Source organism: Carex rostrata, chromosome 12 (assembly GCF_964058835.1).
Source record: "Carex rostrata chromosome 12, lpCarRost1.2, whole genome shotgun sequence".
NCBI lineage: Eukaryota > Viridiplantae > Streptophyta > Magnoliopsida > Poales > Cyperaceae > Carex > Carex rostrata.
Window position 1 is genome coordinate 10,416,098 of NC_135929.1, and position 66,707 is coordinate 10,482,804.

Sequence of the window (66,707 nt, forward strand, 5' to 3'; positions counted from 1 at the left end):
TTTTAGTCAAAAGGTACCTTAGTGCAGCATGATCGGTGTAGACCACTATCTTCGAGCCCACCAAATATGATCTGAATTTGTCAAGGGCGAAAACAATGGCGAGAAGCTCCTTCTCGGTTGTGGTGTAGTTCATTTGGGCCGGATCTAACACCTTGCTAGCATAATAGATAGCACATGGCTTCTTGTCCTTCCGCTGCCCCAGAACTGCCCCAACTGCATAGTCACTTGCATCGCACATCAACTCAAACGGTAGTGACCAATCGGGTGGCTGTAAGATAGGTGCAGAGATAAGGGCTTCCTTTAAACTGCAAAAAGACTTGACACAATCATCATTAAAAACAAAATCAGAATCTTTAATAAGTAGATTGGTTAATGGTTTCGCAATTTTCGAGAAATCCTTTATGAAACGGCGATAAAAACCTGCATGTCCGAGAAAACTTCGAACCCCCTTGACATTTGTTGGGATTTCGAGTTTCTCAATTACCTCAATTTTTGCTTTGTCAACCTCAATCCCCCTTGAGGTGACAACATGTCCCAAGACTACTCCTTCTTGAACCATGAAATGACATTTTTCCCAATTGAGGATTAAATTCACTTCTTCACATCTCTGCAAAATCTTACACAAATTAGCCAAACAAGAATCAAAACAAGTACCATATACAGAAAAATCATCCATAAAAATTTCAACTTCCTTCTCAATAAAATTAGAAAAAATAGCCATCATGGCTCTCTGAAAAGTCGCAGGTGCATTGCAAAGACCAAAGGGCATTCTACGGTATGCATAGGTACCGTATGGGCATGTGAATGTGGTCTTCTCTTGGTCCTGCGGATGAATGGGAATCTGAAAGAAACCTGAATAACCATCAAGATAACAGAAATATGAGTGATTAGCAAGCCTTTCAAGGAGTTGATCAACAAATGGCAAGGGAAAGTGATCTTTGCGTGTAGCCGCGTTGAGCTTCCGGTAGTCAATGCACATCCTCCAACTGGTTGCAACGCGTGTTTGGATCATCTCATCTTTTTCATTCTTCACCACTGTTGCTCCTCCTTTCTTGGGAACCACATGGACGGGGCTCACCCATTTGCTGTCAGAAATCGGGTAGATAATACCTGCTTCATAAAGTTTTAAAATTTCTTTCTTTACTACCTCTTTCAGATTTGGGTTGAGCCGTTTTTGGTGTTCAACTGAAGGCTTGTGGTCATCCTCTAGCAAGATCCTGTGTGTGCAAATGGTTGGATCGATCCCCTTCAAGTCCTTGATAGAATATCCAATCGCGCCTTTGTGGGTTCTCAACTTCTCCATGAGCTTGGCGGTTTGGTCAGGGGTCAATCCTGCATTTACAATAACAGGACATTTCTTTTCTGAATCAAGGAATTCATACCTGAGAGAGGCTGGGAGAGGTTTTAATTCGGGAGTGATCTGCTCTGTCTGGCTGGTCGTACGGTCCGTATGATCTGGGTACGGGCCGTATGCTTCAGCTTCAGGTTGAGCCTTCGTTTCCTTCTCAATCTCTAGCTTCTCTGTTTGAAATTCCTCTGGTCTACGGCCCGTATGATCTGGGTACGGCCCGTATGGATATCCTTCCAGACAGACAGGTGCTGCGTCTGCCGTGTAAATCGTCTCAAGCTCGCTTGTTTTATCCTGCAAATCAGATAAAAAATCGAAATGATACCTTAGCGAGTTGTCGACTTGCTCCAGAAAATTCTCTTCAACCAATTCATCAACCACATCGATCATATAACACGATTCGGGTTGAGCGGGGTACTTCATTGCTCGGTCTATTTGAAAGTGAACTTTCTCATCTCCGATGTTCAAGGTTAAAGTCCCATTTTTCACATCAATCAGCGCCCCAGCGGTCCTCAAAAATGGTCGTCCCAAAATGATAGGGACCTCCTTGTCTTCCTCTATTTCCATCACAACAAAATCACCGGGCACATAGAACTTACCGACTTGCACCGGTACGTCTTCCACTATGCCAAGTGGTAGTCTCACCGAAGAATCCGCAAGTTGTAAGGTCATTCGTGTGGGTCTAAGCTCGCCCATACCCAGTCGTTCGAAGATAGTTCGCGGCATGAGACTCACACTAGCCCCCAAATCACACAAAGCTCGTCGGATGGTGGCCTTGCCAATCGTGCATGGAATAGAGAACTTACCCGGATCTTCCAATTTCGGTGGAAGTTCACTCCTCAGTATAGCACTGCACTGTTCAGTCAATTTCACCGTCTCACGCCCCCCCAAGCTTCGTTTATTGGATAGGATGTCCTTGAGAAACTTAGCGTAGGTGGGCATTTGGGTCAATGCCTCGGTGAATGGAATTGTAATGTGCAATTGCTTCATAACTTCAATAAACTTGAAGAACTGTTCATTGAGTCGGGTTTCTGCTAATCTCTGTGGGAATGGAACTGGTGGCCGGTAGGGCGGTGGCTTCTCGGTCACCTTCTTTTTCTGCTTGTCAGCTTCATCTGGTACGGGCCGTACGGGTCTGGTACGGGCCGTATGGTCTGTCTCTTCATTCACAATTTCAATCGGATCAGATACTGGCTGCTCAGAAATCTCAGGGGTTGTCTCTACGGGCCGTGCTGGATTCATACGGGCCGTAGGTTCGGCTTCTGGCTCGACAGGCATGGTTGGTCCTTGGTACTGTGTCCCACTTCGCAATGTCACTGCCTTAGCCTCTTCCCTGGGGTTAATCTCTGGTTGGCCTGGTAGCATTCCAGGTTGTGGTGGTGCGGTTTGGCTCCCATTTTGAGGTTTGTTTTGGGCGGCCAAACTAGCCAACTGAGCGTTGATCGCTTGCATCTGTTCGAAGAGCATTTGATTCATCTTCCCTTGCTCATGCATAAAGTTCTCCACAGCAGGGGTAACATAGGGTTTAGATGGTCCTGAGTATGGTGCACGGTTGTTCGAGTTATTGAATGCAGCATTGTTGTAGAAGTTGCGGTTGTTATTGTTGCTGCCAGAAGGGTTGTTATTGAAGTGTGGGGGGTTGCTTTGCTTCCACCTCCAGTTCTGTTGTTCAATCGGGTCCTTAGAATAGGTTCGGGTGAAAGGAGGTTTTGGGAAGTAAGATGGCTCATTGTTGAGAGAATTCACTTGCTCGGGCTCTTCATCTCTTTGCGCAAGCGGACAATTCTCATACTCGTGTCTATCATCCCCACACATAACACAAGGTTGTGGTTGCTGATTACCAAGCGCTTTGACACTCATCTTGTCAAAAGCCTTCTGCATGGCATCCATCTTGGCGGTGAGAGCGGTGATCTGATCGACCTCAATTCGGCCTCCTCCAGTTCCTCGAGTGCTCCCTCGACCGGACCATTGTTGGTTAGTTGCCATATTGTCAATTAAATTCATTGCCTCGGTAGCCTCTCGATCCATGAGAGCTCCACCTGCAACTGCATCAACAGAAGTACGAGTGGTATCAGTTAAACCAGAATAAAAAGACTGAACAAGTAACCATTCGGGAATACCGTGATGTGGACAAGAGTATTGTAATTCCCTAAACCTTTCCCAGGCCTCATTCAGTGGTTCATCAAACCTTTGTCTGAAACTGGTCAGTTGGGTCCTAATCTCGGCAGTTCTTTTATGGGGGAAAAATCTGGTCAAAAACAGTTTGGACAGTTCCCTCCAAGTTGTAATTGAATCCCTTGGTAGTGACCCTAACCATTTCTTGGCTTTATCCCTAAGAGTGAAAGGAAATAAAGCAAGCCTAATGTAATCAGCTGTTGCGCCATTAATTTTAATGGTGGCACAACACTCAAGAAAAGTTTGAACATGGGCATGTGGATCCTCATGATCCATGCCATGGAATGTGTTTTGCTGGACGATGTTGACAACACCCGGATTGAAGTTAGGCTGGTTGCCAGCAATCCTTGGCAATCGGATTGCTCCTCTAACATCTTCAGCTCTCGGGACATTAAACTCTCGCAATGTCCTGGGCGCATAGTCTGCTCCTTCATCATCAGAGAACTGGTCCTGGACGGGAGGGTCCTGGATGGGTGGATCCTGAACAGGTGGATCAGTGATGGGTGGATTAACTCCGCCGTTATTCATTGTGTCCTGTTCTAGGTCTGTCTGGCCTCTGTTGTCGGCTGGTACGGGCCGTATGAATCTCCTACGGGCCGTACGGAGAGGTGACAGATGTGGTGGTGCTGGAACGAATGAGTTGGAAGTCTGCCCTTTGCTTCTGAGTTGATAGTGGTTCTCGGGCAGTGACCCTTCCAGTATGTTCCTGCAAAGATAGAAAAAGAAAAATTAAAATTAAAATCTAGAATCAAGCAAAAATAAGAAAAAGTCCAGAATTTTCGTTGCCTTCCCCGGCAACGGCGCCAAAAACTTGTTCGCACAGAATATATGCTACAAAGTTTCAGTATAGCAAGCTATACCTTTTAAACCTTTCACTAGTACAAAAAACCCTTTCACCGACCCTTAATCACCGACTGTTTTAAGCAAAGCATCAGTGTTGCTCATACTACACTGACTCTTTTATTAAATAACAGTCAGCGTTGTTCTTCAACACTGACGCTTTATAAACAGTCAGTGTTGGTACTCAATAGTGACTGTTTTTCAAAAAACAGTCAGTGTTGCACACCAACACTGACTATTTTTCAAGCGCCAGTGTTGAGTACCAATACTGACGCTTTAAAAACAGTCAGTGTTGGTACTCAACACTGACGGTTTATGAAAACAGTCAGTGTTGGTACTCAACACTGACGGTTTATAAAAACAGTCAGTGTTGAGTACTAACACTGACTGTTTTGTTTTTAATTTTCGGAACCGTCGGTGATTTTTGCCAACACTGACTCTTGTGGAGCCGTCGGTGATTTTTGATGAGCCGCACTGTAAATTTCATTTCGCGGGTTTGTAACTCAAAATTTCGATCAGCCGCGAAGCACATGTACAACCTATTGATTTTCATTCTAAAAACGCCGAAGCATATATACAACTCTAAATTTCCAGCTTCTTTGCTCTCCGCCTCAGCTTCTCAAGAAACGGTAAGGAACTCCGCCTAAGCTTCAGCTTCCCTTGCTCTCCGCCTTGCTCTTCGCCTTGCTCTCCGCCTTGCTGTCTCTCCCCCGCCTCAGCCTCCCTCGCCCCAAGCTCAAACCCTACCCCGCCTCAACCTCCCTCGCCCCGAGCTCAAACCCTACCCCGCCTCAACCTCCCTTGCCCCGAGCACAAGCCCTTCCCTGCCACAGCCTCCCTCTCCCCGAGCACATACTAGGCCCTATCCCGCCTCACCTCTGGATACATGAGTACTAAGCATGCAGTTGTGCTCTTCAACCGATATTCAACTACACGTTAACTCTGAGCTTCTCAAGGTAATTAATTTCATTAATTGACAGGGCGTGGGGACAAGAAAGTAATTACAAACACTAATTTGGTCTGATTTCCCATTTTTCCCTTTGGATACTGGTACTGGTTTCATTGGGTCATGGGTACTGTTTTCTTCTAGCCACTGGTACGGCTACTGGGGTTTGCGATTTGCCTTCACTGTTACAGGCATACTGTCCCTTTTACTGTCCCTGTCTTTTAGAAGTCAATGGCTTAACTTGAGAGGGACTGAGAGTGCTTTTACTGTCCCTTTTGCTGGATTTTAGTTCAACCCAAAAATCTGTCAAATTTTCTAGGAATCAACCTAAATTGGCCACTATAATATAGTGAGGGACTGAGAGTGCTAGTTAAGAAAATTGGCCACTGTAATCAATGTATTTTTTTGTTAAGAAAATTGGCCACTGTAATCATGATTATTCATTTTTGGATGCAGATTTCATTTTTCAGATAGGTTGTCGTAGGTTATTTCGGTATTTCATTCAGTACCAGCCATTAAATATGAAAATAAGTTTCAATTGTTCAGATATTATTCCACCATATTCACTCTAATAGATGGTCATTTTTAGAATTCTACGTTATATAATTTTGTATTCTATCTTTTTTATTGTACTTGAGGCAGAAATTGGCATGGCTCACAGAATCCATTGCTGACCTTCTAGAAGAGGGTGGTGAGCGGGATCCAAAGATCCTTGAACAGGTTTGACCTTCTGCTTTGACACATTGTGAAATAATAATAAATTTTAATTTTTTGAGGTTTACAGTTTATGTGAATTAATGGTACAATAAAATTTTGGCATTGACTTTGTGATTTCTGCTTGTTGAATTGTTAAATTAGGTACCAAGCTTCCAAGGATGACCTTGCTGTTTATGCAATTCTGAACTCGGCTCCCTCTTACTAGTATGTCAATGTTGCTAGGTGGTACAGCCACATTGATGCCCTTATCAGATTGACGTACTGGCATAATTTTTTTTTATATAAAATTTTACCAGAATTTAGAGGTACTTGTTGGTTTTTAAGTCAATTTAAGTCAATAATGAAATTAATATGCTGATTTTATATCATCAGCTCTTATAACAAATGCTTGTCAATTCATGTAGAACACCAAAGGTGAGAGTTGTTAATTGCAATTTAGCATTGACATAGATGTTTTCTTTTAATAAATTGATCCTGATTATAATTTATCACACCAAAGGTGAGATCGCTCTTGGTGTTGTTTGCATTGACATAGATGTTCTTTTAATTTTTTTTTTTCTTGGTACTTAGGGGATGAGTTTCTTTGTTTTGAGTTGTAATAGCTGGTAAAATGACTATATCACTACTAATTTATAATCCTTTTTTACCAAAAAAAAAATGTGTTTCGGGTATGCAATATTATTTAGAGAGGCTATCTCGAAGGTGTTGAGAACAAAGATATCAGTGTGTTGCTTCTACATGGACAACAAATTTTGGAATTATGAGGGGTTTACATACCTGCTGTTTAAGGATTACGATAGCCTTTAAATGAATTTTAGCGGATCTTTTATATTTAGAATCAAATATATATATTCAAAATGGATGCAAGCCTATGGTCATTTGAATGAAAAAAAAAAAAATCTTATGAATGTTTACAAGGTCTGTCATGATTTATATGTAATGGGATACAATTATTGATTTATGAGATTATAATTACTTGAGATTAATTATTGTGATTTAATAATATTAATTCCCACTGCATCGTGTGGGCACTTGACTAGTTTGCAATTACAAATCAATTGCACCAATGGAGATCGGGGTTGTATGATTCAAAATTAATGGAGACATCTATTGGTAATTATGACCCTTCATCACCCATCATCACCCATCAAACGATTCATATCAGCAGATGATGAAATTTATGATTTTTGTACAGCAAATAATATGAATAAATTCCAAAAAAAAATATTTCCTACTTTTATACATAACTTGTGACCAAATAATGTTTGTAATTATCAATTTTATATAATTTCATCAATATTTGTTCAAACAAATTGAGCTAATAACTGTGGACCGTTCATTTTCTTATGAATAATCAACGGGTGATCTGCAATCAAATAATTCCTAATTTATTTTAAAATGATCATGTTAGTACCAGGAACCTTAAAAATAAAAAATAATTGGAGTTCCAACAATTGTAAGCTTCAATCCAATGTGTAATGTTTATAGCCTTACGATCTCGTTATATTCCGTTGCTTGGATGGATGTGTAAATGAACATCAAATTAGATCAAACTCACCGACAATGAATTTAATGGAACACTCTTTGATCTGAACGGTTCCGATCAACCAACGGACGACGTTTGTCTTTGTTCCTTCATTATCTCATCCAACAAGAGTTGATGTTCTATTGTCTTTGATGTTTGACATAAGTCCTTGATACAACATGCATGCACAACTATATAATTTAATTTGTCAAAATTATTTAATAATGCAAAAAAAATGTTCTAACATTATCTTTTGGTATAAAATTTATCAATATGTACACTTATATGTAGAATGATTTATATGTATAGCTCACAAACAATATTATATTCAGCGGTAAAAATCACCGACGGCTATAAAAAACAGTCAGTGTTAACATCCAACACTGACTGTTTTTTTTAAAACAGTCAGTATTAGCAACCAACACTGACTGTTTTAAAAAAAAACAGTCAGTGTTACAACTCAACACTGACTGTTTTGCATAGCCGTCGGTGATTTACATCCAACACTGACGGTTTTGCATAGCCGTCGGTGATTTACATCCAACACTGACGGTTTTGTATACCCGTCGGTGATTTACATCCAACACTGACGGTTTTGTATACCCGTCGGTGATTTACATCCAACACTGACGGTTTTGTATACCGTCGGTGATTTACATCCGCTCTCAAAATTTTATTTCCCCGTCAATTTGCGCCATTTCCCTTCTTTTTTGTCCAAAAATTTTCATTTCCCCCGCCCTCCTCTATCCCTCTTTTGTGATACCGCACTAGATCTGACGCGCTCCCATTCTCCTCCTCCTCTCCACCGACCATTCTCCTCCTCCTTCTCTTAGGCTACTCTCTCTGTCGCCGCCTCCGCCATCAGATCGCCTCTCTCCTCCGCCTCTTCACCCATCGACGCTGCTAGCTTGATGCTTCTGAGTTCTGATCAATAGTGCCACGAAGCCAAACGTGAGTGTGTTTTCTTTCTTTTTCCACTTCTAAAGCATTTTTTAAATCATAACCTAAAAAGTCAATCCATCTACATAGGCTGAAATTAACCTTAATAGGCTTGATTCTGGTAAATTATTCACTGTGGTTTACCGTTTGTTGTGCATCCTTGAAGATACGAGCTTTGCTTTTTAGTTTATTTTGTCTCTCTTGTGTGTCTACCACTGTTATCCATTTGTTTGGGGGCAGAATGGACTTCTGGTTTGGATGAGAAATTAGTAAGCAACATTCTAATAAAGCACAAGCATAAGAGGCTTCTTCTATTAAATAAATTCATTCAAGAATACAAATAAAAAAATGTTATCTTCTTGTCGTTTTTCTTTTTGTTAGCAATGTCACCCTGTTTTAACAAACAAAATTGAACAAAATCCCGCTCTATAATCAGTGCTTAGTGCTTGATGAAACCCTTTGTCAGAATCAGTCACTTTTGCTGGTCATGATTTTCCAAAGAAAGTTGATTTGCATTCTGGTTGATAACAATTACTTATTTGAGGCTTATGTTCAACAATCGACGCTTAATTGAGGTTTACTTTCGAGTTATATACAAAGGCTTTTCTTGCTTTTAAATTCTCTTCTTTTTGTTTTTTTAGGTGGGTTGATGAGGTAATTCCTGATGCTTCATGGGTTGTCATAAAGGAGATCATTGACAAGCATAAAATTTGTTATGTTGCTCATGATGCACTCCCGTATGTTTATGTTCCATTAATAGCTATCATTTTTTTGTTAGATAATAAGACATCTCTTATTAGATAATAATTTTATATATCAAATCTTTTTAACTTGCTTCATGTTTCTCATTTTGCCCTCCTTTGATATGCTGATGTAAGTGGTGCTGGAAATGATGTCTATGAATTTGTATACTCTCTCTCTCTCTCTCTTTTCTTTTATTGTAATGAATAAATGACTTGTGATTTTCAAGTTTTATTAACAATAATAAAATTTGGCTTCTCTTACAGGCGAAGAAGATTGGTAAATTCATGGAAACTAAAAGGACAGATGGGGTTTCCACATCAGATCTCATAATGAGAATCTTAAAGGATTACAATCAATATATAATGCGAAATCTGGCACGTGGTTATACAAGAAAAGATTTAGGTGTCAGCTATGTCAAGGCATGTTAAATAATCAACTTTGATTCTATCTTTCTTAATGGTGAAATGAATTTTATTTAATGGGTAGATAAAATTGAGGGCTGTACGTTTCGTTTGTACCTTTAGTGCTTTAAAAAAGTTTAAGGGCATTTTTTTTAATTGTTTTAGCTGAAATTCAGTTGAACTTACATAGCATCATAACTCTAGGTGAATTAATTACTAATTAATTGCTATTTTTATTAACATATTTTAGGGGTAGAGAGAACAGCAACACAGTAAGAGATAAAGGCATACAAAAACTTAGCCTTGCGACTTCACCCGAATATGAAACCCAGGAGATGAGGTACTTTATTTGATAACTGCACATACTTTATTTAAGTGGTTTTGCCAATTTTTAGAATTTTTAGAAATGCAGAACAGCACTTAACAGTGCTTGAAAGACGGGCAGATTTGGTAATTAAGCAGTTTTTGTATTTTGAGAATGTGAAAATTAAAAATGCTTAATAAATACTTATAAAATCCTAAAAATATAAATTTTTTGGTCTAATTGTGTGTTTTGAAGTCCTTTATTTGACTGTATCCTTGATTTTGTCATTTGGTCCCTGTAGCTGATTGTTCTATTCAGTTTTCTGATGCTGGTCATTTTGTGCATCTCTTGTACCAGTTGAGTGCCTCACTTGGTTCATTTGTTCTTTTGACTGGTACAACACCTGACATTGACTGGTACACATGTTGTAAGTCTGGTTGTTATGCTAACAAGTCCCTTTTAATTTATTTACATCATTTTAGATATGACAGAGAGCTTTTAATTGTGAAAATCACTGTTTTTGAAGATAAAATTCATAAGAAAATGCTCTGTCAGTCTGAGATTATGCAAGATAGTCCTTGTCATTTCTTTTATTCTGACTAATTAAATACTTGTATAGGTATGCACTGCAAGAAAAGAATGTGACATTGATGACATCTTGAACTATAGAGCATGTGCAGAGAAACAGTTGCAGGTTCTCTCTGTCTTCAATTTTGGTGGAGGACCATTTAGTTTTTTGAGATAACATACAGTACCATATTGTTTTATCTTAGGTGGGATTAAGAATGATGTGTAGGTTAGGTGTGCTTGGTTTTTTTTGGTGAATGAATCTATTATGTTGTGTGTCTTTTGGTGAATGAATATATTATGTTGTCTAAATTATTTGTATGATACATTGTTTAACATCAATAAATGTTAAATAGTAATATATGGCTAGCAAGAATATGGAGGCTAGCCCAAATATAAACAGAACCATGCCGAAATTTTTATATCAACACTGACGGTTATAAAGCTAATAACGACTGTTTTTAATATATATATACTGACATTTTTAACATCAACACCGACTCTTTTTCAAGCGTCAGTGTTGAACCCAACACTGACGGTTTTTTAAGCGTCGGTGTTGAATACCAACACTGACGGTTTTTTAAGCGTCGGTGTTGAACGCCAACACTGACGGTTTTTTAAGCGTCGGTGTTGGTGTTTAACACCGACGCTTAAAAAACCGTCAGTGTTGGCGTTCAACACCGACGCTTAAAAAACCGTCAGTGTTGGGTTCAACACCGACGCTTAAAACACCGTCAGTGTTAAACACCATCACTGACGCTCTAAAAACAGTCAGTGTTGTGCTTAACACTGACTCTTTTTCAAGCGTCGGTAAAAGGTAACCTTCACTGGCACCGGCTTTACTGATGTCGCTATAACAGTCGGTGTAGGGGTATTTTAACAGTCGGTGAAGGGGTTTTTTGTACTAGTGTTTGTTACACTCTGTCAAATCAGATAGCAAGTGCACTATCCTATCGATGAGTATGCTCAGGTATCGATCCACAGGGACGGAAGAAAATGACCGGACTCGTCTTAAAATTACTTGAGATTCTAGAAGTGAGAAAAATTGGTTTGATTTAATCCTAACAATTCTACTGATTTATGACAAGTTTAAAAGACAATAAAAAGAATTAAAGTTGTTTTCAAATGATAAAAAGGCGTTTCCAGGGTTCAGATTTCATTTCTGTTCAGCCCCGAGGCATACGGCCCGTATGGGAATCCATACGGCCCGTAGGGGACCCCGAGTTAATGCTGCAGCTACTGTTTTCTGTGTTGATACTAATGTTTAGGGTTTCTATCGACCAGATCTAGATACCTAACCTCAACTTTCGCATTTTGGCCTAGTACCCGATTACCGGACTCTAATACTTCCCTCTTAGATGCGTTAAACCTCAACTTTCGCATTTTGGCCTAATTTATCTAAGTTACTTGTTGGTTTACTAAAAGTATCCAAGGACTTTCGCCTCAAGGAAAGTTTCACCTTTCGGGTACTCCTTGGTTTCACCCTACTTCATATACTTTATTCGGTTGGATTAAATGTCATAGACTTGGCTCCTAACACTTAGATGTGCGCATTCATCTAACGGGATGACTAATCAATTCAAGCAAGCACAAATAAAGCAATCAAAATACTACTCAACAAAGTAAAAACAAAGCATTCAACACAAAATCCAAGTAGCATGCAAACAAAACCAAACTAGAAACTACATCTTAACCCTAGAAACAAAGTAAATTAGCTACTCATGTTCATAAGATAACACAAATAACAGAAAGTAAAAGAGTTCATGACAAAACAGTGGAAAATCTGAAGATCCGTTGCAAACTCGCGTTTTTCACTTCTCTTCCTCTTCTCCTCTCTTGTCTTTTGCTCCAAGAAAGCTTGTCCAAGTTCTAGTTGTGAATCCCCCTTTTTTTGGTGAGGAAATATCTCATTTAATGCCCTGGATCGCGTGTCCAGAGGCTTCCTTTTCGGCCTCCTTGATTTCAGCTGATTTCAGATCCTGCTGGATTTTTCCGATTTAGCACCCTACGGCCCGTAGGGGACCCCATACGGCCCGTAGGGCTGTGTTTTGTCTTGGAGACTATGTGCCTCTGTTGTGGAATCTTCTGTGTGGTTGGGCAGATCCTGTACGGCCCGTAGGGTATGTCATACAGGCCGTATGAAAAATTGTCAGATCCAGTTTTTCGCCCTTTTTCCTGCAAAATACCAAACAAAACATAGCAGTACCACATTTCTTCGAAATATAAGTAAAAAGTCCACATTTATAGGCTTTAAAACACAGGTTTAAGTATAAATTAGGGCTATAAATTAGACATAATATGGAGATATCAGCAAATGCAATTTTTGGAGAGTTTGTTTTTTTTTACAAAATAGAATTTTTTTTATTTTTTGTATTGAAATATTAGAAATGTTGAATATATTTCTTTGAAAATAGATGAAATACAATATAATTTGATTTATTAGAAAGAATGCAACAAATAATCCGGATCAATATTTTTTAGGCCGGATTTGTCGCGGCTGTAAAAAAAATAATTATATTTCTTTATGTGTTATTAGAAAAAAATAAAAATGCTTAGATTCTAAGTTATTGATCCCGGTTCAAAAGTCACTTCTAGGTAAATAAGAAAATATTGTCATCCTTCTAGTACATTTAATTTTTAAAAAGTTGTATCTATTTTTGAAAAAGAAATTATTTAACGATTGATATTCAAAAAGAATTCTCAAAATAGATACAACTTTTTAGAAATTAAATGTACTAGAAGGATCACAATATTTTATGTATTTACCTAGAAGTGACTTTTGAACCGGGATCAATAACTCAGAATCTAAGCATTTTTATTTTTTTCCAATAACACATAAAGAAATATATTAATTTTTCTTACAGCCACGAAAAATTCAGCTTGAAAAATGTTGATTCGGATTATTTGTTGCATTCTTTCTAATAAATCAAATTATATTGTATTCCATCTATTTTCAAATAAATATATTCAATATTTCTAATATTTCAATACAAAAAATAAAAAATAAAAAAAATTCTGTTTTGTAAAAAAAAAAAAAAAAAAAAACGCTTCAAAAATTGCATCTGCTAACCGGCACAGCTTTCCACCTTTTCACCTGCTTTATAATTAAAATAGTGAGTCCAGTTACTCAGGACATAGGGGTAATTTCCGGTTACTTAGTAACCGGGTATTTTTTATGAATCCGGGGACTAGTTCAGCAGAAAGATAGTCTGAGCCCGGTTATCTAAACCAGAAGGGGCATTTTTTGAAATCCATTCAAAAACTGGGTAGATTCGATAATTTCATTATATTTTTGGATATTAATAAAAAATTTGGTTTAAAAGTTGAACAAGAAAATTTCTATGTACATTTCATAAAATAGGTTAATAACATAAAACCATACAAAATATGATTATATTTGACATTATATTTTCTTATAGATACCCTAATTGTCAAAAAAATGTGGTGTCAATATATAGTTCCATTTAATTATACCGTTTGCCTGTTTCACCGTTAGATCCCGGTGCACATAAACAACAAAAGGTGATAACAGATACATTTACCAGTATCCTCTTAAAAAAGGATCGATCCTATTTACAAATGATTATTGGACATGCTACAAACCTAACATGCAGAAATCATTAGATATTGGCTGTGCTTATGCCAAGAGAAAGTGCATTGTACGTGTACGATTCCGACAAGAAGAGTAAAAAAATGCTAATGATCACTGCTGAGGTCGAGGAGTAAGTGTCTTCCTAAATTTTACGCTTGTTTAGAATGCATTAGATTTTTTTATTATTTTATCATTTTTAATATCTCTCATAAGTACTAATTGTTCAATGTGCTAATATTTCAACAATGTCTTCATCAGGGTAATGGGTACTTCTTTAAAGATTCATAACGACTGCAAGGACCTAGATGCAAAAAAATGTTAATATCTAGACATATAAGCATGTATACTCATTAACATACATTTCAATTTTTTCAAACTTGTTATATAGTGCCCACAACAACCTGCCGGCTGTGAATGTGCATATTATGTCATGTTGCTCATGGAAGACATAATAAACGAACACATTGATTATTTTCCGAACTTAAAGGTATGCATTTATATACTTTCAAAAAGTAATTAAACATTGTTGCTTCAAATATAATTGTGCATGCTCTTCTATCTTTTAAAAATGCAGGACATTCTCGCTAAACATACTGTACAACGCTTGAGCAACTTACGAAAAATGTCGGTTCAAAATTTTCTAAATGAGGTAAAGTTGACAAGAAGAAGTATAACAATTTAGGATGTGATGTGTAAACTTAATTTGCATGAACATGAATTGTTTGTAATAATTTAGGATTTGTGTATGATATTTAATTTAGGATGTGTATGTGATTTGTATGCATATATATTTCAATATTTGTATGTGATTTGTATCTGTAGCATATTGGGCCAGTATATATATATGGAAGCTGGCCTAATAAATTAAATTTTATTTTTTAGATTCAACCAAACATCAGGATCGGTTCTATTTACAAAACCGATCTAGAAAACAAATTTAAATAAAAAAAATTATATTTTAACATATCAAGATCGGTTTTAAATAAAAAAAAAACGGTCCAGATCACATCCTATCAAGATCGGTAATACATAAAAACCGATCTTGATAGTGAAGTATCTGGATCGGTTTTGCTTGTACAACTGATCTTGATATAATTTTAGAAATTTTTATATTTTTATATTTTGAACTATCAAGACCGGTTTTAAATAAAAAACCAAAACCGATCCAGATGCTAAACTATCAGGATCGGTTATACAGAAAAACCGATCTTGATAGTTAAGTATCTGGATCGGTTTTGTTATGTACAACCGATCTTGATATTTCAAAATATAAAAATATAAAAATTTCCAAAATTATATCAAGATCGGTTTTACAAAGAAAATCGATCCAGATACTTAACTATCAAAATCAGTTTTTATGTAGAACCGATCCTGATAGGGTCTCATCTGGATCGGTTTTTATGAAATCCAATACTAATTGTATTTTTTAATGGGTATTAAAAAATGAAAAAAAAAATATTAGGATCGGTTCTCAGATATAACCGATCTAGATAAGTACTTATTAAGATCGGTTGGGTAAAATATACAAAACCGATCCTGAAAGTATTAGTATCGCCTTCATCAGGATCAGTTATATTCCGATACTAATAGATGTATATAACCGATCCTGATTCGTCATTTTCCACTAGTGGAGAATACAAAAGGAATTATTCTGGTAAGAGACTCAGTCCAAAATCGTTTCTACAACTCCTCAACATCAACCTCCTTATTTTAACAAGCTCCTCCCAAAAACCCCGGGATGCATAAATATTCGAGAGTGCAACTAAATTCTTAAAATTTTTACTACAAGAATTATTCAAGTACAATATTTTATAAGCCCCAGCAAATTAAAGAAAACGATGATTGTAGAAAGTAACAAATGGCTAGTCGCTCAAGAATGAATTTTCATATCATTAAAGAAGAAAGATGAAGTAAAAAATAAAAGGAAAGAAATCAAAAGCAAAAGCAAAATAGAAAGTAACAAATGGAAATACGGATCATCTAACTTTTTGATAGAAATATTATATATGAAGGGAGGGAGGACTTGGACTAAGTAATTGCAACTATTTTTCTCCTCTTTGAGAACATTTTGTCATAAATAGTGTCATTGCAAGCATGATTATCATCATATCACTATGAATATAGTAGAAATTGAATTCACATCCTTTAAGATGTCCAAAATTTGAGTTGCATTTTGGAAAATATGAAATAGTTATATTTTTTAATCGCGAATTTCCACTCATTTTCAATTATTATCATCTTGAGCATTACAAACAAGTTCTGAATTGAATATTGTCCAATTTTGAGATAAATTGAAAACTTAAGTTATCACACAATATCAGACTCGTAAACACTATGACATTACTTTTAGAAAAAATATGGGCTAGATTTTAAATAATGATAAGAGTTAATTGCTAATTTTGTTAGCTAGGTTTATTGTATATTTTGCTCTTGTGATGTATGAAACAAAAAATTAAAATCAATCAATTAGATTCTTACATAACATATTATTGAAGACTTTTTTCTTTTTAAGAAAAATTGGAGGTCAATCCTTCATATATGAGATAAAAGTTCGTGCATTGTCACTCAACTAATTTTTCAAGATAAACAAAATAAAAGACGTCTCCATAAAAGATGTCTCCATCCAGATTTTCAACATGCAATCTCCCTGTATGTTTTAAATTATTTATTCAGATAATTTTAGAAAACTCATTAAAAAATAAGAAATTATCTCAAAAAAAATTAAGAAATTATACAAATTAAACATCGATCACTGGTAACTTTTTTCAATAACACTGCAATAAAATGTCCTTAAATTCTTATTGATTGCACGAACTATTATTTTATATCAAAATCAGTGACTTTTTAAATGCCAAAATACGTTATTGTGGTTAAAAACACAACCGAAATATCATCGGTCACATGGTCCTCTACTCTCTTAATTAAATACGTCTAACATAAATAGTGATCGATAGACCTCGTTTTTTTCTTCTTTTTTATGGAAAGATGTGCGTGTATTTGATAATTATTACATAACATATTATTACATAACATATTATTGAAGAAAAATATGTATATTTGATTTCACATAAAAAGTCATTTAAAACAAAATGAATGTGCCAGAGTTAATGGATCTCATATAAAAAATTACAACTAGTAGTGCAAGCTGTCATATCCTATTTCAGTATTTTGATCTCAGATTACCCCCTTTGTGCTAGTTTAATAGTTTTGGACATATTTCTTTTTAGAACAAATATATATTTGTATGGAATTGAATAATATATGTAATCTTATACTGATATTTATTTTATTTAAAATTACTAATGTATTAGTGTATGTACTGAATTTTGACTTTTTAAAAAAAATTAATTTCTCTTATTCGGTTCAACAGAACAAATCAAAATTTAATTCAGTTTAAACGACTCGGTTCATATTTGGTTGACCATTTAAATTCATCAATTGGTTCGGTTGGGTTTTTAAAAACCGAAAAAAAGTTTAATTTATCTATTTCATTTTGGTTTCAACCGAACCAACCGTTTGACATCCCTAACCGTCGGTTGCCTTTACTTATAAATTAACCTAAACCTAATATTATTATCACCACTAATAAAAACAACTCTTTTCTAAAAAAAATAATAATAAAAGGAAAGGAAAAGGTATACACAAGTCTTAGTACAGTACAAAAAAAAAGAAATACCTACGGATTTTCTCCAAAAAAACAACGAAAAAGAACAACTAAAAACAACTACTCCTTTCTAAAAATAATAATAATAAAAGGAAAGAAAAGTAAAGGAAAGAAGAAGGTATACAGGAGACTTAGCACAGTACAAAGAAAAAGAACAAATAAAAACAACTCCTTTCTAAAATAATAATAATAATAATAGTAGTAGTAGTAAAAGGACAGGAAAGGAAAGGAGAAGGTATACAAAAGTCTTAGCACAGTACAAGGAAAAAGAACAAATAATAAACATGTTAGTCCGTTGCACCTTTCCAAGAGGATAAAAGCAAGGAATAACATATATATATTTCCTTTGAACCAAGAGAAGAGTTTTAAAGCACATTGAAGAAAAGTTTGGAATAAGCTCCCCTGACCGCAACATATGTATCTTCTCCACATGCAAGATTACAAATAGAACATCTTCAATCTTGCATTTCATATATCACCACCAGTGTATTTAATTCAAAACTCACAATCAAGCACAAATTAAACCAAATTTGGTATTATGGCAACAAAGCAAATGAAGAAGAACGAGCTCAAATTTGAGGATTTTGAGCCTGTATGTGAGCGGCAGGGATTACATGACAAATATATCGTAACTGTTAATCTTCCAGGTAAACAAGGATATTTAATTCACACAGTAAGGTCATGCATTTTTTTCAATATGGTCCCCAAACTTTGTGTATTATACGTTTATTCGATAACCTTATCATGTATAATTTGTTTATAGTGCAGTCCATAGATGGCACCAAGTAACTTTTTTTAAGTGCATATTTCTTTGTGGGACCCTCACATATTTTTATTTCTAAAATGCACCCTATAATATTATGTATAATTAATTGTATACATAATGTAAGACTGATATTCAACGAAAATTGTTGGTTGGCAATATCAACTAATTGTATAATATTCCTTTTTGTTTCTTCTCAAATATTGTTCAGGAAATGTTATTTTTTTTTTCTAATTTCTGTTTTTCTATCTCTCTATACTGAATGTAGGGTTCAGAAAGGAAGATTTCAGAGTGGAAATTGATGATAAGATTTCAGAGTACAAACTCTTCCTTAAACGCCAGGAATATTTGGGTGGCATGAACGTACTCGCACTCAGAGTGCAAATTAAAGGCCAGAAACAATTTGGTGATAACAAATGCAAACGATTCAACAAGGATATTTATTTGCCATCAGACATTGATATTGAAAATATAACAGGCAAATTTGAAGGGGAAGTTCTTACTCTAACCTTTCCCAAGAGATCAGAGAAGGTTGGACATCACAGAGATAATTATATTTATTTAAACAATTAGAAATGTTTATTTGATTTGGAACATACAATTTAACTTTTGAAAATTACAAAATTTTCTTCTCTGTACCTGTTAAAATATAAGGCTGAGCCAACAGATGAGGAAAAGGCTAGAGATGAAGAGGTTAAGCCGAAGGAGGCTGAGACTGACAAGAAAGTCGAGGTAATATAAGAGAAATTTGATAGACGATCAAATTCACATAATTTGGTTGGAAATTAAGGAATAAGGTAGTATTGGTCTTATTTCATGAAACATGAATAAGATTCCGTGAATTTATAAAAGTTAACTAACTCATAAAAATCTACAAAATTGAATATCTTAGGATTATTAATTAATCTTTGCTCCTAACTAAACCAAATAGCTGAAAATAAAATCTATGAGCTGCATGCAATCCCCCAATTTGGCAGTCAACATTATGTTTTACAAATATATATTAACTTGAATATGATAAACAGCTGCTCTGGATTTTAAGGCAACATTATGAAAAATACTGAATTTTATAATGTATTAAATATTTCACGATGAACCAACAACCAATGGTGAGAAGAAAGAGGAATTGGCTAAGGCAAAGGAGGGAACAAGCATGCCTGGGATAAAAGAAGCTGCCTCTAGAATCAATGATGCAATAAATAAATGGAAACAGAGTAATAGTTCAGGTGAGAACAAAGAGAAAACAATGAAAAATAATGAAAAGAAAAATATTGTCACTTGGAAAGAGAAAATTAGCCAAGAAGCAAGAGGTTGGTCTGAGTATGCATCTTTGGATAGCATGAGTGACACTATAAACAGGAATAGGAAGGAAATTGCAATTGCAGTAGCAGCATTTTCCATAGGAATTTTAGTTTCCTGGAAATTGAGTTCCAGGAAATAAACTCAGAAGAGAAAAAAAATATGGTATTGTATGTGCTGAGTGTGTGCAATGTGATCATAAATATTTCATAGTTATGATGTAAATTGAAAGATGTAAAATACTACTGTACAAATTGAATTATATACGAAATCTTTGTTCTTTTTAAGTAGTTGAATAGTGTCATCTACAGACTCAATTCAACTTGCTTTTTAAGAGAGGAACTGTCAGCAGTTGGAAATGAAGACATGAACTTTAGCTAACTATTATCCCCACTATGTTGCATATTACATTACATGACATATTTTTTTCTCTTTTTGGCTCCTTCCCTCACAATGGATCGACGTGACGTGATTTACACATTGTAACTTGGTTACGTTATGACACATGACATGACCAAAAATACTTTTGACGTGACGTGATTAAAATAATGAAAGAAAATGACTAGAGGCAAATGAAGAAATTGGACTAGGGTAGGCAAGAAAATAAGTTGGATTGGGAAGAAAATGAGTTAGATCCGAAAGAAAATGAGTTGAGAAGGTAATAAATTTGATCAAAGGTAGGCAAACTTGTTTACTAGAAGTAGGCAATAGTCCAAAAATACATAGGTGAATTTTTTTTTTCTCCCAAAATTCAGGGTAGGCAATTGCCAACCCCTAGGCCATATTAGGTCTGTCAGTTACACTATACGAATGGTTACATTACGTGTGGTTAATATAAATGACATGACTGATTGCGCTTAATTAATTTTTAAAATATTAAGTTAGTTCATAGAACAATATCAATAATATGCTAATAAAGAAAACATTGCAAAATAAATTTAAATAAATAAACAATATTGAAAAAATTGATCACATGGCATAATTAGGTACGTTTGGCTCGTCAGGTCAACTCTGTTTAGCAATGTGGAAACCAGTAACAACAATGTTAATAAATAAATTTATATCTTGTTCTTGTTCAGTTCCAAGGATGTCAGGTCGTCACAGGCTGATTAATTTTATGGTGAGTTATATACTTGTAGATAGTTTTGGTACTTCCACTGGTACCCAAGATTAATTGTGGCTTGTGGAGTTGTGAAATAATAATAACAATAATATGTTTTTCCATTCAAATTAAATTTTAAGAACTAGCATTTGCTATAGCGGCGAAAGACGATGAAACCCGAATGAGGGGAAAGGATTTTTTATGAACATTAAAAAAAGGTTGGAAGGCTGACCTCTATTTTTTATCTCAAAAAAAAAAAAAACACAATAACAATTACAATTACAATGATGACCATTTTAAATGTTGACAAGTAAAGAATCAAATTCTAAGCTTACAGACAATACTGCAAAGCCGAAGTACCAGAAAAAGGGACCAAGACTGACATAAGAATGTGAAAAGTGAGAACCAATATATAGTTCTATAACTAGAAAGCTGTTTTTAAACATCAAAAAGTACAAACATCCATGATTACAAGCAGAGAGCTCAAAATGGTGATTCCACAAAAATACACAAAAATCATTTGACTTTAACTAAGAAAAAACTATCATCAGAATAACATCCTAAATAGTCATAACTTCCCAAGAAAAAATACTTTAGATCTTTTCTAAATTGAACACTGTTTTAACATCTCCGTTATTATAAAAAATATGAAAAACACGTCTAACCAAGCCCAGATGTGGCAACAGCTCCAGGGCCTGACCTCACTGTCTGGGCTACCTGATCAAAATTCTGCCATACTATTCTAGAAATGTTATCCTCTTTTATTACAAGATTGCCGGTATCAAGAAGAACTGCAATGGTGGAGGTTGTCTCATTTGATCTTGTCAGATGTGTTGACCAGATCAGTTCTTGAGATTTGGTCAGTACTAAATTGCCAGTAGAAGAAATATGCAGTTCAGACATAAGATGATCTTGAATAGGATTGCCTCTATTGGCAACCCACAACAAAGAATTAGAAGCGTTTACAATTCAAATTGCCAGGTAGTAGTCATAAGACCCCATATAAACACCGAAAATGCTGAGTTCATAGATACCATTTTTGGAAACTAAGGTTTGGCTTCCAGAAAGAGTCTGACCTGGTAGGAGGGTGTCGTTGGCTTTACAGAGACGACTTACCGTGATGAAGATGATGATAGTGAAAATGAATAGTGTCATCGGCAAGTTTTTCCTCTTGAGTATCTGTTCTTCTTTAATCAAAACCAAAGGACTCAAGCTTTTGATTTTGATTTTGATTTCTTTTCTTTTATTTTTTACTTCATCTTTCCTCTTTGATGATATAGAAATTCATTCCTTGGGCGACTAGCCATTTGTTATACTTTCTACAATCATCGTTTTCTTTAATTTGCTGGGACTTATAAAATATTGTACTTCAATAATTCTTGTGGTAAAAATTTCTTGTATATGTAGGAATTCTGAAAATAGCATGTAAAATTGAGATTGAGTGGTATGGAGGGTTAATTGAGTTCAGGTTTAGTATATGGGTGTTAATGAATACGATACGGTCGAGATAACAGGATTTCGTATGATCTGCGCACACTTATTTTTATTCATTAAATATTTGTAGTTCTCTAATGAATAGGGAATAATTACCATTTTCACTGTCACATCATGTTCAGGGGCATGATTAAAACTATTCTTTACTTCCTTTCGTTCCTGGGGTACCTTTTCCTTTTGATTTTCATTTCTCTTTTGTAAATTTGAAGATTTATTTTTGAAAGAGATGGAGCATATATACTTTTGTTTTTCGTAATGTGGACACCCATATGTTTTCTTCTTTACTTCATCTTTCCTCTTTGATGATATGAAAATTACTTCATTTCGTAGAATATATATTTCATTTTGAGAGCAAAATAAGTCTAATATTAGATATACTTCTAGGTTTTATTGATATCTTTTTGTGATGAATTAGTTTTGAAACACATTAATATCAAATTTTGCATATAAGCTCGCATTTTTTTATTGGTTGCAGTAAATCATTCTTATAGGATAGCGAAAATATTCAAGGTGTATTTAAACCTTACTCTACATATCAAGTTGGATTTAAATTATTTTCTAATTATTCATCTCATCTATACAACCAGAATGAGTCCAATATATACTAAATTTTGAGATTATATATATATAGAGAGAGAGAGAGGGAGAGAAGAGTTGGCTACTCTACTTACATAAGCATATGAGAGAATATGCTTATAAGTCATTTTTTCATTTTTAAAATCCAAAAAGTCGATCTAAACCGTTAGATGTGATCTCTATATTGAAATGTGCTTGGAGACCAAATTTTATATTTTTCTGAATTTTTTTACTATTTATTAAGCCACTTTGAAAATCGCTGATTCAACGGTGGCTTAACAAAACAGTAAAATCAGAAATCAACGGTGACTTAACTCTGAAAATCGCTGTCCATTTTATCTTTATTATCTCTTTCCCTTTAATCTTTTGACATAACCTTAGGCGCGTCGGTCGCGCGTTTAATTTATTCACTTTGATAACGCATGCATATGGCCCCACACAAATCCTTCATGGCATGGGCATGCATGGCATCCTATATAATGTGCCCCTTCACCCTTTCCATCTCATCTCATCACTACATTCATACACACTCAAAGAAAAAGCACACACAACCTGTAAAGTTAGACTTATATTCCTTCTTGGTTAATTTCTTTTGCCTTGAATAAATAATTAAAGAAGAAATAGTATGGAGGGGGAGAAGAATCAATACCAAGGTGTGACTGGTGAGCAAGATGAGGAGGTTAAAAGCAGAGGGTTGTTTGATTTCATGAAAAGAATGAGTCCAATATATACTAAATTTTGAGATCATATATATATAATGATTTTATTTTTATACCAGATCATTATACAATAATTTTTCAAGATAAATAATTGTAATTCCAAAATTATTGTAGATGTGGGATTTCTGAAAATAGCAAGTAAAAGTTAGATATAGGAATTCTGAAATACAATTGCTTTCATAATTAAATGTATGCACAATTTCTTTCATAATTAAGAAATACAAACTATTTAACACATGCAAAAACTGTTGTCAGTTTCATGCATGCTGATTGCATTTGCATGGTACATAGAAATTATAGTACGCATAACTTTGCTTGGTTGACTAATATATATATTTTGTTTTGTGAAAGGTTGAATGATATATATATATAGGATTTTTTTTTTAACATGTGTAGATTATTCTAACATTGATAATTAAGGTCCCACATTATGATGGCCCGCATTAATGATCAATGTATATAAATACAAATGTTAGAGGTCGTTTTGTTCAAGTCCAACCAAATCTCTTCCATTCACCAAAAAATATTAATGGCAGGAGAAGCCCAGATAGTTGTAGATGTCGAATCCCCTCCTCTATCAGAATCAATACAACTTGAATCCTCTCTGCAACATGAACTCCACACATTATTGGGCAATGTGAACGAGACAGAGAACGTCACCATCTTCCGCACACCACATAGAACTCCCGCAAGGGCGAAGATAATTTCCGCAAGGACGAAGAAAGATGTCAAATCCCCTCCTCTATCAGAATCAATACAACTTGAATCCTCTCTTCTGTCAGCATCCTCTCTGCAATGTGAACTCGACACATTATCGGGCAATGCGAACGAGGCAGAGAACTTCACCATCTTCCGCACACCACATAGCATTTCCCAAAGCAAGAAGAATCTCTTTGAGCCCTCCGTCATTTCCATCGGCCCATTCCACCGTGGTCAAAAGAACCTCCGAGCCTTGGAGGAGCAAAAAAGGCGGTTCTTGCGGGATTTCTTGTCCCGTAACTACCACATAAGTTTGGATGACTGTATATCACAAATGAAGTTGCTGGAAAAGAGAACACGAAGGTGTTACAGTGAGACGTTTGATGATCTTGACAGCCATTCATTTGTCGAGATGATGCTGCTTGACGGATGCTTCTTGCTCGAGTTCTTCTTAAAACTATATGAAGGAAGAAATTTGGATTCAATTCTTGAGGTTGGTTGGAATTGTAAGTTCATAAAACGTGATTTGCTACTTCAAGAAAACCAAATTCCCTTCTTTATAGTTGACAAGTTGCAAGAGCTGATTGGTATTAATCAAGAATGTAGAATGCTTTTTGTTAAATACCTTGCTTTTTATTTCTTACCCAAAGACTACATATTACCAGCCCCTAGGCCTCCAGCTGAAACTCCAGACCCTCCATCTGAAATTCCAAACCCACCAGATGAAATTCCAGACCCACCATCTAGAGCTAGACGTCATCGTCGATCTGAAATTCCAAACCTACCAGCTGAATTAATTCCAGACCCACCATCTAGACTTCATCCTCGATCTGAAATTCCAAACCTACCAGCTGAATTAATTCCAGACCCACCATCTAGAGCTAGACGTCATGGTCGATCTGAAATTCCAAACCTACCAGCTCAATTTCCAGACCGTGGAGTTGCTGCAATGCCAAATAATCTAGCTCAAATTTATGAAATTCCAGATCCTCCAGCTGAAATTCGAGACTCTCTAGCTAAAATTCCAGACCCTCCAGCTGAAATTCATCATTTGGTCCATCTCTATTACCACTATTTAGTGCCCAACCCAGAGAAAGCAGTTGTATTGATTTCCAAATCATTTGATCTTACCAAAATGTTCAGTGCCAATAGAATTACCAAAGGCTTGCTTCATCGGTTTCGTTCAAGGGTGCTCAGAGGAAGACCTCCTCATTCGACTTCTGGAAGGTCATTAGTGTCATTGCCGGATTCTACCAGGAATTTATCCTCGATGGTGATGCCTTCTGCCACTGAGCTCAAAGAAGCGGGCCTGAAATTCACACCAAAATGCAACCCAAAACATATGCTCGACATATCATTTGAATATGGTGTCTTAAAAATCCCTAGACTAACAATCACCGATTTCACTAAGCCTATTTTCACAAACCTTTTAGCATTTGAACAGTCCAAATATGGCAAAGAGAATTCACCCTTCGGAAGGTTCCTATCATTTTTGGACAATCTTGTCAACACACCAAATGATGTGAAAATATTACAAGAGTGCGGAATCATTGAGAACTGGCTAGGCAGTGAAGAGGAGTTGGCTAATTTCATCAACCAGGTCACCGAAGGTAATTTTCTTGAGAGCAATCACTATTTGGTGGAATTATACACAGAAGTGAACCGATACACTGAATCAAGCTGGCACAGGAATCGAGCAAAATTAATTCGTGATTACTTTAGCAGTCCGTGGGCAACAATGTCTGTCGTCGCTGCTTTCATACTTCTAGTTCTTACATTAGTACAATCTTTCTTTGCAGTTTTTGCCTACGTCCTTCCCCCGAAGTCATGATACTTTAACTTTCAGTACTATTCAGAGCTTCTAAATTGATGTTACCATGCATGGATGTTACTTTTTTCTTACAATGTATGGTTGGAAGGAGTTATTTCTTCATTTTTTTTTTCTTCCTTGTTTGTCAATTGTAATTCCTTTTAGTGTGTATCTTGTGTCTTTTATTTTTATGATTTGCTACGAAATTTTATTCATAAGTACCTTGTAACTGTGCAGTATATATCTTTTTTTTTTCTTTTTTCTTTTCTTTTTTTTGCAAAGCAATACATATATCTATTTATTTCCAATTTCACCTCTTGAAACATTCTTACCACCAATTTTATTTTAATATCCAATATTAAATAAAAAATAATACAAATACCCAAACCGCCAAAAATTTCGTCAGTCAGAAATTCAATTTTACTCTCTGAACATTAAACAACTGTTTTTGATAAATTTCAAATTTTAACTTTAGTTGACACAGAGAAAGTAAGAAAGGTTGCTTGGGAAATTAATAAGTCCATTTTAGAAGAGTCCTATTGACTTTGGCATCTATGTTTAACGACCTAGTCCAGTTCAAACATATCTTTAATTCACGCATGGAGCGGCGTTGGATGGTTCTGAAAATGAAAAATATTCAAAGATAAGGACAACACAATATGCCCATTATCCCAATAGTGAATAATAATAATAATAATAATAATAATTGTCCCATTCATATATATAACCCAAGGTATTGTCTTTGTGGTATAAGCAAAACATTTTATAATAAATTTTTAGTTTTCAATTCGACCTAAATCTTGTCAATTTTTTTCGTTTCTTTACTGTAGTTTAGAAACAATGACAATCTCAAAGACATGCTATCCCAATAACTAGGTAACCATAATTCAATAATATTGCAAGGATGAAAGATTACTTATTCTTTTCGTTTTGTAGTACATTTTTCTTTTAATTTTCTTTTCTCTTTTGTAAATTTGAAGATTTAATTATTCGAAAATGGTGAAGCTTAATGGCACCACAAGGAAATGGTGAAATACTTTAGCTTTTCGTACTGTGGACACCCATATGTTTTATTCTTTACTAATTAATCTTTCCTCTTTTTTGAAATCATGAGTTGAAGGTCAAGCCACTCAACACATTTTCAAACTCATATGTATATTATAGAAGATTTCCTCACTTGTGGGTTTCGAATCCATGACCTCCCACAAGGGAGCCATGTGCCTTTGCCACTAGACCAAAGGCAAGTTCTTAATTAACCTTTCCTCTTTGATGATATGGAAATTCATTGATTGACCGACAAGCCATTTGTTACTTCTTTAATTTGTTGGGGCTTAAAAAATTATTGTACTTGAATAATTCTTGTAGTAAAATTTTTTTGTATTTGTAGGATTTCTGAAAATTGCAAACATATCAAATTTTGTACAGTCCTGGCCCACCCTTATTAATCAATGGGTTAATTTTTCATTTACCCCTTAAGACTTGTCTAATTTCTTATTTACCCCTATACTCTTTATTATATCTAACATATCCCTTAACTCTCTTTACTTTATTTTATTTACCCATACTATTAAAAATCTATAGTTAAGTATTGTCAGAATTTTTGTTTTCCCATTATACCCTTAATCTTTTATCTTGAAAAAAGTGGGAAGATCATTTTAAGTTTGGCCCCGTCTATTTATTTGGGTCAATTCTTGACATGCTGGAGAGTAAATAAACAAGTAAATGCATACATGGGAGAATCTGCTTTATTGGTACTTATTTCTTGTTTATTGATTTGGGAGGTTTGTGCTTTACTGGTTCCTTGCTTGGTATAAAAAGAATAGTGGGTTGACAGAACAATTGGCGAAGAGGGAAGGAGATACTTGGAGTTCTACTGACTACACATAATCAATTTTCAATTTCTAAAATGTTGTGGGCTTCATTAATGTTCTCAGGTGCTGTTTTAAGGAAGTACTGGTATCTGTTTTATTTTGAGAATAAAAGTACTGGTATCTGTAATCTTGCCTACAGACTTTTAGTAAATTGAAAGTTTCATGATTGGGACATAGCCGAATGATTTCATCTGTGTCATGATGGGGAGATAAGTGTGGATAAAACCATATCACAATCAGGTTTTTTTTTCTTAGTAAAGTTAGGAAGTAGGAACCTTGTGTAGCACTTCTGCCTTATACCTCCATTACTAGAGAGCTCTCAAGAGCATTGCGGAGCAGTTTAGTCTTTCTCTTTTCTCTGCTGCAGTAATGATTCAATGTATTTCTTCTTCAAATTGTCAATATTAAAGAGATCAAGAATAAAGAGTGAGGGGTATAATGGGAAAACAAAAATTCTGATAATAATTAATTATAGACTTTTAATGGTATGGGTAAATAGAAAAAAAGTAAGCATAATGGCAAGACAAGGAAATGGTGAAATGCTCTTGCTTTTAGTAATGTGAATATCCATATGTTTTATTCTTTACTTCTTCTTTCCTCTTTGATGATATGTAAATTCTTTGCTTGAGAGATGACATCAAATTCTTTGCTTTTGCTTGTCTAATTAATTACATCATTGTGTGTTTAATTACATCAAGTATATATTCATCCAGGAACCTCTAAGCCTACAAAACAAAGCAATCAACAAATGCAACAATAATTCCATCGTCGCTAGTGTGCTCAAATTTTTCCCGAAATGGTACGCTCTATCTTTTTTATATAGATGTCAAAATGAAGGTTTTCTATGAAAAATGATTTTTCAGAAATAATTAGCGAGGTATTCCTCTAATTCATATATTAATCATCTTTAAAATTCCTTTTGCACACTGTGTGATTTAATGAAGGCATCAACTCAAGTTTTCATAAAGAAGGTCGGGCCAGTTGGTGGGAGTGGTGGGGTAATGAAAGATATGAATATCAATGGCATCAATCGCATTGTTAAGATCAGTGTTCGACATGGTTCTGTTATTGATGGTCTTATTGTACGTTTTCTACATGATAACGGCGAGGAAAGTACCGAGGTGTGGGGTGGAGATGGAGGACAACTCGCAGAGGTACCACCTTTTTTAATCTCTAAACTAATAGAATTCCAACTCTGTGAAATTTGGCGGAAAAAATATAAAAGTAATCATTAAATCGAACCTACACTTATGTTGGAATGAAATGAAGTGAATTTTGTCACCAACTTTGAACTTTGATTAATGTGTTCATTAATAGTAAATGTTGATTAATGTAGCCACCAAAAGGATATTAATGATATATATGTTATATGCTCTTTTTCTTGTAGTTCAATCTTAAAGATTCTGAGTACATTACCTCCGTTAAAGGCCACTATAGTAACTTCTATGGTAAGACTCTTCTGACCTCACTTGAATTTGAGACGAACATGAGATGTTTTGGACCATATGGTTCGGAAGGGAAAATCCCTTTTGAACTTCCAGCAATTAGTGGTCAAATTATTGGTTTCTATGGACTCTCAGGATCCTATCTTGATGCACTTGGAGTTTACGTCAAGGTGTGTAATAAAATTATTATTATTGATAATAAACATCTCTATTTTATCTGTTGTAAAATCCATCTGAAATCAAGTAACAGACAATTTCATAAAATATTCTACATTATTAAAATGTTAAACAAAATACACCTTCAGATTTGTAAACAAAACATAATTCTTGGACCCAAAATATATACTGATTGTGGAGTATTATTTTTCATAGTTTTTAAATTAGTTGCTCAATTTTGATTGATCCACATATGCATTGGTTTCTCTATTGATGAGGAACTGCAGACTAAGGAGAAGGGTTTGGAAGATGCAAACAAGGAATTGCTACTGTCAAGGTACGTATAGCTTAATTTGTATACTATTATGAGGTCTGTTGAATTTATTTTTAATCAGTTCTAAGGTTGAAGTAAACAGAAAGAAAGGGAAAGGGAGTATGACACGGTATATATTTAAGTCCTACAGGAGTATGTTGTTAATAAATATAAATATAAATATTTCATAAAACTGTCCTTATTTGCATATATATAATGTTTATTTGCTTTTCTTATCTCCCTTAGTTTCCTTAATTTTACACGTGTCCTCGTAAATTATCATAACTACTAATTAATATTAGAAAGTATATATGTTGGTAAAATGTTGTTCGCATTATTTAGTTTCTCCTAACGCTAGATTAAATATTCGTATGCCAAATCAGCAGCCATGTCAGAAGAGCAGTTATATATAACACTTCCTCCAGTTCTATCCCGTGCCGTCTGCTAAAACACTTCCTCCAATTCTGACGCTTCTGACCCGCATTGCAGCGGAATTTACCCTCAACGGTCACGGACAGCCCTTTAATAGCGGGGCCCAAACTCAGCTTCCCTGTTTCATTTAATTTCTGCCCAAGCCATTGACCGTGGTGCCCGGTTCCTTCTCTTTCTCTCTCTGTCCTTCAACTGAGTGAAAATTAGAATCAATCCGCCCCAATTCATTCTCCGCATATGGCATTTTCCTCCTCATGTATGAATTAAGATTATGAATTAGATCAGTGCTTTCCTTACTCAGATCATCTTCGGCTTTTCGTAACAAAACAGTTGCGCTTCTGAGAAAAATATGTTCAATTTAAACATGTTGATTGAAATATAAAAATTGGTTTATAGTGTTCAATATCATAATACGATTTTCATTAGTCAAATTAGATCTACTGTTACATCATATGCAAGTTTGATGCAATATACATTCCATAGCTTGTCCAATTTTATCCAATAATATTAATAACCTGCTTACCAATTTTATCTAAGTTTGATGAGGAAATTAATTACAATGGCTGTTATGTTTGCAAAATGGTATGTACAGTACCAGTTATTTTTCACATAAAATATTAGTGTTTTTATCATTATTTTTATGTTGTTAATTAAATTAAGGGAATACAAGTCGAACATCACAAGCCATGTCCTAATCGGAGTTGCATGTCTTGGGATTGCTTTAATCGTGTTTAAAATTATCAAGGTTTAATTTAATTTAATTTTTTTGCCTTATCATATCATCTACTCCTTAATTAATTTCCAGCTTTTGACTTTGTTTACTTTTGCAATTTGTATGTATTGTTCAAAAGTAGCTAGCATCTTTAATCTTCTGGTGGGAGGCAGCGAGCTGGCTAGAGTGATTGGGATTGCATGTAATCCGATGGATGTACTGTGTGTTATTAAATAAATTGATTTATGCATATCAAATTATTCACCTATAATATGAGGTAGATTCGTCACTCATCTAAACTTGATTTTTCATATGTACTGTGTGTTATTAAATAATCCGATGGATCGATGTACTGTGTGTTATTTTGTTTCATACTTTATTTGAGGTAGACTTTAAAATTGAGATGCCAGTACGGTACTAAATTGTAGTACTGGCAGTACCAAATTGTTCACTCGTCATGCACCAATGCACTAACTGAATTTTGGTAAATAGTTCATATTTGTTATATAAGACTGGTTTTAGTTTACTGTGTTTTAAGGCAGTAAATTAATTAATATTTATTTTATCAAAGACTCAAATTAGTTTTAGTTTGGCCAGAATAAATCCTTAGTCATCTCTTAACTGTTGCAACTAGACACAGTGTATTTATAAATGAATGGGAGTAAATTTCTATGGCTACTGTATTTACTGGTATAGTTTCATTATATAAGATATAAATTCCAAAACGGATATTAGTGGTTTGACATATCCATTGCTAGTGTCAGTTCATAATATTTATCATCTCCATATCGTTGGATTAGGTGTGTTATATTTTGCTGCCACAAAGTATTTTGGATTTCTGGTATTTGCTGATACAATCTCCATGCATTGAATTGTGATTTTCGTTCATAAATTGTAAAAATTAGGTACTGGAATTCGACCGGCTATTAAATGGGACAAAGGGAAGGCATATTATGATGTAATCTAGACTTGTAATTTACCTTTAAATGATTGATATATGGCAAAAGTGAAGATGATTTGATCTGATGAGCATATGTAACAGTAGGAAATTTATTTTGGTTTTGTGGTGCTATTTTGTTATGCATTGCTTGTGATTTCTTGGTCGCTCTTACAAGTAGATGCAATGTTTGACATTTGTGTAATATTTTATTTTTCATTGTGGTATATATATTTTAGTTATGTTTTGTCATAACTATATTTGTTTTGCTTTAAAAATTAGTAGCGTGATCTAGCAATTCATCATGAAAAATGAGATGTATTAGTAACAGGAATATTTAGGTGACACTTTAGCATTTTTTTTATCAAATTTACGGTATGAAGAAGCAAAAGAAGCTAATAGGCATGTTATGCTTATTATACATATTGCGGTATTGTTCAGTCTAGTTAGCTGTCCATGATTATATTAAGGTTGTTCATTTGGTTGTCCATTGTTCAACCCGGTTCGTTTGAACGGGCCTGTTACGAACAAGGTTCAGTTTTGAACCGGACATAATTACGAACATTATAGGACGGGCCGATCATGAACACAAAGTCTTTTATTCTGGGCTGAATATAAACAGGGCCTTTTCATTTTAATTTTGAACTGGACTGAGTTTGAACAGGGCCCCCGTCCATTAGCAGCCCTATTTAAAACCCTTTATGGGCTTTAGCCACACACACTTCCCTGCTAATGAGTAGGATCAATTTATGAAGTATGAAAAGCCCAGTTTGAACTCGGCCCATCAAATCCATGCTCAGCCTGGCTGAAAAAGCCCGTTTCAGTTCAATACTCTCGTTCCTTTTGAATTATACAAACTCAATCAACGACTAATCGTGTTATTTTTCATAACACATAATTTCATCTTTAAAAAATATATATATATCTGTGCTCAAAAAATTTTCAAATTAAGATTTTTTATGCAATTTCTCTTATTATAAATTTAACTGATTTTTCAAATAGATATTTCACTTTTTGTGGCTAAATCCAAAAAATAATCCAAGAAAAACATTAAGATGTAAATTAATGTTAGAGTGAACTTAACCTTACCAAAGTAACTTTGAGCTTAACTTTAAAAATTTATATAATTGATTTTTATGGAATTTGTACGAACCAAATTTTATATACTAAATTTGTAAATTTGTTAGTTATACAAAAATTGTAACTTTTTAGTTAAATTAAAAATAAAAAATTACAAGTTTTTTTTCAGCCATTTTTATTAATACCCTAAACAAACTTAATTTTAAAAATAACCCTGCATTGGTTTTTTTTTTTTTTAAATGCTCCAACCGCCAGGCCCACGGGCGGCCTAAAACACAAGCGGACCGCCTGTCCCACGGGCGGGTCACAGCACTAGCGGACCGCCCATGGGTTATAAATAGAGGTGGAGGGTGAGAGAGAAAATTATTAATTCACTTCGTATCATTTCGTGTCTGATCGATTCGAGTTTCTATTTTTCTCTCTTTCTCTGTTACGTGTTGTTACGGGAATCGAAAATAATATATTTGCAAAAGTTGCGATAATTCTATTTTTGCTTATTAGTGAATCAAAGTAACTGCGGGTCATAATTATTGTTATTTTGTCCTTTTCTCGGTGAATAGTATTTTTGCATAATCCAGCGGTTTACGGTATTTCTGGCAAAAGAAATAAATCGCTCTCTGGTTAGTCCTAGTGGATAACAGATAGAGGTATCAGCCGCGTCTGATACTCCGAGATGAATCATTCCTGAGAGTTGCTCTTCTCGCTCGGTCTGCTTTCTAATCAGAATTTGAAAACAAGGTACAAATGTTATATTAATCTATTTAATTGGTAAGTAGATTAAAGTTTTAGAAATCAATTAAGGAGTAGATCTGTAAAAGGATTAAATTGGATTTTGATGTCAAAGGAATATGAAGGTAGACTGCCTTCGAAAGTTTTCTGACATACCTCGTTTAATCCTTAACTTAAGTTAGAAGTAAATTTTTTTGTTTTATGATCTTTCCGCAGCTTAAGCCTCAACGGTATTTGGTAGCCCCAAAACCCAACAGCAACTACATGTAAAAAAAATTAATTTTAAAATTAATTTTGCATAGAGTCAAGTGGTCAAAAAAGATTCAAAAAATGAATGCATTAAAATTAATTTATTAACTTTTTAATTTTGACCGCTTGATTCGAATGTTTAAAATTTTCATATGTAGGCACATCGCTCATAAGGTAGGCGGGTTTCAACGTTTGAATTCGTCATTTGAAGCCAATTCGATGGGTTTCAGACTTGAGTTTACCAAGGAGCTTGATGAACTTAAGAACACCCTAGTTTTACTCATGTATTAATATAATAAAGCAAGCCCCATGCATGTCCGTTTTATCTTACTTAAAATCAAGCCCATGTAAGTGATTTTTCTTTTTTGATTATGCTTGTTGTTTGTTCGAATTTGTTTTAAATGATAATTCTGAACCGTTGAAACTCATATACTTCATGAGTTATATATATGTCTACATGTGAAAATTTTAAATTTTCGAATTAATTTTGCATAGTGTCAAGTGGTAAAAAAAAGTTCAAAAAAAATTAATGCATTAAAATTAATTTATAAAATTCTAATTTTGACTGTTTGACTTTATACTAAATTATTTCGAAAGTTAATTTTTTCTTTCATGATGCATCACTCGTGAAATAGATGGGTTTCAATAATTCATATTCATCATTTGAAGTCAATCAAATAAGTTTTAGAGTTGTTCAAAAAAAATTTATCAAATGAAATTTGATTGTAAATTTTCCAATCAAATGTTGTTTCAGTATACCTACTACTATTTTGAATTTGCAATTAAACACAAGATAAACAATTTAGAAGATTCTTTCTACTGAGTTCTTACCTGAGGGACCCACTTATAACTGACAGATGTCGGTACGATGCCATTTTCATTTTGCAAACCCATATCTTGGTCCCACTTCTACTATCTTTACATATTTCTCAAGCTCTCTATAAAATAAACTTCTTTAAAAACCATAAATAATTTTTTTAACTTGATTGCTTTGGTTTTTACAAAAATCATAAGAACTGAGATGTCATTTAGTCCGAAGATTTCTTTTTTCAGGACCGAGATTCATTTCGGTCCGAGTCGTTTTCACAAATAAAAAAAGATGATGTAACTGTTGGATAAAACTTGTGAAAATGCCTCGAACTGAAATGACATCTCAGTTCCGAAAAAAAATACACACTTTGGAGTTTGGACCGAAATGACATCTTGGTTCCTATATATGGTTTTTGTAAAAACTAAAACAATCAAGTTGGTTTGGTAAATCTTTTTTTATTTATTTATGGTTTTAAAAAAAAATTCCCCATGTTACAATTATTAAAAATAAAAATAAACTGATATTGAAGAAAAATCATCTGAAATTGACGTGCATTATTTAACTTGTTATTTTTTCTTGCCCAAGTTACAGTTTAATGCTGAAAATAATTAAGGTACACGAATATGGAAGTTGCTTTGATGCCACAACTGAGCATCCAAGCAAACTCCAGAGATAGTTTTCCTCCAGTACACTCCATGCATCAACTTTGTAGACATGCATGTGCTTGCACTCATTATCCTCTATTGCTTTCCTTTTCCAAATTCTTCCTCTAATTCATTGTTGTCTCCTGCATGCAACAGCCACCAATCTTTAATTAAAACCTTTAATTAAAGTGTTAAGATCTATACTTCTCTACTGCTTTCAAAATTCAAACATTAATTAATTTTCTCTTCATCCTCATTCAACCTAGCTCGAATTAGCAAGCAATGGCAAGCATGCTGATATCGGGTCTGATAACTCTCCTGCAACAGCCCGGATTGATGCTCGAGATGGAGGAAGAGCGCCAGAAGCTGCTCGAATTTTTCACCGATGCTCTTACCAAGCTCTCTGACGCTGAATTACGCGCTAAAGGTGATCCCGGGGTTAAAACCTGGCTTGTTGATCTCAATGCAGTGGAGGATGATTCTCAATTACGTGTTTTACGCATTGAAGCTGAACACGATGTCAGAACCTGGCTTGATGATCTCAACGCAGCGGCATATGAAGCTGACAACATAGTAGATGATTTCACATATGCGAAACTCAAGGCAGAGGCTGAGGCCGATGGCTGCCGGAATCAGAATGGTGACAGAGTAAGGGTTGGTCTCTTCCTCTTATCTTGTTTTAAGACTAGTAGCATTAATCGGAGGGGGGCTCTGCAAGGAATTGAAAATAGAATTTGTAGTATTGTTAATAGAATTGATGACCTTGATGAAAGAATGAGAGCTTTCAACTTTCGACCAGGTCAGGAGATAAATATAACATCTCTAGAAATGCCGCAACACCTGAATTTCTCAAGTCCGACAGAGATTGTTGGAAGAGATGATGAAATTGCACTAATTAAGGATGCAATTTTTATTTGGATGGATATCTATATCTCCATTGTGGGTCCACAAGGAATAGGCAAGACTGCCTTGGCTCGATTTGTCTGCAACAATGTTTTCAAATCCGCCGTTTCTGAACTTTGTGTAGTATGGATTAATGTTGGATCTGAATTTAACATTGGTAAAATCACAAAATCCATAATTGATCAAGTAATAGGGAAAGACTGTTGCATATCCGAAGATGATACAGATTTACTAGAGCTTCGCCTTTCTCAAGAAGTATGTACTTACAGGAGTAATTACCTTGTTGTATTGGATGATGTGCGTACTGTTTGTAAGGAACAGATATTGAAATTCATTAAGATGATGGAAACTAATGTACGTAGCTTTTGGTTAATAGTTACAAGCAGTTTTCAAGAAGTTGGGCAGATATTCGGAGGTGGACTAGAACCTGAACCTTTGAGAGCTAAAGATGCATGGAATCTGTTTTGTAAGAAAGCATTTTCGGATGATGCTAATGAAACTTGTCCAGAGATATTAGAAGAGATGGGCAAGAAAATTGTTGTCACATGTGGAGGATCACCTCTAGCACTGAATATGATGGGTGCTCTGATGAGGTTCAAGAAACAACCTGAAGAATGGCGACGAGTAATTAACCAATTGGAATGTTATACTGTTGATGGTGTCGCGACTGTTGAGAAAATTATCAAGGTGTGTTATGATAACTTATGTTCTCAAGTTAAGCAATGTTTTGCATTTTGTTCTCTCTTTCCTGAGGGATGTTACATGGACAAGGAGGTTTTGATCAAACTCTGGATGGCCAATGGTCTATTATTACCTTCAAATGGATCAAGATCGACACCTCCGGAAGAAAATGGTAACATTGTTTTCAATGAGCTTGCCTCGAGGCACTTCTTTGAGGATGTTAAACTCGTTCATGAAGATTCATACGGGAACGAATATGGATTCCATAGTAGTAGAATAACATGCAAGATGCTGGACCTTGTTCATAAGCAAGCAGTAATTGCTGCAAGAGAATTTGCACTGCAAAACCCTTACCTGTTATCTATTTCTGGTGATTCCCAAGTAGATATTCCTAATTTGTTAAAAACCAATCCAGCCGCGCGTACCTTGTTGTTCCCAGATGATCCCTTTATTAGAAATGTTAATTGCAGTGCAGTGCCCAGAGCAAACTCCTTGAGAGGGTTGCACTTGCACTCTGCTTTATTTCAGCGGGATCTTGTGGTACTAAAATATATGAGACACTTGAGATATCTCGATCTATCCGGAAGTAGAATCAAAATATTACCCGAATCCACAAGCTTATTATATTTCCTACAAACTTTAAATCTCTCGAAATGTTTGTTCCTTTACCACCTTCCGGAAAATATGAAATATATGAGGAGCCTGAGGCATCTCTATATCCATAAATGCCCCAGGCTAAAGAAAATGCCAGCACATCTTAGGCAGCTCAGTAACCTACAAACCCTCACAACTTACATTGTTGGAGAAGAAAATACCAGCACCGGCATTGATCAAATAAAGGGCTTGCATCTCGGTGGTTTGCTTGAGTTGTATAACTTGCGTAAGGTGAAAACTGTAACAGTTGCAAAAGAGGCTGATTTGGTTTCAAAGACAAATTTGGATAGACTGACTTTAAATTGGGGTACTGAACCATTAGTTATGTCAAAAGAAAATAATGATTTGGGAGTATTGGAGGCTCTACAACCTCACACCAAGTTGAAAGTGTTAAAAGTACAGCAATATGGGGGCCGTGAATTCGCAGCTTGGCTTGCCAATCCAGTGGCAATGGGTTTCATAAATTTTGTTGAACTTCATTTGATTGGTTGCTCACAATGTGAAACCCTTCCTGCAGTGTGGAAGTTGCCGTCCCTTAGAGTTCTCTGTTTGAAGGACATGTCGAGTTTGACTTGTATATCTCGTACTGATCATAAAGATAGCTCGGGGCAATTTTTTCCAAGCCTCAAGAGGCTGGTATTGGTTGGTCTGAAGAAGTTGGAAAGGTGGCATGAAGAAGAGGAAAGAGAAGAAACAGAAGAAGAGGAGGAAGGAGGAGTATCCACGAGCTCATACATGGAAACCACTTTTAAATTAACCAAGCTTCATCAATTGGAAATCACCAGCTGTCCAAATCTGAAAACCATGCCATATGTTCCTCGACTTAAACACATAACCGCAAGTATAGAAAATTATAGGTTGCTTTTGTCTGTCACAAATGTAATTACTCGAGAAGAGAGCTTAGTTAAAGAAGCCAACATTGCAAAAGCAAGTAGTGCTGATAATGAGCCATTTCCAGCATTAAAAGAAGAGGTGGAGGAGATTGAGGGCAGTGATACACTTAAAATATTGCGAATGGATTCAACTAACAGTTTTTTCATGCCTACAATATTACCGCATTCACTGTTGGGTGTCTCAGGTCTATGGAGATCATTTAATCGGCTTGAATATTTGGAAATTATTAATTGCAACACTCTTGTCTCCTGGCCTCTTGAATTTAGATACTTAAAATTATTGATACGGCTATCAATCCGAATGTGCCCAAACCTAACTGGCAAACCTCCTGCCCATGCAAAAAATAACATATCGCTCTTTCCTACGTTGAGAAACCTAGAATTCTATGAATGCAGTTCTTTAAAAGAAGTTCCGAAATGTGGATATGGTCTCAGTGTTTTGGAACTAGACGAGTGTGCTCAAGTCGAGTCGATTTCAGGCATAGAGCGGGTGGATATGTTGTATCTCTCATGCATAAGTTGGACCTCTTTGCCGAGTTGGTTACCAGAAATTAAAAACTTGAAAACTCTTTGGGTGTCTAAATGCCCAAGGGTGAAGGAACTACCTGGAGGTGAATGGCTCTCTTCTCTTGAAAAGCTTACGATTTCAGAGTGCCCTGACCTTGAAAAATTCTGCAAAGAGGGACCTTACTCTTCTATAATCTCACAAATTGTCAGAAGTACAGATAATTCACCATCCGCTATAACAAGGTACGTAGCGCCTCCTTTCATTTGTATGTAAATATTTATTGAATCATTTCCTTTCTACAAAAAAAAAATTGAGGCTTTATTGATTCATCTTATAACTAACAATAGTTGATATATTGAAAAAATGAATTTTCAGGCTTGACCAGAAAGTTTCCGACAAGGCTAGTCTGTACTCTGCTGGATGGTGCTTTAGATGAACGTGATAGGTTCCAATTAATGATGATTTTCAGTACCACTTATCATTATTTTCCTGTTATTATTTTTTTCCTTTTTCCTGTTTCTTAAATAGATTCCTCAAATAAGTACATACTTCATCATACTACCTTTACTAATCCTAGGTCCTAAGTTACCACACCTGCACTAATCACTTGATTTTCTACCTATCTAAAAATTTAGTAAAAAATTACAAAAAAAATAAATTTTAGTTTGCAAATACACTTCCATTTGAAAATCATGTTAAACGGTTCAGATCAACTATTTGAACTTTGAAAATGAAAATATTTATCCATAGTATAGACCAATCTGCGCTATGCATAGAACCATAGCCTCACTCATTTTGTAAATTATTTACTTATATATGCACTAATTTGTTTCTTTTAATTTCTTTTCAATTGCTAGTTTCCTAAAAGGCTAATCAGTACTCTCTGCCGGGTGGTGCTTCTAGTTATAGGTATTCAATTAAACCTGGTAGGTCCCAATTAATAATGATAATTTTCAGTACCACTTATCATTATTTTACTGTTATTTTTCTTTTTTTCCTTTTATTGTTTATTAAATTGATTCCTCAAATGAGTACATACTTGATCATACCACACCAGGTACTAATCCAACATAGATTAACATATGTTTACCTCAACTACTCTTTTCCAGTTTATCAAGGGCGTCAGCTTTTTTTTTTTTTTTTTTTTTTTTCCTCCAATATTTTAGAAGTGCAGCAAGTGAGTGCCTCTCTAGGAAAAGTAAGTTTACCTCCCATAGTTCCATATCTATTTCTCTTTAAAGCTATTGTATTTCACCAAGCAATGTTTTCTCATATACTAATTTGTAGGTTTTATATATCCAGCTTTAGTAAGGAAGGTGCGAGCCAGAAAGCGACCTTCTCGGTGAGAAAAACACCTAAAATGCGGCACATCAAAACCGACCATCACACACATCAATTGAATAATACCGAGTCAGCAATCTTCAAACAAATTAAGGGCGTATCAGATGCTTGCTTTGCAATAATTAATGTCTCTCAGGAATAAGTTAGAGACAATTTAGATATAATTATATATAATATGTTTTAGTTCTCCAGCAGTACATTCTGATTACTTAGGAGTATTTTTTATTTATTTATTATTATAATTATTTTTTTAAGAAAGTGGATAAAACCCACCAATTTCATTACAAGAGAAGTACTCATTAATACAAAGTAACTTTCAAAAAATTATCGAATTGACTTTATATGGGACATCTCAAACTGATTCGGGTTGTAATTTCTCGGTTTTATCACACACAAACACACAAAAAAACTCAATTCTTTAGACAATTTAATTTCTACATTCAGCTTTTGCATGTTAAAATTAAAAATCAATCAGAATTTACTAGAATTACCCTATATTTCTTTTAGATCTACTTGCATTTGATATATATGATTCAAGTTTTCTACCGAGGTGGAGAGATTGCTGATATAGATTTAGATCTAGCTCCTCTACCATCCTCCCCACACGAGCTTGCAATAGCACCTACAAAAATATTAAAATAAATAGTTTAGTAAATAAAAAGAAGACTATGGTACTATGAATAGCGCTATATATGCATAATTAATTAGAAGCTTAATTGATAAAAGATACATACATCGTTTGTATTGAAGCCGATAACCAGTTCATTTCACCAATGAACTGGTACAAAGAACCAGCACAGAAAACGAGGTCGGTCAAATGCCGGGTGTCGATTTTCAATCTGATACCTCCATCGCTGATCTCAGCAATTCCAGTCTCTGCTTGATAAGATTCAAGCCTGTACAAAATAATAAAAACAACTAATAGTATTATTACCTTAATATACCAATACTAAAACATCAATGCCTCGGATCTGGGCCCGGTGCATTCCATTTCCACCAACGGCCAGACTGGCCCAAATTTCCGATCGGACGGTCGGGGTCGAAACTCATAATTTGGGTTACTTTAGGGGATCCTAACCCCCCCCAACTGTTACGGTACGAACATAGTGCAAGGATGGAACAAATGGAATCAAACAATACCAATCAATACATAATTGTGATTCAGTTTATAGTATTGATATGTTGATACTTGAAAAGGGAAATGAAATGAAAAAAGATTAAAGGGGATGAGTGTTCTAATTCACCTTACTGTAACTCTAAGGGATTGACCATGCTTCAAAAATGGAGAAGAAGGTTCCAATTCTCGCAAAATTACAGGAACACCAGGCTTCATTCCTGAAGCAGCCATCTAAAAAGTAAGAAATTTCGTTAATTTGGGGCAAATTTCACTGGAGTTGGTTTTTAAAATTGAAATTCAATACTTCATTGTGCGATTTGAAATGAGCAAACTAACCTTGTGATATGAATTTTGCAAGTGCAAGTGTAGAGAGAGAGAGAGAGAGAGGAGGCCATGGCCGATGGGGCGACAGTACACGAACTGGAGAGACAGAGAAGGATTCAAGTCGCTCCTCTCCAGTAGTATCTCGCTGGAGAGTCCGGCGTTTTACCATCCAATTGGACATAATAATGAATCAATCACTATCTAACCGTCCGATCTGTAAGACCAATTTATTCAAGGAAGAATTGTTGGTATATTAAATTGATTACTTTTTAATTAAATATTTAAATTTTTATCTCTCTATTTTAAATTAAAATACTTTTCTATTTTCTCATCAAAACACTCAAATATCTTATTTCACATTTTAAATTAAAATATTTTCCTATTTGTATATTCATTAAATTTGAAAATTTAAATATAATTGCTTTTTTTAATTTAAAATAGAAAAATAAGAGATTTGGGTGTTTTGAAGGAAAAATAAGAATAATTTTAATTTAGAATAGAAAATAAGAAATTTAAATATTTTGATGAAGAAATAAGTCGTTTAGTTTAGACTTTAGAACGTTTTAATGGTATAGCAACATTTTTTTCATAAATTAATTGGGTCTCTTATTATTGGACTGTCTACTCATGGTATAAACCACGGCCATTTTTATTAATAACCCAAAAAAAAAAGTTTTTTACAAAAGTAACCCCAAAATTTGAGCTTTTCCAAATATAACCAAACCGCCAGGAACACTGGCGGTCCACTTCTATAGCAGACCGCCAGGGACATGGGCGGTCTGCTAGGGACCAGACCGCCAGTGTTCTGGGCGGTCAGCTTTTTTTTTTTTAGAGATCTGATTTTTTTTCTTAATATCTTCATTTGTGAAGTTTTAGTTTTTTTTGCTTAGAGTATTTGCCAAAAAATAAAACATTTGATATATTTATAAGTGATGTCGTAACTCTTTATAACTTTCAATTGATTTGTCAGTTGGATATCACGAGTCTAAAGATAACACAAATTAAGGACTTGGCCTTGATTCAAAAAATTTCAAGCTCTGACAGCTTGTTGATCTTCTTCTCTATATTTATGGTACTAAAACAATAGTTTAGAGATACCGAGGCATGTGCAGCCGGACAGGGAGCTCAAAGGCAAAGCAGCTGCTAGGTTCAGTCCCTCGGGGAAGAAGCATAAGAAATTATTGCAGTTTTTTTATGATGTATTTATTATGATTGCAGTTTTTTTATGATGTATTTTGGACTGTAGTATTATTATGATTGCAGTTTTATTTTATATTTCATGTTGGTTTTTTAAGGAACCACTTCCATAGCAGACCACCAGTATCCCTGGCGGTCCGCTAGCTGTCTTATAAGCACGCTTTCTCTCTCTCTCCAGCACACAGTCTCATTTGTTAAACCACAGAGAAGAAAGAGAGAGCGATTTTGGCGATTTTGAAGCGGTTTTAGGCGATTGCTACAGGTATTTTATTTTTTATTTAATTATTTTCTGTTTAATTTTTAATTAATAATTATTATACCCACAGTATGTAAATACTATAAATTAGTCTTTAATTAATATTATAATTAACTTTTAAATTGCAAAAAATAATGAATCTATTATACTGTAATTCTTATGATTTTTTTTTTAAATGTAGTTTATTAAGGAAAAAATGTTGGTTGCACTGTACGTGGGCGGTAAGCTAACTAAGGGTGTAGAGGGCATGTATTACTCGAAAGATGCCTCATTCGGCTTGCAGGTTAATGAAAGAACCACATTTATTGAACTTAAGCAACTAGTATACGAAAAGACTGGTGTAAACCCCAACCGGTATGACTTAGAATTGGCTACTCGAATTGACACACAACGGGCTGGGGCGGGTAGACCTTACTTTGTGAGTTTTCCTATAACAGATGAGGAGTTGTGGAAGGCTGTGTACCAACAATTTGAGTCTAGGGGGGTCGCGATGATAGACTTATATTCCAGGAGGGTTCCCCAGGCCGGGGATAGACCTTTTAGTGCGGCTGGGGCAGGACCTTCTAGGGCTCCCCCTGCTGGACCTTCAGGTTATGACAATTCGGCTTATGACAGCCAGGGGTACCACCACTCCCCTCATGACAACCAGGGGTACCACCACTCCCCTCATGACAGCCAGGGGTACCACCACTCCCCTCATGATAGCCAGGGGTACCACAGTCCCTGTTATGACAACCCGGGGTACCATAACTCCCGTGAGTTTCAGTTGTATAATTGAACTTTAATTGTATTCGTGAACTTTACTTGTTAGACTATGTTAGACTACTTTAGAACTACAGTTATATTATCTAGCATATTCAATAATTAATTCAGAGATAAATGATAAATTGTCTGACAACATGATAAAATACATTAAGAAACATCTCACAACGGAAAAACTAAATTGACGAATTTAAAATCCTATTTCTTAGCAGTCGGCTTCTTACCAACTGACTTCTTAGGAGCCGGATTCTTAACAGCAGTATTCTTAGCCGCCGGCTTCTGATTCGGGACACCCGACGATGTGCTCGCCTTACTAGTATGAGTACATGGAACAAAGTCTGGGGTTGAAGGGTCTTCATGAATTTTTTTTTTTTTTCAGACCATATCCATATGGATTTTCAACAAAGTCATCGTCTGAAAGGGGTGGATTTTCAATGGGACATTTGACACCAACTCTTTTCAAAAGAAGTACTGCATTACAGTGACATTTGGCATCATGAGTACCTTTTTCGCTATTGTCCATCCTGTTCAACAGAACCACAAACATAGACTAATTGTACAGTAAACATATACTAATTATAAAATAATTACAAAGGAATGAAAAAAAAAATTACCTGTAGATCTAGTAGCCTAGAAAATCGTCTGAAATCGCCCAAACAATCGCCTGCGCTCTCTCTTTCTCCTTCTTTGCAGTGTGTGCTGGAGAGAGAAAATGTTGATTTTGTAGGACAGCTAGTGGACCGCCAGGTATACCAGCGGTCCGGTCCCTAGCAGTTGATTTTGTATTCGTGAACTTCACTTGTTAGACTATGTTAGACTATATTTATAAGTGATGTCATAACTCTTTATAACTTTGATGTAATTTGATTTGATTTGTCAAAAAAAAAATAGCAGACTGTTTCAATTTTGGATAATTTTGGGCGATTTTGAGGCAATTGCTACAGGTATAAGACCGTTTCGATGGAATTGCTTAGTTTTAACACTTGATTAGTTATAATTTGACGAAACAGATACGTTGTAATATCAGAAGACCGTTTCGATGTAAAGCAGAAAAAACATAAAAACCAACATGAAATATAAAATAAAACTGCAATCATAATAATACTACAGTCCAAAATACATCATAAAATGCAATCATAATAAATACATCATAAAAAAACTGCAATCATCTCTTATGCTTCTTCCCCGAGGGACTGAACCTAGCAGTTGCTTTGCCTTTGAGCTCCCTGTCCGGCTGCACACGCCTCGGTATCTCTAAACTATTGTTTTAGTACAATAAATATAGAGAAGAAGATCAACAAGCTGTCAGAGCTTGAAATTTTTTGAATCAAGGCCAAGTCCTTAATTAGTGTTATCTTTAGACTCGTGATATCCAACTGACAAATCAATTGAAAGTTATAAAGAGTTACGACATCACTTATAAATATATCAAATGTTTTATTTTTTGGCAAATACTCTAAGCAAAAAAAACTAAAACTTCACAAATGAAAATATTAAGAAAAAAAATCAGATCTCTAAAAAAAAAAAAAAAAAAAAAAAAAAAAGCGGACCGCCCAAAACACTGGCGGTCTGGTCCCTAGCAGACCGCCCATGTCCCTGGCGGTCTGCTATAGAAGTGGACCGCCAGCATTCCTGGCGGTTTGGTTATATTTGGAAAAACTCAGATTTTGGGGTTACTTTTGTAAAAAACTTTTTTTTTGGTTATTAATAAAAATGGTCGTAAAAACCAATGCGAGATAAAATTGGAGCATTCGGTCTAGGTAAAAAGGTCTGTGACCGTGTCTGTGAAAAATTAAAAAATTCTTTGAGACTGAATAGCTAATTCAGTCTGGAGGAAAAGTAAATATGGAGACCGAAATGGCTATTCAGTCTTTATGATTTTTGAAAAAAAAAAAATCATACTTATTTGCTAAATTTTATTTAATTAATTATGGTTTATAAAAAAAAATTCGGAATTTTGGATACTGGAATGCCACTCTAATAATTATTTTCTATTTTTTATGCAATGATTATTCAAATTTACTGAATGTACTTTTGTTTTTCAAATTTGAGAACACTTTATGCATTCCATTTTGTAATGCGCTAAATTTCGTTCCATATTTTCAATTTCTGATAAGTTCTATGAGCGTAATTCGGTCAACCTGCTTCAAATCCTATCACTTCAACAATCTTCTCCACCAATCCAATAATACAAGCGAGATATTAACCTTGTGCACACTCGGTAGATTGAAAGATGCCATTAACACCCTCTTTTGTACCCCTGTTCACCATTTGCCTTCTTCCACCTACTCCGCTCTTCTCCAGCTCTGCATCGACTCGAAAGCCGAGAAGGAAGGAAGATGTCTTCATAAACACCTATCTGCTATTGGTTTTGTCAAAGATGTGCATTTGAGCACCAAGTTTGTGATATTTTATTCCAAAATTAGAGATGGTTTGAGTGCCCGTCAGGTGTTCGATGAAATGCCTGAGAGAACTATTGTGACTTGGACTGCCATGATTTCTTGTTATTCACAAAGTGGGTATCCGAAGGAAGCATTGGAGGTCTTCAATTTGATGCATTGTTCGGGAGTTAGACTGAACCAGTACACTTATGGCAGTGCATTGCGCGCTTGTTGTAGTGTTGGTTGTCTGATAAGTGGAGAACAGATACATGGTTGTGTAGTGAAGAGCCGGTTTGCAGGGAATTTGTTTGTGCAGAGTGCTCTCATGGATATGCACTTGAGATGCGGGTCGCTCAAGAACGCTCTATTCATGTTTGATGAAATGCCAGTTAGAGATGCTGTGTCCTGGAATTCTATTATTAGGGGAGTTTCAGATCACAGGCTTTACGGTGATACTTTCAAATTGTTTGGTTTGATGATAAGAAACGGTAAGGTATAAACTTTACAATAATTATTATTCCATCTCTCATGCTTGATTAATAAAACCAAGTTTAAGTATTTGACTGTTTGCTCTCTTGAAATCGCAACAGGGGTAAAGCCTGATCATTTTACCTTTGCCAGTATACTGAAAACATGTGCTTCGATCAAAATTCCCTCCAATGTTGACATAATTCACTCTTTAGTTGTCAAGTTGGGTTTCCAACATGACCCGGTTACCACTGGATCTCTCATTGACTCATATGCTAAATGTGGAAGCATATTGGAGGCGAAAGCAGTGTTTCACACAATGGCCCAACCTGATTTAATCTCGTGCACTGCACTGATAACTGGTTGCTCGAATGAAAAAGAAGGTTGTAGAGAAGCTTTAGGGATTTTCAGTAACATAAGCCGGTTGGGGTTAAAATTAGATCGCATTATTTTGTGCTCCGTGCTTAATATATGTGCAAATTTAGCTTTCCTTGTTACGGGGAGACAAATACATGCAAGTGTAATAAAATGCAACATGCTTAATGACGTGGCACTATGGAATGCCCTGATTGACATGTATGCAAAATCTGGGGATCTTAAAGATGCTCGCCATGTGTTCGATGAAATGCCGAGCAGAAATGTGGTTTCTTGGACTTCAATAATGTCCGGTTATGGGAAGTTTGGTTGCAATGAAGGTGCACTTGGACTCTTTGCAGATATGGAGAAAGACGGTGTAAAACCAAACGACGTAACTTTTCTTGCAATCATGACTTCTTGTGCTTATGTCGGGCAAACAAAAGAAGGCATGGTTCTTTTTAATTCTATGGTAAAAAGATATAAAATTAAACCAAGAGCTGAGCATTACTGTTCTGCTGTAGATCTTTTAGTGCGTGGTGGTAATTTAGACGAGGCGTTTGAATTGGTTCAGAGAATGAATTTCAAGCCAAATGCTTCAATTTGGGGTGCTTTGGTGGGGGCTTGTGGTGCCCATGGAAATTTGGCCGTGGGGAAGGTTGCCACAAGGAATTTTTTATGATTAGACACCGTAAATTCGATGAATTTAGTTGCACTCTCGAATATTTATGCATCCCGGGGTTTTTGGGAGGAGGTGGTTAAAATAAGGAGGTTGATGTTGAGGAGTTGTAGAAAAGATTTTGGACTGAGTCTCTTACCAGACTAATTCCTTTTGTATTCTCTTAGTATCATTTGTAAATAGGAACCTTTTTTAAGAGGATACTGGTAAATGTATCTGTTATCACCTTTTGTTGTTTATTTGCACCGGGATCTAATGTTGAAACAGGCAAACAGTATAATTAAATGGAACTATATATTGACACCACATTTATTTGACAGTTAGGGTATCTATAAGCAAATATAATGTAAAATATAATCATATTTTGTATGTGTTGAAAATAATAAAGAATTGGAAGATTAATCTCAGTCGTTCATCATCAATCAAGCGGTCTAGGATCAACCAAGAATAAAATATTTGTTCTTTTTATTAGTTTTAGAAATAGATATAAAGTAGATGAATAGTACCGTTGGTACAGTAAATAAGAATAGTACCGTTGGTAACGTTGGTGCAGTAACAGCTAGTTGAACCTTGTATGCTATAAATACTACATAAATCATTGTAACAAAAAACATATACATCAATATAGAAATGCATTTTTACCATAGACCATTCTCTCTGTCTTTTCTCTATTTTCCTCTAAAATTCAACATGGTATCAGAGCGGGATTAAATCCTGACTCTATTCCGCAATCAACAAAACTGCAGTTAACAAAAACTGCAGCACCAACAAAAACCACAAAAGTTCAGATCTGAACAGAAAACTACAAAAGAAAAAAGGGAAAGAAAAAATGATTTGGTGCAGCAGCCAAAACAAAACCTGCTCTAACCCGAGCTAAAGAAGGCTTTCAGCCATAAAATCAAAGAAATCAAGAAAAGAAAGAAAGGCTGACATCAAGACTTTAAATCTTAGCCTCGCCTCTAGATGGGAGAAGCCCAGTCACAGAGAGCAAGAGCCAGAGAAGAAAGGTGAAGTGCAAACGAGGGGGAAAAAAATTCAAACCCGCAACACAACACCAATCTGGTACAAGAGGCAAGAAAAGGGGTCTCAACCTTCAATCAAGGTAAAACGAAAAAGGAAAAAAATGGCAGATAAAGTAATATTTTCTTTTTCTGTTCTAACCAACAAAATCAATCAAATACCATAAAAAAAAACCAGCTAGTACCACCCAAACTAGCAAAGCTAGTCGGTACTTGAGAAAAACAGCCAAGTACCACCCAAACTAGCAAAGCTAGTCGGTACTTAAGAAACCAGCCAAGTACCACCTAAACTAGTAAATCTAGTCAGTACTTGTGAATAACAGCCAAGTACCACCCAAACTAGCAAAGCTAGTCGGTACTTGAGAAACCCAAGAGCCGTAAAGGCCATCCAAACAAGCAAAACCCCAGCCGCCGGGAAAACAGAATACAGTTTCTTTGATATTGATTATTGGGTTAGAACCAGAGTGGGTGTAGAACCCAGTTAAAAAACCAAGTGCCAAGAAGGCCACCAAGTTCTGAGTATACTGTACCAGCCACCCAAAAATAAAACTCTCTTACTGATATCTGTTCTTATCAGTACCAGAAACAAAAACAAAAACCAGAATCAGCAGAGATTGAGTTATACCAGAAAATCAGAAAAAAAATTCCAAACAAAGAATCAACAAACAGGAACAAAAAAAAAGAGAAAAAAAAAGGAAGAAGAAAAGAACCGAAAAAAAAACAAAAACTGAGTATTTCGGATCTCTTAAAAAGAAGTGGGAAGAGTTAAAAGTGTACCTACCTCACACACCTCGAGCTTGATGCGGTAAGATCACAAATTCCTCTCACAACCGAACTACCACCATATCTCTCAGCCGTATCCGCTATGATTCAACCAGAAGAGCCACGGCGCAGAGCCATGGGTGATCCATAAGTCCGCTGAGGCAAGGGACACGAAACCCAGGCCTTTGCAGTAGAAAACCTTGCTCCCGTCAAACCCTAGCTCCAAAATTGAGACCGATAAGTGCACAAATAAAAAATGAAGGGCATGTGGTTGATCGGCGTTGGTTCCTCTATTCCCATCTCCGGCCAAAGAGAGGGAAGGCAGCGGAGAAGGGAGGAGGAAGGTGGAATCGGATTGAAGAAAAGAGGAACGGGGAGAAAGAGGGATTCGTACCCTCCCAGGTACTGGAGAGGATGTGAATTCGAGAAAAAAGGCGAGACAGTAAAAGAAAGGGCAAAGGTGTATTCTCTCCATTCACCAAGAAATGGAGGTGTCCATTAAAGGCGTCTCTAGTGGGTCAAACGGGTCCCGTGAAGATGATCCAACACAAGTCCTGTTCATGAGATTCTCCATGTGGTACTCTAAAACCAATATTTAAATTTCATATGGTGTAGACTGTAGCCTATAAATTTCATGTTTTACCCAATAACCTGTACCTTGACCAAAACTAACCAATATGCGTTTATAACCAATATAGAATTAAAGCGCCAATCAATAGTATGAAAAATTATAGACAATTGCCAAAATATCAATAAAATAGAAATATTCATTCTTATAAAATTTACTTTCAATTAATAAATTGTTTCAAATATTTCATCTAAATATTTTCATAAATTTCAACATTTTAATTATAAAAGTTCAAAACTTAGTTTTCTTGCCAATTGTATGTTAATATATTGAACATCATAAAATAATTATGTTTCTATAATGCATGCATGAAGTTCTTTTTTACTTTATGTTGTGTGAAAAAAAATGAATTATTTTTGTACAACCAAAAAAAAAAAAAACAAACACTATGAGAAAAAATAGGGCACAAGATTTTTGGACATCCTTTCTATAAAATATTAAAATTTCTAATTTTCCTATAACAATTGTATTAATTATAATGATTTGTAAAATTATAAAATACCTTTCAAAATGTTGTTAACCTGCTAGAAACCAAATTTGAAAAATAATTATTTTACAAACTATTTTAAAATCTAATTAAGGTATCGTTTTCATACAAACGGGTCAAGGTTCATATAACATATTCATAACAAAAATATCAATATTCATAAACATAATCATAATTTACATGGTACACCATTCACAAAGTCCAATTCATACCAAGATAACAACAGCTACTAGAGCCACCATAATCAAGAGCCGAAAGGTTTCGGCCACCATAACAAAACCATAGAGAGCCTCATCCCTCGGTAATAAAAAAAAAAAAAAAACTCTCAAACCGAGAGGAACCTTAGAGCCATAGAGCCTCATCCCTCGGTAAGAAAAGAAAAAAAAAACTCAAACCGAGAGGAACCTTAGAGCCATAGAGCCTCATCCCTTGGTTAAGGAAAAAAAAAATGGTAAATCATACCAGAAAAATATTATTTACTAACCCAAAAATTATCCATGATGGCCACTAAAAGAGGTGGCTGGGTCAATATGCCCAGTGCACAAAAAAAAAAAAAAAAAAAAAAAAAAAAAAAAAAAAAGGTGAATAGTCACCAAAACAATATTAAGAGCCGAAAAGTCACCAAAACAAAACTCCAAAAATATAACTAAGAAAACAAATACCAACACCAATACCAATTATAAAAACCAATTACCAAATGACCAAATAGAACAAATACCAATACAAAATACGAAGGTCATGAAAAATAAAAATTGATACGTTGGTAATTATATATAAAGAAAACAATAATGCTAACCTTGAGATAATGCTAACCTTGAGGGGGAGCAAATTGATGCCTCTATTTTAGGGGGAGTTTATGAAGAAAAATATGTGCAACCTGATTCAACAAAATCAAGATCAAATGAGGCAATCTCTTCAACAACCGATTGTGGTGTAGACTCAACAAGATAACTCAAAAACGAGGTGTCTTTTTTGATATAAATTAAAATTTCCTTACATGATAAATTGATAATTGATAGTGGTGACAAAATATTTTGATAATCTAGACATAACAAAAATGACAAAATTAATAAGTTAACACAAGAATTTAAATGTGGCTAAATACCTTGATTTTACATTAATTTAGATACAAAGATCGGGTTACTGCGATTGTTTGAATTTTTAATTGAAGGATTCAAGAAATACGAAGAACATCAAGGGTGATGAAACCATCTTCAAGATTTAGAGACGATGCAATCCCTTCGGGCATAAAAAAAGATGCAAGCCAAAATCAAAACTAAACTCATGCAAAGTGAGGAGCAACTTGCTAGTATCCTCATCAAAGGTTCGGACCCGAGTCCATTCGAAGACAAGCAAGCTAGGATTGTACGATATTTACATTCCTAGCTTGAGGGGGAGTGTTGAAAATAATAAAGAATTGGAAGATTAATCTCAGTCGTTCATCATCAATCAAGCGGTCTAGGATCAACCAAGAATAAAATATTTGTTCTTTTTATTAGTTTTAGAAATAGATATAAAGTAGATGAATAGTACCGTTGGTACAGTAAAAAAGAATAGTACCGTTGGTAACGTTGATGCAGTAACAGCTAGTTGAACCTTGTATGCTATAAATACTACATAAATCATTGTAACAAAAAACATATACATCAATATAGAAATGCATTTTTACCATAGACCATTCTCTTTGTCTTTTCTCTATTTTCCTCTAAAATTCAACAGTATGATTTTATGTTATTAACCTATTTTGTGCAATGTACATAGAAATTTTCTTGTTCAACTTTTAAATGCATTTCCCATAAGTACTTTATATTTGTCATCCATTATGCATTTTGAGCGCTATTGATTTTAGTTTCAATCATTATGCTTGCATTTGTGCATGGTTTTGTATAAGAATAATTATTTCAGTACCCGCATTGTACCCATGCCACAGTATCCGTACTTAGAGAAATAATGTATTATGGTCTCTACTAATTATATTGTGTCTACTAATTATTATTTTAGAAAGATATTATATAGCCTTAACTAATTGTTATTTTAAAATCCTAGCAGCACCATTTCTCTATGGTCCCACTAATTATATAGTCCATTTTCAAAGTCCCAACACTAATTCCACGTTAATATTTCTTTAACAAAGATAGTTGACATCATAAAAATAAATATTCCAGTGCATAGATATAAATACTTTCAATACTTAGATATTAATGTTTTCAGTATCATATGTAAAAAATAATTAGATATTTATATCTTCGTAGATATAAATACTTTGAAGATAATTAGCACTTAAAAAAGTAAGATATTAATACTTTGATGCGTAACTTGTTATGATCATAATCTTTTTTCGAGTTCTCCAATCATTTCCACGTCAACCTTACTCTAACAAACATAGTTGACCTCATAGGTATAAATATTTCAGTGTGTAAATATAAATACTTTCAATATTTACATATTAATACTTTCAGTGTCATATGTAAAAAATACTTGCAAGTGTAGGTATAAATAATTTTACGGTGAGGTATAAATACTTGTGTGACGACGAGTTTGAAAGTACGTCATCATGGATCTCATTTGATAGAGAAAATTGCATAGATATTAATAATTTAGAAAAAAAAATTAAATTGTGGAGTTTTTGCAATCCTATAGGAAGATATATTTATGCATCTAATTTTCAATGGTCTCTGGATACTGTAGTGCATGTAGCGCGGGTACAATGCGGGTACTGTAGCACGGGTATTGCTATCTTCACATTTTAAGAATCCACGCAATAAATAATTATTCACATTATAAGTATAAATACTTCCGTACATAGGTATAAATACTTCCGTTAATAGGATATTAATACTTTAGGAAAAAAAATTCGAATTGTGCAGTTTTTGCAATTTCCACAAAAAAATTATATTTTCATATTTAATTTTCAGTAATTCACCTACAGATACTGTAGCGCAAGTACTATTATCAGTTCCTTTGTATAAAACACACAATAAATGAAATGAACTCAAAAAGTTTGCACTGGAAGCGCATGCTATGACATTATTTGCACGGTTACCTTGTAGCCTGATATTTAGGAGACGTTGAGAAGTTTTATAAGATACACAGTTTTGTAATTGAAATTTGTATTCCAAGTAGCTAATGGATTGTCGGATCCCAGGATCCTAGACCCGCTTTCGTGAACGATAAAATTTACAAAAATAATGCATTGATCACATTTCAGAATTAACAATAAATTTTGATTTTGATTTAGTAGACGATAGCATGATTTTAACACTACTGCTTGGAGAGATACCTGACCCAAATACATATGAATTCACAAAAACCTTGTAATTGTCAGTTAAATGCACACTAGCATGACAAAAAAGAACCATAGAAAATTTTGGAAAAGAAGAACACAGATACTCTATCTAAAATTGTTCATAACTCGTTATGAAAAGAAAACCTTTTGAACCCCAACCCCCCCCCCCCCCCCCCCCCAAAAAAAAAAGAGCTCCACAATTTTTTCACCAAAATCTCCATGGATCCTTGAAAGGAGGCACGTAATTCTCCGTAGGTGGTATTAGACGAAATGATGCGACAGCTTGCTCTATAAAAGGTCCTATCTGCAGTACCATCATACCAACCAAAAGAACATTAATTGAACTTGGAGAAACTTCAAAAGGGTGTTTATATTGTTTTTCGTTTTGGTTCCAGGTGTAAAATTTAAGCCTTAGTAGCACCCATAAGTCCATAACAATAATTAGATAGAACACCAAAAATGAAAATAGAAGTTAATGCTCTTGATTTCAGTACAAACATGTGACAAATGCCCAAGTAATATGTGTAAGATGCCGACTATTATCAAATACCAGAAACAGCCCCAAACCATTATGGTATGGTCATTACGGGGATCAATGTCCCCCTTTTTTTTATCTAATTACATATATCTATATATAGTATGTTTAGTGTCATATTTTATGTATTTCTTAAGAGAACTCACATTAGAACTACATAAAAAATATGAGAACTATTCCATTGTTGATCTCATATTTACAATCTCACGATTTCGATGTGATCATCGTATTGATTTTAATGTTCGATATCGTACCATTGTTGATCTCATATGGTATGGCAGTCTAATGCATGAACAGATATTATCATATTAAGCTTTACCAGCCAATTGTGTCATTCTAGCAGATAATATGACTTTGGAAAATAAAATTAACTAACATTAATCAAACCAAAAAAAATTGCCATAGTAAAGAAGAACTCACTTGATCCCATTGTTTGCTTAAAGTAGAAGCATTGAGTGAGTACAAATACCCTGAGTTTCAAAAGCAAACTAGCTAGTAAAAGATTTGTCCCATATATTTAAGTGTGCAAAAGAATTTATAAGATGTAAAATTATATACCATCTCGCTCGGCAGTAACAGCTAAATTGTGACGGAACAAATTCGGTTCTTGAACCTATCAAAAAGAAACGAAAAACAAAAGAGTGTTAGAGAATTCATGCATGTGCCTAATTAGGTGCAGAATTCATGCATGTGCCTATATTGCTTATATTTCAAGCAAAACAAAAAAAATATGAAACGCAAAGAAAGCAAGTGCAACAAAGGAGCAAAACCCATTAAACTGTCTTAGGTCCAGTGCTGCCCACTGGTCACCATACACCCGTGAGCGGGTCAGGTTACGTCAGTCAACCAGTTATGACCAAACCATTTAGTGCTTCATATTGATCTTCTCAACTCATCGGTTGGTCAGGTCAGCCTGAATTATTTTTTTAACAATATTCGCCAACAGAACCAACCTATGGCCATCATGCTAACAATATTTGGCACGAGCAAAAAACTTACATTGATTGTTGGCGATTTTCGAACTATATACTCGTAATACCAGTATGGTTCACCTTCAAGCTACAATCAAAATTAGGTTTGCTAATTTAGAACACTTATTTTTGTAAGGAGAAACCAATACTCAAGATTATCACAACTCAACCCCCCCGACAAAAAAAAGGAACATGAGCAGACTATCAAATATTCATAATAGCCCCCCTAAAATTACCTTAATTAACAAGCCAAAATACCTTAGGCCCCCCTCAGAATAGTAAATAGGAGTCATACATTAACATAGAAGAAGGAAAAAATAGCACGTGCCCTTTTCCTTCACTTTTATTACAAGATAAGCTGCCAATCTAATTCTCTTCACTTTTTATGAACAAGGGAGAAATGAGGGTTGTACTTGTTTGGTTTTTTTTTTTTGGAAAAAGGAAATAATAGAAGAAAATTGCTTAAGGACTATTTCAATATTTGCTTATTATGGGTACAGATACTTTGTCATTTTGACAAGGAATATACCCCCTTCCATGTTTTGCACCAGATCCAGATGGCAGTTCTCATTTTTCAATAGAAGAGAACAGGCAAATACAGAAATAAATAAATACTTCTTACATTATCAGAGTGTGCATCGAGTATAGAGCTCTCAACCATTCGTTGTCCTGTTACCTGCAAAACAATAAACAAATAATATCAAAAGTAACAATGAGATTAATTCTTTACTTCATTTGCACATAAAAAGCAGTACTTAGTATGATAAAACTGAGACGAAGTGAAGGTGAATATGAGTTACATGAGACTTAACATAATGTCAATATACTGATCCTTCGTTTTAATAATAAAGGAAAGGAGGTTTTTTTTTTTTTAATTATTCACCGGATATACCTAGCTGTTATTATTGCTTGAATTCAACAATAGCATGGAAACTCTAATTAATGAAAGAATATACTACAAAATAATATCAACAGGAACAGGAACCCAGTACCAATGCAGATTTATCCGACAGAACAGAATCAGCTACATCCCCTGCCTTCCATGTGCTCTTGTCATTTGATGTTAGGAAGCGTGAGTTTGGAGGACCAATCTGCAAAAGATGCCATCAATCAAAGCACAAAAACTGCCCAGAGAAATTACTTGGATGATGCAATTAGGAAATAAGGTAGTCCCCATAATGCAATTGTTGTGTACTGCATCAAAATTTTGTTTTTTAGCGACATAAACTTGGCATCAAAGAAAAGGATCTTATATGCCCTAATGCAAAATAACCTTCTTCGTAATGCAAAATTCACCTGACAGTTGTAAAGAAGACATCAAAGCAAATATAAATGTAAATATGAACTTTTCAGGGGTGAAATAGACATTATCTTTTTTCCTGGAAGACCTAGAGCTAACTATCGAGATTTTGGACTATCCGCGCATATACCTCAAGAAATGGTTCATGCATGTTAGTTACCGGATGCAACAAAATCAAGTTGGTAAAGATAACAATATCGTTGCTATTTTTACCTAAAGATTTTCATACCTAAAAAATCAATATTGCTTCCTAATTGTACCTGCTTCCATGGATTTTTTATCTATAATTTACGGGCCCTCTTGACATTTCTTTATGAACTGATAACCAAACGGCTACACATTAGGAGGACACTAAATGCTTAGAATCATAATATGCTACCAACTATGCGTCTTTTAAAAATATAAAATACACATATGTTACTGTACCCGTCAGGTCCTGCAAGAGTACATGTATCTGTTACTAGAATGGTCAGTACCCACCCAACACTTGTTTTTAACATAAATTATATTTGTGAACCAGTTAAAACTTAAAAATCTTACACTTATTATGCAAATTGAATAAATTAAAATTACCGACACTGAGATGACCGAGTTATGAGTTATGTCAACACGCTCCGAAACAATCCTCTGCCGTGCATTAGCTACATGGCACAAGTTCATTTGATTTATTACAACACTCCTTTTGTTGGAAAATTATATGATTAAATGGTCACAATATAAAACAAAACAAAAAAGGTAGGACTTTTAATACTTTCTGACAGCTTCTAGTTGCCTTAAATTAGATTTTTCATGTAGCTATCAAGAAATATACAAGGTAATGTATAGTGAGTAGAGCTTAATAGAAGCTCAATTTATTCATTGACAGCATGTGAATAAAATACTAATAATAAAATAAAGAAAAGAAAAATTACAGAGTACTCAAATTTATAGATGCTCACGCGATAGTGGTGCCGCGGAAGAATATCTTTCTGGCTTTCTAGATACCACCCTTACCACATACAAAATTTTGGATAGTTAGAACAAAGCCTGTTCCTCTAAGATGTGTGTGTGTGTGTGTGTGTGTAATCAGATTTTTTTCTCTCTGTAAATTAGAGAAAAAAAGAAGAGTTTCAGTTGCCATAAATATATGATTTATTTGTATAGTGACTGTTTCTTGGAATCTTGATAATACAAAGCAATAGGTTGGTTTTTAGTTTTTATTATTAAATAAGTTTTGAGTAAGGATCAGTTGTTATTCTTCAATCTACATGTACATGCTTGATTCACTGGCAGAGAACAGCAAGAAATAATTTAGCACATGTGTGTGGATGTGTTTGATTCACTGGTAGAGAACAACATGAATTATTTAGCGCATTCGCTACTAAGTTCAAAAATTAGATCAGTACTTATATCTGTTTGCCACATATGTGCACAGAAAAATTACAAGTTCGGAGAAGTACCATTTAAAGGGGCTCTTATTAGGTAGCTCAATAGGGTAGAGATATGAATATGCATTGGTATCATCCGCAAACATATTCATCTTCGCATCTTGTTCAGAGATAACAACTGCTAGCAAATCTACATCAAAACAAGCAGTTTATGAACAATGCTCAATAAAGGAATGATAGAAGCTAAGTTTTTCCCTGCGTGAAACACTAGACCGTAGAAATATTCGTATATCTTGCCATGAGAGTCGAAATCATAACATAATATGATGATACTGTGTAATGGTGTCATGGTAGTTAGGTCCAGTAACAGTATGCAACTGATTGTCATTTCCATAATTTGTTTAGGAATTGGGCCGTTATTTCATTAATAATGCAACAACAGAGCTTAATTAAAGCATCAAATTTAGGCCATAAATACCCAAAATAATGGAAACTTAATTGGTAGGCTAACAACTAATATCACACTTTATTTGGAACCAAGTCATATGGTGATTGTTACTTGTAAATTCTAATCATGAAATATGGTCTATTATTAGCCCATAATGTAGCAAGCTTATTCAAATTAAACATATCTACACTAACAAGAATCACATGACCAAAACAGTTCAAAAAATAGAGCTTGATAATTTAGTTATACCAGAACTTGTTTGCTTGGATGTTTGGTTAATATTTTGTGGAATTGTGTAAGACAGCAATACCAGGGGGTTGTTCTTCCCTGGTAGTAAAGTGGTACCTGTAATCAACTGTTTCAGCAATGAAATGGGCTTTCAGCCTCTCTTTTTTTTTAAAAAAAAAACTAAAAAAAGCTATACCAGAACTTGGGCCTGAGAGAAATAAGCTGGATGCCATTCCCAATAGCACCAAATCTCGTCTTTGCAAACTAGCATTTCTTCGTGCAGGTATTGACGAACACGAAACTACCCTAGAATTTCTCCTGACAAACAGCCATTCACAGTATTAAAATGTGACATAAACCTTATCAATTCCACTATATTGCTCGAATTCTTTTACATGCATTGTGTGAGAGAGAGAGGGATACCTAGGAAGCGAAGGACTGGAGAAAACTGGGGAAGAGGAGAGAAGAGGCACGGAGGCCATTTCTCCTGCGCGCGTTGGGTTGATATCTCACTTAGCTCAGTTCAAAAACGGAAACGAATGATAGGAGAGACGAGAGAGAAGAACAAACTAGTAGAGACTAGAGAGAGATGATAAGGCGATTGGATTGGGCCATGGGCCTGAAAGATGAAGCAGGCTATTGATTTGCCTAATAATGGGCCGTGAGTTGGGCCGGTTTAAGGAATAGACTTCGGTCCTATGTGGATTTCAACTCATGAATCAAACCTTATGCCGCATAGGCAGTAAATAATTCGTTTTTTTATCAAATTATTTCCGGATAATTCGAGAATTTTATAAATTTTTTTCAAAATTTTTATTTTTATTTTTTTTTCTTCATTGTAGGACTGAGATCTCTGATATGTATAATTCTGAATCATTCTAAATTATACTTAATTTTTTTCAAATTACGAAATTTTGATCTCGTCAAACCGAACTCAAATAATTCATTCATCACTGTGCTATGGTGTGCTTAAAAACTCGTCGCATGTGTTTCATTTTCATTCCCGATCGAATCTAAAAGTACACATACACAAAATTATGAAGAAACATATATTGGTCCTTCGATCTCAAAATTGAAAAAATATGCTATTTTTCATGCCTCGTGGAAAAATTCACGTGCTGAATAATCAATATGCATGTGTTTACGCTTTTAAATTAGATGTTTATATATGTTCCTAGGAGGGGTGGCAACGAGCTAGCTCGGTCTAAGCTAGGCTCTAGTTCAGCTTGTTAGTTTTGGACTGAACTAAGTCGAGCGAGCTAAATCTAGAGTATCCGAGTTAAAACCTTAGTTTGAACTCGTGACAAGTCAGTCCGAGTTAGCTTGGTGGGTCTAACTGGATCTTGTTTTAAAAACAATATAAATTCTACAAACTTTTTGGATCGAGCTGAACCGAACTAGACAGCATAAAATGCACACATATTCATACAAATTCACAAATTAATACCTAGCTCGCGGGCAAGCAAGCTTGGCTCCAGCTTGAACTCGTTAATTCTGGATCAAGGAAGCTGTTAACGAGTGAGTCAGGTGTAAGTCACGAGCTATGAGCTTTTTTACCACCCCTAGTACCTAGATATATTTGTCTAAATTCATCGATTTTGAAATTTTCTCGAATTTCATTGTCCATCAGATCGTTTTCATAGAAGAAATTAAAGAGGGAAAGACAAAAGTCAAAGATTTGACATTGGAGGTTATAATAAACCCAAAACGAAAATAACATATCATGTAGATCTTTAATTGAAGCATTGATATAAAATATTACTTTGTCTAATCGAGGATATATTCCAATTGAAATTTTGGGTATTTTATTTTTCTTTAAAAGGAATTAGATCAGATCTGAATTTACTCCAAGTCAAAGACTCCTTTCGGGGGTGAGGCTAAAGTGTTATGGGTTGCATAGAGACCTACGGTGTCACGGTTCAATATTCGAGTTTTTAAAATTCAAACGGTCGATCCGAACCGTTCATCTTGTTCTCCATATTAATATGTGTTTGGAAACTAAATTTTACATCTTTTGAAAAAAATTTACTATTTTTTTAGATAGGTAGAAAATCAGTTGATCTAAAAATTCTCCACCATTCAGATATTTGATTTTCTACCTATCTAAAAAAATAGTTAAAAATTCCCAAAAAAATGTAAAATTTGGTCTCCAAACACATATTAATATGGAGAACAAGATGAACAGTTCAGATCGACCGTTTGAATTTTAAAAACTCAAATATTGAGCCGTAGCACCGTAGGTTTCTATGCAATCCATAGCACCTTAGCCTTACCCCTCCTTTCGAACTTAAAGAAAATGTTAGATAGATATGGACTCCTTCGATAAATTATTGGAATAGAATAATAACGAGAAAAAGTGAAATTTGAAATAGGTTTCAATTCCTTACTATTTCGGTTGTGTTCGGTTAATGACAGAAAAGTAAAATAGTGGAAGAGTGAAAAAGCATTAGTAAACAAGTTAAATCTATCAGTTGAAAAACAACTAATTTCTCTATTTTTATTTTTTCCCATGAAATAGAAAATTGGCTCACAGACGAATACAAGAGGGACTAAAATGAAAAAACAGAAGTTTAACTGCAAAAATTCAAATTCAATTTCACTATTTTCAATTCTACTATCATTGGTTTTGGTTCTTTGTTTATAGTTCTTTTACGTGATTACGTATTCGTTGGACTTGGTTCGTCTAATTATCGAGTGAGAACTACGATCGATGACGTCGAGACAACTGACGAGGTATCCATGTACAATTTTTTTTGGGTGACATATCATATCATGACAATATTATTTATTTATTTCATTAAATATTCTAAGTTATAAAATTCTAATGACAAAAGTAAATTGCTGATTTTATTAAATGTCATGAGCAATGCACGGATGTCCAAGAAAAATATTATATTTATTTTGAAGGTTAATTAGATGGCATTGGGCCAGTAACATTTATATCGAAGAAGAGGCGTCTACTATAACATAGTCGTGCGAACATCACATAAAAATATAAAATAAAAGTAGCTCTCAATAAGAATAGAAAAAACTATCTCTAAATTGTCATGTAAATAATCTCCAGTTGTGCATATCTATTATCTCTTTCAGAGACTCAAAAATAAATTATATTCTGGAGAGAGCTAAAAAAAAAAAATTCTATTTTGGAGTTTGCGTAGTACAAATTCAACAATTTCAAAAACTCCGCTACTGGTTTCGTGTGTTGAATTTTTCATATCTTTATCTTGTTTTAACCAAATTTTAAATTTTATAATTTTTGGCGTATTATACGTGACAATAGAATAAGTCAATAGTTTGGGTTTATTTTCTAAGATTTGAAATTTGAATTATTTGTTAAAAAAAAGTTTTCGCCACATGTCTTTTTTTTAAAGTTAATCCCTTTTCATTTTAAGGACTTAACTCAATATTGTTGGTTTTTCCATGAAATATTTTTTTTGGAAAATCTTTGCAGAAGTTATGACACCGTAAAGAAAAATTGAACTCTTGACTTTTAGGTACAATAATTTTACAAATGATGTGATGACTATGAGTTGCCGTGTGAGCTGCCCAATCAAGTTTAAATAACCCAAATTTTATCTGTATATTTTTTTTTTCTTTCTTAAAATCAAGTAATGGAGTCAAGCATCAAGATTCTTTTTTTCATACTTAAAATTTAAAAAACAACGCCTCTTTGCTCTTTTCGCCCGAAGCGAAAAAGAGACGAATCTATGATTACCAACCCACCCGCCACCCGCCTCTGTTCTTCCCTCCTGCCTATCTCTCTCTCTTTTTTCTCTGCCTTCGCTGCTCTCGTAAAAAAAAGTTAGAGTTTTTGCCGCTGCCATTTTGAGAGTCGAAGGCAGCCTCCCGCCTGCTCCGCCTTTGTCGCCCCCCACACCGCCCCCGACTCACATTACTGAGCATATGAGGTTCTCTTCCCAAGCAGCCGACGAGGTCCTTCTGTCGAGTCGACGCTTCGCCGACACCACCACCTCGTTTCCACCGAGCCGACGCTTCTATTTTGGATATAGCCGCGGCTCATTCACTTGGCCTTCTTTTGCTCCGTCACCTCGTCACGAGTTGTGCCACTCGGGGCCCGCTCCCTCGTTAATATCGTCAATGGCGACAGTGAGGCGATAAGGGGGTTTGAGGTCCACCACCTTATCTCGGCTCCTCCGCTTTGTTGCTCTTCACCTCGTCTAGATTCAACAGGTTTGGATGAGGGGTGCTGTAAATTCGCTCACCTCTACTGTAGTAGCTACTATATCTACGTATAAATAAAATATAGTTATGGCTAATGATGATGATCATGATACTAACGGTGACCTCTTTCCTCCTTCTTCTCCTCCTTATCTCCTTTCTCTGTGTTTCTTTTTAAATAATTCAGGTACAAAACTAATATAAGCACGAAGGTTCTCCTAGATACTCCTACCTCGTCTTAATTACAATATCACTGCTTTGTGTCAATGATAATAAATTATGCAGGCTCACAATTTATCAATCTGAGCATGAGCACAGAAAATCTTGCATGCTCACTACACACTGATCCGAGCACAGTAACCCTTGGTTCTGTTTTTTCTTTTTTTTTTCTTGTCTACTTGTGTAAAGGAGTTTCAATTGTAATAGTGTAAATGTGTAAGTATTGGTACAAATATTGTATGTACTAGTATAAATGATATGTAATTGGTTTTGTCCTGATTAATGAAATATCGCCTATGGGCTTTCAATCAAAAAAAAAAAAAAAAAAAAATTCAACATTTATAACAATATTTCTTTCATTTAAATTTTGAACCCAAAATCACTTACACAAGAGACATGTTTCTTTGTCGCTAGACTTCTTCGCCCAGTTCCAGGCCAGGTGAAACTATTCTAAACTGCTTATGCAATAGGTGCTACTTGAAGAATAAGATCCTGGGACTTGATATGAATCTGATCGATCTAGACCAAAGAGGGTTTCTCAAAGATAGCCAACTGCGTATTCGAAAGTAAAGCCGCAAATGTGGGAGTGACGCAAAGATATTGTTATGGGAATTTTGATGTGAAATGCGCATGTTCAAAATGTGTTGGTTCTAGTAGAGAAATGACACATTATATATAACAACACAACATGTTTTGTGGTCACGTGTCAATGTGTACACAACTCTTTTTTCTGTATATATATTTGTTGTGTCATTTTGTCGAAGTGAACTCTAATTTTGTAGTTGTAGTGTTCTAAAAAATTTAATATTATTGTAACTATTAGAAAAGATCATCGATGTACTTACTTTTTTTTAAATAAAAATAAGATCAAGTCGTAATTTTAAATATTCATAAAAACACACTTGATACAAAATTGAATGAATGTAATCAATTTTAATATTCATCTCAGCTTTATTTTTTTATAAAATAAGTTAGCTACAAATAAATGATCAAATCCAACAAAAACATCACACAACAAGTTCCTTTTCTCTTGAATATTTTTTTTTCTTAATTACAATATCATTACCCAATTAGTTTGCTACAACAAAAATAACATGTCGAGTATTACATTGGAGCAGGGGAAGGTTTGGATTTTAAAAATTAAGTATTTGTTATTGAAAATTAAGTCCAACTAGATATGTATGTAGGTTTTTGCTTATTTTATAACTCAACTTTGCGCAATTCAATTTTCATTTTGCACAATATATTTAGTCTTGAATTTTTAAATATATTGGACTTTTGCCTGGTGTTTAAATAGTTCGGTTTGTTCGGTTGTCAACCGAACCGAAAATTTTGGTTTAAATGTTTCGGTTATTCGGTTTAAATGGATTGGTTCGGTTCGGTTTAGATTTTTCAAAACTGACTAAACCGAACCAATCGATATTGGTTCAAATATGGTTTATATTTTGTTCGGTTCAATCATTACTTCCTTTTTTCATTTTACTTTAAATACTTAAAAACATTTACATATTTTGTATGGAATTGAACAACTTATGTATGAACATGTTTAATTTTCATTAATAATGGCACCAATAGGTTTACCTCGGTTTGAACCGAACAAACCGAAATTTACTTCAGTTTATTTGGTTTGATTCTTAATCGGTTTATAAGTTTAATCGATTTGGTTCGGTTCGGTTCTACTTCTGAAAACCGAAAAAAAGTTTAGTTTGATTTTTTTAGTTCTGTTTCAACTGAACCGACCGTTTGAACACCCCTACCCCTGAGCATGTGGAGGGACTCTTTGTATGATTTGTCTTTTATCGATAACTTGAAATATTATCACAACTCTCTTTATAACATTACAACTCTATTATTCAATTATAAAACTTCAAAATGACGCTCCTACTACTACAAAATTCTACATCTTCAAACTACTACAACACTCTCAAGAAGGTGCGTTTAGATGGAACAAGAATAGCATTATTCTTTTGAACTATTTGATGTTTGGATAGAGCAAGAATAGCACTAACCCACTATTCTTTGTTTGTCCTACATAGGTTAACTCACTTTTCTACTAACCCAACCAAAAATTGAGTTAGCTACTATTCTCAAACTTGAGATTAGCTCTATTCTTGCTCTATTTCTTGTTTCATCCTTGTTTCATGCAAACTTGAGATTAATTACTATTCTATGTTTGCTCTATTCCTTGTTTTGGGTGCGTTTGGATGAATCAAGGAATAGCTCAAAATAACAGCTATTTCTGGGTTCGAAAGAGCCGCTAATCCATTTCATAGGAATAGCGGAATAGCAGCTAACTCGAACTATTCCTTTGTTGAGAATAGGTTTTTTTTTCTGCTAAACGTGTTTTGTTGAGAATAGCTCGCCAGAAATAGCAGCTATTCCTGTGTCACCCAAACGTATCTATCCTTGATTCTATATTTCTTGCTTGTTTGACAATGATGACCAAAATCTTTTATTTATACTTGTTAAATCCTCTAAACTTCATTAACTTATCAATAATTCTAGAATTTTTTTATCCTTCCTAATATATATAGTCACCATATTTCATGAACTTGCCTAACTTCTTTAGAACTTTTCTATTTATGAAATATGAACCAACGCTACATTCTCAATATATATAACGCAACCATATTCTCAATTTAAAGGAGGCATGTTAAATTGTATTTAGTCTGATGCGGCGTGCCTTCAAACTAACTAGTATGGTGACAACCTCTTTCACACATTTAACAAGTTTTTAAAGATCTGTTCGACTGTTACTGTGTCTGTGGAGAGAGAAAAAAATCACTTAGAACCTGTTCGAATGTCACAGAATTATACATGATGGAATTTAACATAGATGAGAATATACTTTTGAAAAAGCGAGAACCCACCTAACAGTCGAACATACCTTAAAGGTCTTGTCATTGATGCTGAGCCAACGACTTGATATATATACCATATGCCATGGGCCAAGTTTCCCCCAACCCCTTTTTATGAGGTTTTGTTACCAAATGATTAGATCAAAACGAACAATCCAAAATAGTCTCCTAATTGGAAGAACAAGATCATTAGCACCTTTTATGATCCATTTGTGTTCATACGTGTCGTGTTGTATTAGCATGTTATGTGTTGAATGTCGTATTTATTCAACAATATATGTGAGGGTAAAAAAATACTA

At 34.8% G+C, this 66,707-nt stretch overlaps 5 protein-coding genes, 2 long non-coding RNA genes and 1 pseudogene across 11 annotated transcripts; 6 read left to right on the forward strand and 2 right to left on the reverse strand.

The window, feature by feature from the left end:
• Positions 1-4,906: 4,906 nt before the first annotated feature.
• Positions 4,907-6,475, forward strand: LOC144563432 (uncharacterized). Its single transcript, XR_013514350.1, has 3 exons — positions 4,907-5,319; positions 5,952-6,029; positions 6,168-6,475. It is a non-coding gene; the product is annotated as an uncharacterized LOC144563432 (long non-coding RNA).
• A 1,582-nt stretch (positions 6,476-8,057) lies between these two features.
• On the forward strand, positions 8,058-10,867 carry LOC144563455 (uncharacterized). The gene is made up of 6 exons (XR_013514362.1): positions 8,058-8,502; positions 9,132-9,227; positions 9,369-9,396; positions 9,498-9,653; positions 9,886-9,975; positions 10,559-10,867. It is a non-coding gene; the product is annotated as an uncharacterized LOC144563455 (long non-coding RNA).
• A 7,433-nt stretch (positions 10,868-18,300) lies between these two features.
• Positions 18,301-19,985, forward strand: LOC144563617 (uncharacterized). The gene is made up of 5 exons (XM_078313098.1): positions 18,301-18,409; positions 18,794-18,829; positions 18,893-19,056; positions 19,180-19,257; positions 19,610-19,985. Exons 1-5 carry the CDS (start codon positions 18,301-18,303, stop codon positions 19,964-19,966), a joined length of 744 nt encoding a protein of 247 aa, XP_078169224.1. The 3' UTR covers positions 19,967-19,985.
• Positions 19,986-28,006: 8,021 nt separating this feature from the next.
• LOC144562585 (horcolin-like) lies at positions 28,007-31,501 on the forward strand. 3 transcript variants are annotated; one of them, XM_078311775.1, is made up of 7 exons: positions 28,007-28,158; positions 28,809-28,894; positions 29,040-29,249; positions 29,483-29,710; positions 29,984-30,033; positions 31,102-31,186; positions 31,293-31,501. In XM_078311775.1, the coding sequence occupies exons 2-7, from the start codon at positions 28,892-28,894 to the stop codon at positions 31,293-31,295; spliced, it is 579 nt and encodes a 192-aa protein (XP_078167901.1). In that variant the 5' UTR covers positions 28,007-28,158; positions 28,809-28,891; the 3' UTR covers positions 31,296-31,501. The 3 variants fall into 3 exon arrangements, with proteins under 3 accessions (XP_078167901.1, XP_078167899.1, XP_078167902.1); XM_078311773.1 differs by having other exon boundaries at positions 31,102-31,501; XM_078311776.1 differs by lacking the exon at positions 31,102-31,186.
• A 4,384-nt stretch (positions 31,502-35,885) lies between these two features.
• Positions 35,886-39,678, forward strand: LOC144563618 (putative disease resistance protein RGA1). Its single transcript, XM_078313099.1, has 2 exons — positions 35,886-39,484; positions 39,618-39,678. Exons 1-2 carry the CDS (start codon positions 35,886-35,888, stop codon positions 39,676-39,678), a joined length of 3,660 nt encoding a protein of 1,219 aa, XP_078169225.1.
• A 1,219-nt stretch (positions 39,679-40,897) lies between these two features.
• LOC144563274 (CST complex subunit TEN1-like) lies at positions 40,898-42,144 on the reverse strand (annotated as a pseudogene). The gene is made up of 4 exons (XR_013514293.1): positions 42,037-42,144; positions 41,828-41,931; positions 41,318-41,479; positions 40,898-41,205 (listed from the first exon to the last, which is right to left on the reverse strand). The product of XR_013514293.1 is annotated as a CST complex subunit TEN1-like (transcript).
• A 4,116-nt stretch (positions 42,145-46,260) lies between these two features.
• LOC144563141 (pentatricopeptide repeat-containing protein At3g20730-like) lies at positions 46,261-48,352 on the forward strand. The gene is made up of 2 exons (XM_078312545.1): positions 46,261-47,108; positions 47,211-48,352. Exons 1-2 carry the CDS (start codon positions 46,361-46,363, stop codon positions 48,122-48,124), a joined length of 1,662 nt encoding a protein of 553 aa, XP_078168671.1. The 5' UTR covers positions 46,261-46,360; the 3' UTR covers positions 48,125-48,352.
• A 5,940-nt stretch (positions 48,353-54,292) lies between these two features.
• PPD5 (PsbP domain protein (Mog1/PsbP/DUF1795-like photosystem II reaction center PsbP family protein)) lies at positions 54,293-59,731 on the reverse strand. 2 transcript variants are annotated; one of them, XM_078312899.1, is made up of 11 exons: positions 59,576-59,731; positions 59,349-59,470; positions 58,549-58,666; positions 58,048-58,097; positions 57,683-57,750; positions 56,802-56,900; positions 56,432-56,485; positions 55,838-55,897; positions 55,397-55,451; positions 55,259-55,308; positions 54,293-54,607 (listed from the first exon to the last, which is right to left on the reverse strand). In XM_078312899.1, the coding sequence occupies exons 1-11, from the start codon at positions 59,632-59,634 to the stop codon at positions 54,509-54,511; spliced, it is 834 nt and encodes a 277-aa protein (XP_078169025.1). In that variant the 5' UTR covers positions 59,635-59,731; the 3' UTR covers positions 54,293-54,508. The 2 variants fall into 2 exon arrangements, with proteins under 2 accessions (XP_078169025.1, XP_078169026.1); XM_078312900.1 differs by having other exon boundaries at positions 56,432-56,478; positions 56,795-56,900.
• Between the last annotated feature and the right edge of the window lie 6,976 nt (positions 59,732-66,707).

Coding starts and splice junctions, on each gene's coding strand:
- LOC144563617 (XM_078313098.1), top strand. CDS start 18,301: ATGGCAACAAAGCAAATGAAGAAGAACGAGCTCAAATTTGAGGATTTT. Junction 18,410..18,793: donor CGTAACTGTTAATCTTCCAG/GTAAACAAGGAT, acceptor TACTGAATGTAG/GGTTCAGAAAGGAAGATTTC. Junction 19,057..19,179: donor TTCCCAAGAGATCAGAGAAG/GTTGGACATCAC, acceptor TTAAAATATAAG/GCTGAGCCAACAGATGAGGA.
- LOC144562585 (XM_078311773.1), top strand. Junction 29,711..29,983: donor CACTTGGAGTTTACGTCAAG/GTGTGTAATAAA, acceptor GAGGAACTGCAG/ACTAAGGAGAAGGGTTTGGA. Junction 30,034..31,101: donor AAGGAATTGCTACTGTCAAG/GTACGTATAGCT, acceptor AATTAAATTAAG/GGAATACAAGTCGAACATCA.
- LOC144563618 (XM_078313099.1), top strand. CDS start 35,886: ATGGCAAGCATGCTGATATCGGGTCTGATAACTCTCCTGCAACAGCCC. Junction 39,485..39,617: donor TCACCATCCGCTATAACAAG/GTACGTAGCGCC, acceptor ATGAATTTTCAG/GCTTGACCAGAAAGTTTCCG.
- LOC144563141 (XM_078312545.1), top strand. CDS start 46,361: ATGAGCGTAATTCGGTCAACCTGCTTCAAATCCTATCACTTCAACAAT. Junction 47,109..47,210: donor TGGTTTGATGATAAGAAACG/GTAAGGTATAAA, acceptor AAATCGCAACAG/GGGTAAAGCCTGATCATTTT.
- PPD5 (XM_078312899.1), bottom strand. CDS start 59,634: ATGGCCTCCGTGCCTCTTCTCTCCTCTTCCCCAGTTTTCTCCAGTCCT. Junction 59,471..59,575: donor TCCAGTCCTTCGCTTCCTAG/GTATCCCTCTCT, acceptor GCTGTTTGTCAG/GAGAAATTCTAGGGTAGTTT. Junction 58,667..59,348: donor TCTCTCAGGCCCAAGTTCTG/GTATAGCTTTTT, acceptor GTTTTGATGTAG/ATTTGCTAGCAGTTGTTATC.